The sequence below is a fragment of the Diadema antillarum genome, unplaced genomic scaffold (genome assembly GCF_040938485.1).
Source record: "Diadema antillarum isolate AM-2024a unplaced genomic scaffold, OU_Dant_1.0 seq00001042_RagTag, whole genome shotgun sequence".
In the NCBI taxonomy this organism is placed as follows: Eukaryota; Metazoa; Echinodermata; class Echinoidea; order Diadematoida; family Diadematidae; genus Diadema; species Diadema antillarum.
Genome location: NW_027271873.1, coordinates 1595234 through 1667322, shown reverse-complemented (window position 1 = coordinate 1667322; position 72089 = coordinate 1595234). Strand labels below are relative to the sequence as shown.

Genomic DNA, 72089 nt, shown 5'->3' with positions numbered 1-72089 from the left:
CTGCATAAATGTTCGCTGTTTTTATTTCTTTATTGAGTAATGTATTAATATATCATGCATGCTTATGATTCACAAAAGTTGCACAGCTTGCCGGAGGCTTGCCCTACCCTGGACCTAATATACATGGACTGTTCTCTGCAGTCTTTCTTCGATGTATGATCGTCGCCAACACCTGATTATATGCATCTTAATGAGTACATTCAGGTGTCTGGACAATAACGATATTGTGAGATCATGTATCGTCACTAACAAAAGAATCTTTTCCCTCATTTCAGTCTTGTTTCGGTGATGTCCCTTTTTCAGACGGAAATGTCTTTGAATAAATACAGATGATGAGGAACAGCAAACCTGAGATCATGACAAATTTTGTGTCAAAAGATGGGAGTATGAAATTTTGTGTTTAGAGGTATTTTGGGGGCGCTGATTTAAAAAATTGCCGGATCCAAGAGACATGACCACTTGGTCGGGCCTTAATTCCAATATCATGGTCGCCATAAAGAAACAATTAGGGCTTAAATATTCTTGTCTTGGCTTCGTACACAAGGGCTTTTGGACATGCTAAATTCAAATTCATGTGACGGATGGATTTGAAATGTCTGACAAACGGGTCAACTGGTCTAGGGCAATTATCCCCTGGGCAATTACCCCGGACCCTTCCTCTCGCCTTAATCATAATCTTTATCCTAATCCTGAACCTAACCCTAACCCTAAACCTAACCCTAATCTTTACTCTAACCTTACCACCAATTATATTTAGCCGGGGGGTAATTGCCCTCTGGGGGTAATTGCCCGGATACGCTGACAAACATATCGAATGGCCGCCATTTTGAATTTCAGTATGCCGCCTCGAACAAAAAGTTGAAAATCCCTATCTTAAGTTCTAAATGACGAATGTCGCTGAAATTGGTTGCAAATAAATATCATAACACGCTTGGTTAGGAAATGGAATAAATTAAATGTGATCTTTCTGACGAACGGTTTGCCCGCCATTTTGAATTCCAATATGGCTGCTAAGACCAATATTACGACTAATTACATGAAATATAATGGCTTGGATGGGTGGGGGGGACTGCTGATTCAGTTTGCATCGGTGAAGAAAAGGATTTTGTCATGAGGGCAGGGAGTAGGTCTACACATCTTGCTCCTTTGGTTATGTCTACAGAAGTTGGTCTCAAAGGCAACATGCGCCGATAATTGCTTGAGTAATCATAAAATTCAATATTTCACAGTTTGCAGGATTCATTATGACAGGCCCCATGTAAAGCACAAGCTGTTTTGATTGCGTAACATAGTGTATGAAATCTGCTGAATCTCTGGTTGTTAGCACTGAAGACGACAAGGAATTTGTCTTGAAGGAAGAGACTTGTTTGTTTGTTTTCCTCCTTTGTAATGCTCGCCGTTGCTTGCCTCACATAGCAACAGGCAGTCAGAGTTTGCATGCATTTGCATAAAATTCAGCTTTTGAAAGCATTCACTTAACTAGAAAATGTTATCTGCACTCAGTTTGGTGGCGCAGGCTGGTGGTTACTAGAAAACAAGTGATATCTCTTCGCTCTTTTGCAAATTAATATGCGTAGGCCCTATAGCATGACACTTGAAAAAGTAGTATTTCTTCTGGCTTTCGAGTTCCATGTTCCAAACCGCTATAACGCCTCCTTGTTTTCATCCAGGTAGGCTGTCGGCAGTTATGATAGGATCCAAGTAGGAAAGCATGTTTAAAATGTTATATTTTTAACACTTTTGACAGAAACTGTAATTAACGGGTGATGAATGTCCATGGTCAAAGCACTTCAGTATAAGACTTGCGATAGAGCGTGTAAGCGACACGGAGCAATATGGGGGTATGAAAAAGAAAGGAGAGATTGTTTAAATAATTGTGTGGGTTTTTTTCTGTAACATCTCTCAGACGGACGTCGTAATAGGCATCTTTCAAGAACGGCCGATTTCGATGCCATCAATGAAGACACGGGGAATTGTCCATAGCGCACTCAGAGGAAATCTTGTTCCTTTTGTATTGCTGATAGTGGCTTGCCTCACATAGCATCAGGTGGCGGGAGTTTGCTGCATTTTAATACGATTGAGATTTTGAAAGGAATCACTTGACTACAGAAATGATAACCTCGCCCAGTTTGGATCCTTGGGTGACTTTGAGAAAGTGCTGATTTCAACAGCACTTATGAAGACGCTGTATTTTGTCATTAGGCGGTGTTAGGGCAGCGAGTGATAAGGTTGCCCCTTTTGTAATGTTCGTGGTAGCTTGCCTCACATAGCACCAGGTAGTGGGAGTTTGCATGCATTTGAATAGGATTCAGGTTTTGAAAGGGATCATGATTAGAAATGTTAACCGCACACAGTTTGGATTCTTGGGAGACTTTGAAAAACTGCTGATTTCGATAGCACTAATGAAGACACTGTATTTTTTTGTCAGTAGGCTGCGTTCACATAGAAGTATACTATTCGGGTTTTCGGTGCTCGTTTTCGAGGGCACGCGAATAGCTTGAATCGAACGACAGGATTTCCTAACACCGGTTCACATAGGAGGGCACTATTCGAAAGTACCGAATAGCTGCGAATAGTATAGTGGGAATCGAGCTTGTTCGATTTTCTTGCAGCGTATACCGTCTCTCGTTTGTGAAATAATGACAATTTTGGTCTGGATTTGCCCTTCAGCAAAAAAACAAACAAACATGTAGACTGACATTCTGATGCAGTTTAGAAATTGTTAATAAGATTTGCTGGGATGTAGGAGGAAGAAATCCTCACTGCATGGGATGGTGAGTTGACGGTGCGGGTGATGGTGTACTGGGTGCCCGAGTAGCGAATAGCGAATAGCGAATAGCGAATAGCGAATACCGTATACTTCTATGTGAACGCAGCCTTACCCGCCTATAGGGCAGCGAGTGATAAGGTTGCCCCTTTTGTAATGTTCGTGGTAGCTTGCCTCACATAGCACCAGGTGGAGGGGGTTTGCATGCATTTGAACACGATTCAGGTTTTGAAAGGAGTCAACTAAGAATGTTAACCGTACCCAGTTTGGGTCGTGTGATAGGCTACGCCTACTTTGAGGAACTGCTGATTTTGTTGGCACCAATGAAAACACGGCATTTCTCGATAAGGCATTGATCGAGTGGTCAGGTTGCCTATTTTTTAATGTTCGTAGTAGTTTGCCTCACCCAGCATCAGTTAGCGAGAATTCGCATGCATTCGAATATATTTCAGCTTTTGAAAGGAATCATTTGACTAAGAATGTTAGCCGCACCCAGTTTGGTTCGTGTGATAGGCCTACTCTAAAGCTGGGTTCACATGGGAGTATACTATTCGGGTATACGGTGCACATTTTGGAGGGCACGCGAATAGCTTGAATTGAACGATAGGATTTCCTAATACCGGGTCACATAAGAGGGCAATGAAAATGCCGAATAGCTGCGTATAGTAAAGTATAGTGGGAATCGTGCTTGTTCGATTTTCGTGCAGTGTGTAGCATCTCCCGTTTATGAAATGATGAAAATTTTGGTCTGGATTTGCCCTTTTGCAAAAATACGCATGTAGACTGATATTCTGATGCAGTGTTGTGTATCATGATCAAAATTAATATAATGTTATTAAACAAATTAAAAGATAATCAGTTTTGATTGATTTACCCAAAATGACCCCCAGTGGAGTTGGGTCAGTTTTTTTCTTAAATTCATATATTCAATTAAAAGCTTTCTTGTAAAAAAAATGGTTCGTTCCAATATAATCTCAATTTAGAAACCGCTAATAACATTGCTGGGATGGTTGTGTAGGAGGAAGAAATCCTCCCTGCATGGGATAGGGAGTTGATGGTGCGTGTGACGGTGTACTGGGTCGACTAGACGGCGCCAAAACAACATTAAGGTAGGACACGCGTGCTACCTTATGTGACCCTCCATGCCCGAGTAGCGTATAGCGAATAGCGAATAACGAATAGCGAATACCGTCTACCGTCTACCGTCTACTTCTATGTGAACCCAGCCTAAGAAACAGCTGATTTTGTTCGTAGCACCAATGAAGACACGGTATTTTGTCAATAGGGCAGTCAGTGGACAGTTTGCCCCTTTTGTATTGTTCCTAGTATAGTTTGCCCCACATAACATCAGTTGGCGGGAATTCGCATGCATTTGAATGAAATTAGACTTATGATTGGAATCCCGTGACAAGGAATGTTAACCGCACCCACTTTGGGTCGCGTGACAGAATATATTGAGAAACTGCTGATTTTGTGAGAACCAATGAAAATGAGGGATTTTCTCATATGGGCGTTGAAGAGAGTTTTTACTCCTGTCATTGGCTATAGGGGGTAGATTCAGTGAAAACAGGGAGGTGGGACCACCTCCCTGGTGAAAAGTATTAAAGGGGACAGCGTGGATAGAGACCAGCCTGTATCACCGCTGGAGGAGAGTCTATGCTACATGGAGGAGTCGGAACGAGTCATTTTTCGCTGCAGCAAGGCATCCGACATCATGCCGGCGAGGAGCGGGAAGGACTACACGGCCGTTTCGTACACGTAGACATCATCTCTCCCGGGAGTCGGGCAGCTGTCTACTTTGGCTCCTTTGTACCGGCATTCAAAGCAAATGTAAGTAAAACACATTAAGCCCTCTATTTATTTATCCATCTATTTATTTGCTTCATGAAATATCTGTAGACTATATAGATGTATGGTCTTAGTGAGGAACAAACTACACTCAATGTGTGCATCCAATGCTTTTTTTTTGTTTACATGTTATGTAACATTGTATGTGTAGAACCTGTATTAACTGGTTACTTATTTTTATGCCTGTCGTATCATGAATTGAAAAGGTGAAAGGCCACTTTTATCTCTTTCATCTCTTGTACAGGTTCCGTAACCATTTATAGTATCTAGCAGTTAGCTCAAGTGGACATCATTTTTAGCAAAATACGGTTTTAAGCAGTGATAATTGGCTGTAAGCTCTCATTGCCTTTGGTTTTTGAATTCCATATTTGGAACAGAAAATATAGAAAATTGCTATGCTACTACATACCATGTGCCACCATATCATCTAAATCCTCGGACTTCCGTTTGGTTTACTTTTTATTTGAAAAAGTAAAAAAAAACAACAAAAAACAAGTGAGAAGTAGTACCGATTCTGATTAGTGTAGTGAGATGTAGATTGCGGAAAGGTTTATGAACGATATCATGCTTTATGTCTCTAGTTAATAGACTTCTACAGGTTACTTGTCCAGTCTACGACCCAGAATGCCGAGCATCCCATTACCTTGGTGGGGCATACAACCAAAGAGACTAATCCATGCTCAAACAACCCATTACTAGAGCTGACCATAGAGTCATCTTCGACGGCCGGGGCCTCTCCTCCAGTACTTCACATTGGTCATCACGGTGGGGACGACCTTTACGATCCCCGGTAATGCATCTAAAGTCTTTCTTAAGTGACTTGGCTGTCTTTTTGGGGACTGGTTGATTCTTTGCTTCATCCCAGATAACTTTATTCCTTTATGATAAAATCTGAATGATCTTAGAAGGCAAATGACCGCGAACAAGTTTCGCTTTTAATTGTACATATACTTTCGGGTGGAACTGCTGTTAAAACATGCATTTGTACATCGAGTAAGGTTAGATGATATTTACATCAGATCCACAATCCATTTTTGTATTTCCTGCCAGACGATATAAATCTAATATCTTAAACCATAAAACTGAACGGAGGCTCTCCAATAAATGAATTTAAACCCTTCTCTTGGTTTCAATTCTCTTCCCAAGAAACCAACAAAATAGCTGGCGACGTGCTTTGTGATTTATGTCTTTGTACAACAGTATTCCTTGTTGCCTCGAGACATTTAGCTGAATAACATGACTTACCCTTAACGACAGTTTCGTCTTAAGACTTGAAAATCGCTCAAAGACTTGGTCAAGCATCAAATCTTTAGTACTAGGTGTTTCAAAAAACATTTCCCACTTTTGATCATGAATATTTCAAAAACTATTCATTTGATAAAACTGTCATTGATATGAGTAATAGCTGGATACTGTACAATTTGGTTGGAGGTAATTTGCACGTGAAAGCATAAATCAGTTTCATTAAATCTAAGATTGATTTTGAAGTAAGGTTTCAGATTTCGGTCAAATTTTAACCCTCTGTACAAAAATTGAACTTCGCACAGGAACCAATGATGTGTATGTGAGTGTGTGCTGACAATGGCCCTGAACAATGGACATGCCTGGACCACCTGTTGACTAGGCGTCAGTCTGGCGCTCCCTGGCACATGAATGCTTAATCAATAATTCATGTGGATTGCCCTGGGCACTGCTAGTCTGAATTCATGCACGGTAAAGTGCTTGCAAACACCACAGTACATTCCAGCTGGCAATCATTTTCAAATTTTGCTTCTGACATATCACTAAATTTGGGATATAAATAAGCATAAATGATCTAAAGTTCCTCATTTTAATATAACTGTCTTCTAATTAAATAGTCTGACAAATTTTTCGCTTTTTCGATCAAAAGAGATTATTTTTGGTAAAGAGTTCAGCAGCATTTATCATTGGGGCGATTTGTTTCAGAGTAGATTTATCTAAGGCTCCATATACACAAGTGTATACTCTAATTGATTTTCTTTACTTCCTGTCACGACGTTTACAATAGAACAGAAGATATTCATTGTAATTTTGTTTTTCAGAAGTAGGGAGAGCACTGACGCGACTCAACGACAGTATCGACAGGCGTTTGACTTTACACAGATACTGCCTGAGGCTGAATAAAGACTAGCTGTGATAGTGGAATTTCTCATGAATGAATAATGAAGCATTCAAATCCTGGCCATTGTTCAGGACCATTGTCAGGGTGTTAACCACACACTCCCATACACACCCATTGACCCCCTGTGCAAAGTGAAATTTTGTACAGAGGGTTGAAAATAGAGCAAAGTCTGGAACCTAACTGTGAAATTTATCATGGATTTCATGAAACTTATTTATGCTGTCATATCTAAACCACCTTCAACCAAATTGTACACTATTCAGCTATCAGTCATATTAATGACAGTGTTATCTGATATATAGTTTTTGAATTATTAAGAATCAAAAGTGGGAAATGTTTTTTGAAACACCTAGTATAAATACAGATTGATGGAATTCTTGTAGATATCTTGTACAGTTGATTGTAATGAAGAAGAAATATGTTACGAAATCAAAATAAAAGTTTGTTTTCAGAATCTGTTTTTGTCTTTATTTTCAGAGTGCCCAGATTGAAATGTGACACCCATTTCATTTTGTATGCCGAGTATATAAGATGAAATATGTCAAAAAAGTGCAGAATGTACAGACACCATAGGGTGTGCTGTCACAGTGCCCACCCAGTCAGCACTGACAGCGCACACCCTGGGTCTGTACACTCTGCACTTTTGACATATTGATCTTCTACATTCTGGCATACAAAATGAAATGGAAAAAAAAAATCATTTATTCAGGCTTGTAATTTCGGGTATTTTGTGAAAGTGCAAAGTGTGAAATGTAACATCCACTTCACTTTGTATATAACATCACAGTATACAAAATGATTTCAAAATAAAGTGTGTGTGTGTGAGTGTGTGTGTGTTAGTGTGACTGCGTGGCGTGTCCCATATCATGTACTAAACAAAACTATACTACAAAACAATATACAAAAATATTAATTTCTTAAAAGACACAAACACTCGACCAGACAGGACCCAGTATCAAGAATGTGCCACCTAGTGGATGGGTTCTAAACAAGATACACTCTTGTTTACAACCCATCCACGAGGTGTACTACATTCTTTGATACTGGGTTTTGTCTGGTCGAGTGTTTGTGTCTTTTAAGAAATTGATATTTTTCTATATCGTTTTGCAGTGCAGTACGCAGAGCGAGAGTGTGCCACACCCAGGGGGTGGGGTGCCACCCCCAGATGATAGGCGTTTTCACATCAGCCCGATAAAAACCCAAGCTCGAGATATTTTCCAATTTCCCAAGGCAGAAAATAGCGCGCTATTTCGATACATCGGATGTGAAAACGCTTAGCATCTGAGGACCTCACTAAAAAAGGAGTACTGCCAATATCAAATTGTGTCAAATAAAAATAATCCGCCCCCCCCCCCCCCCCCATCCAAAAAGTGGGGGGGGGGGGGGGCAAAACGCATTTTTGCCCCCCCCCCCCCCCCCCCCCCCCCCCCCGAAAAAAAAAGAAAAAAAATAAATAGATAGATAAAAATAAATTTAAAAAAAAATATATATATATATACATGTTTATATAAATAAAATACAAATAGGAAAATTTATTAGCTAAGACTAGTAATTCTAACTCTCATAAATGTTTAGACATTCATTTTTCGTTGCGCGTGAGCAGATTATCTCAACCGCATTCAACGGTAACCGTTGCAGTTTTTAGAGGCCTTTGGCTATGGAAAATCGTGTAAATATCAAAATGTTAGCTTTAAGCACTGGCGGATTTAGAGGCGGGCACAACTGGCCCATGCCAACCCTCCTTTTGAAGCAACTTTTTTTAAAATTCTTCTTTGTTTCGTAATTTTATACGTGTTCCCCCCCCCCCCCTTGAGAAAAAAAAAATCTTCCATACGTCCCTCTTCCACCGCTAGTTGTTACTAACGTGACACCTGACGCAGGTAGCGCTCCCGGAAAATAGTTTTAACCCCCGCCCGCACCGCCCCCCCCCCCCCTTCTTAATTTCCAAAGCGAAAAAAATATAGCTACAAACGGCAGTTTTGGGACTGTAAAATGTCAAAATTGTCAAGCTCGTTCGCTCCGCTCGCTCGTATTCAATCGCTATACCATTCTCCTGATGTTGCTGCCAGTAATTGCCAGCAGTTGCGCCCGGTGCGTCCCCCCCCCCCTTAATTTCCAAAGCGAAAAAAAGTATAGCTACAAACGGCAGTTATTATACTGTAAAATGTCAAAATTTTCAAGCTCGCTCGCATTTAATCGTTATGTCATTGTAAAAGAGAATGTTACTGCCAGTAATTGCCAGCAGTTGCGCCTGGGCCGCCCCCCCCCCCCTTAATATTTCCAAAGCGAAAAAAAAAATATAGCTACAAACGGCAGTTTGGGGACTGTAAAATGTCAAAATTTTCAAGCTCGCTCGCTTTGCTCGCTCGCATTTAATCGTTATGCCATTCTCCTAACGTTGCTGCCAGTAATTGCCAGCAGTTGAGCCCGGTGCGCCTCCCCCTTAATTTCCAAAGCGAAAAACATAGCTACAATCGGCAGTTTTGGGACTGTAAAATGTCAAAATTTTCAAGCTCGCTCGCTTCGCTCGCTCGCATTGAGTTGTTATGCCATCCTCCTAATGTTGCTGCCAGTTATTGCCAGCAGTTGCGCCCGGTGCGCCCCCCTTAATTTCCAAAGCGAAAGATATAGCTACAAACGGCAGTTTTGGGACTGTAAAATGTCAAAATTTTCAAGCTCGCTCGCTCCGCTCGCTCGCATTTTATTGTTATGCAATTCTCCTGATGTTGCTGACAGTGCTTGTCGTTTCACACCGTCATTCCATAATCCATGTAAGGAAAACTTACAATGTTGCTCAATGACTGCGTTGTTGAATGTATCACATTCCGTAATGTATTGTAGTCCCATTAAGTTTGCAGACTGACAGCGCACGCACACACGCACAAGCATACACACCCTCAAAATTGCTCTTCCACAAGGTGCCCCCCCCCCCCCATGTCTCGACCCACGGTACGCCATTGTACACACACACACACACACATATATATATATATATATATATATATATATATATATATGTGTGTGTGTGTGTGTGTGTGTGTGTGTGTGTGCGTATGTGTGTGTATATGTGTATATTGTGTAACATATGTATGGTCTATCGTGAGCCCCCTCCAATATTTGCCCCCCCCCCCCCCCCCAATCCAAAACTGCTTCCGGCGCTCCAGGTATAGGTGATAACGCAATATCATGGTTCAAATCATATTTGATAGGTCGGAAACAAAGCACAATGATCCAAGGGAAAAAATCTGATACACTGGCACTCAAATCAGGAGTACCGCAGGGTTCTATTTTAGGATCCCTGCTCTTCACGTTTTTTGTTAACGACCTACCCTCTGTTGTCATACACAGCAAAATCGTTCTGTATGCAGATGACACTGCTATTATGTATAGCGCTTCGAGTCCCAAAGAACTAGAGACTGTATTGAATGACGATCTGAGGCGAGTAGAGTCGGGGTTGAACAAAGTTTTTGTTAGTCGGCACCCCACAGAGAGTAAATGGTATCAGGGAAAACATTGATATTCAGATTGAAAGTGTGTCGATAGAACATGTGAAGACGGTCAAATATCTTTGTGTTTGGTTGGATCAACACTTGACCTGGAATGAACATGTTGCCCAGGTATCTGCCAAAATTGCTTCCAGGCTAGCTTTGCTCCGTAGAGTAAGAAAGTATTTGACTGTAAAGAGAGCGCTAAGCTATTAGCAAATGCTCTGATCTTACCTTACTATGATTACTGCTCAAGTGTGTGGACAAACTCAAGTCAAAGAATAAAGGATATTCTTATCAAGCAACACAAACAAACAGCAAGAATAGTTTTGCAGACAAACACTCGAACCTCAACGAATGAAATGTTTACACGTCTAAAATGGATAGATATGGAGAAGAGATGGAAATTTCAGAAAGGAAAACTAATGTTTGACATTCTGAATGATTCTGCCCCTGTATATCAGCAGAGTATGTTTTTAGCTGCCATGAGTGTACATCGATACAGTACGAGAAACGCTCAAAGTAGAGGTTTAGTTGTCCCCAAAGTAAAAACTGAAAGTGGCAGAAAGGCATTTTCTTTTGATGGTGCAATACTTTGGAATAGTTTTCCAGGTGAAGTGAGAAATGCTAAAACAAAGCAAACAGTTTGTACTCAGTTTCTGAAAAGTCGGCAATATTAAGATGCTGTATTGGTGATTATCATATACATGATTACATTTGATAATTTGGTATATGTTTTTTTGTCTTTTTTCGCAAGCAATATTGTTTTGGTAATGACTTGAAGTTATATACACACATGTGTTTTCTATGGTATGTACAAGTTTGTAGGAATGCAGAGCCACCTTTGGTAGTTGTCGGAGAGAATTTTGTTTTGTTTTTCTTTTCTTTTCTTTTCTTTTCTTTTCTTTTCTCTTCTTTTCTCTCTTTTTTTTCCCTTTCTCTGTTTTGAAGGTCATTCAAATTGCCAGTGGATGAGATAGGCTTTCTGGTTAACTGTTGCACAATGTGTTGCCATGGTAACAGTACATTTTGAATGAAAAATCATGTTAAAAAATATGGATTTGGAGTATTTGGTTTGAAATTTGGCATATGTGATCATTATATGATTTAGATGTTTCAATTTTTGTTACGTTATATGTGTAGTTGAAAAGTGCGTTGCCATGTTAACAACATCATTTGAATGAAAATTATAGAATAATACTGCTTTTTTGTTTTTTAGTATTTGATTTGAAATGTGGGATATGATATGATCTATGATATCATAGTTGTGTAGATGTTTTTTTTCATGTTATACATTGTGTTACCATGGCAACAGCGTTTTCACTGACAAACACAGAAATTACCGATATATTTATTTTTCTCAGATTTTGGGCATTAGACAAGAGATATGATATACAGCTGCATATGTGAATGCCAGTGGGCAGTGTATTCGTATTCTTATTCTATGTTGAGTAACATTATGTTCATAAGTTTGTTATTAGTAAGAATATACTGGATGGTTGCTGGTTGGGTTCGTTTCTTCCCGCTTTGGGTGGGGGTATTAATCACTCTCAGTGAAAGTTTTAATTCTTGATGAAATTTATTGTTTGGTTATGATAGTTACGTAGGCCCATCACCATGTTATTATTGCTTGTTTGACTAGTAAGCGTGTAATTGTCAGTGTATAGTTATTGTGTGACTGTATGTAGGGGACTCAGTGGAAGAATTGTACCTGTCCACATACAGTGTGTTGTATTTGATGTATATGTCTCTGTCTTGTCAACTGTAATGTTTGTTTGTGCAGGGCCCCCAGTAAGAACAGTACTTGCCTACTGATGGGGCTACCCTGTTGAATAAAGACTGAATAAATAAATTAATTAGTAATTTGCGTTAGTTTGCATTAATTAGTATTGTACTAGTTTGCATTGAGTTAGCATTGAGTTTGCATTTGTTTGCGTCAGTTTGCATTATCTCAGTAGTTTGCATTAGTTTGCATCAGTTTGCATTAGTTTGCGTCAATTACTAGTAGTAGGACCGCAAGCAAGGGCTAGACTGGCAGCCTGTTCCCCCCTTTTTTTTTACTCACGAGCAGCGACTCGACAGCGCATACTATGTGTACCATCACCGAATGAGAATCCCCTGGCCCCCATACACAAACGGATAACAGTCTTCACGCACATTGCATGTGGTTAGTCCAGTCGTCGAACATATGGGAAATTCGTTGAAGTAACCATGAGTTTACCAGCATTCATCAATATTCCAGAAGCGGAACAGGTAACATTTAACACTTGAAAGGTTTTGACTTGGTGTGGAATGAAAACTGCCTTTCCAAAATAGCCTAATCTTCTCAGTTGCTCAATGGTTTACCATACGAGCCCCATATATTTAGATCTGTGTAAGTGAATCGATTAAATTAAAGATTATGCACTTCAGTTAGCAGAGACTCCAACTCTCCCGTTTTCGACGGGAGATCTCCCGCCGAAAACCCATTTTTGCAAAATCTCCCGTTCTCCCGTTTGAGATTTGATTTCTCCCGCCCTGGCTCTTTGTCTCCCGTTGGAAAGGATTTCTTACATATTTCTATCGTATGTTGAAAAAATAAGCCTTAGATAGCACCAGAGAGCATCTAGAACCCTGGGAATTTCGCGCTTCGCACATATCAACTTTGAGTCTCCCGTTTGCTAGGGGTTTCAGGCGGAGAATCTCCGGATCAGAAGGTACTTTGGGTTGGAGTCTCTGAGTTAGTCTAGTTAACCACGTTATAATTTTGGTGAAGAAATTGCTTTTTTAGGAAGGAAAAATAAGACACCCACAACGGAGTATTTCATTAAAATGTTTATAGAGCAGGATAAGTTGGAAGAAGAAAAGTTAGCAGTTATACGTAATGCGTTGTCAATACATTTACAAAAGTGGGAAAACTGGAAAAAGTATTGAGAATTTGTTATGCGTTTATTTAATAGAGTAGGGTCTGCTGCACATCCACCAGGAAATGCCTTTTCCACGCACGTCAGGACACACAGGTTTCAGTTGCCTTTGAGATTTTGTTGTGATGGGGGTTTTGGAAGGGGGAGGGGGGATGGGGTGGGGTAGTAAGAGGGAGAATGGACGGGGGTATAGAGTGGTCGGGGGGGGGGGGGGTTAACAATAAACTTCAATCAATGGATATTGATATTTTAGGTTGGATTGAATGAAAGCTGAAAAGAAATTATTTTTGGGTAAGTGATTCAGTTGATAGAATTTATAATGTAATGAAAGAATAAAATTGTTAAGAGATTGAGGAATTAGTAATGTAAAACTAGAAAAGAAGAGACGTTTATATATGGATGGTGTACTGTAGTTATGGGTAAACTCGGCCTAGCGGGTAAAGTCGGCCGCCAGCGCGCACAGTACATAAAATTGTACTGTGCGCGCTGGCGGCCGACTTTACCCGCTAGGCCGAGTTTACCCATAACTACGGTATATGCCATATGGATTGTGAAAATAATGTATCAGAGTGTATCAAAACATGTTAAACTGATGTAAAGTTTTGGTATAAATTTTGTATTCATTGATGTAAAGGATTACAAAATTGTTCCAGACACCAATGTATACTATGTTTCCCATTGATGAAGAATAAAATATTCTTTAAAACAAAAAAAAAAAACTTCCAGACATGCACTAGTAGAGGTCTAGAGTAAAATATCCTGTTTGCGGCAGTTTAAGCATTGTTAAGGGTTTTTCCAACTTGTAAACAAATCAGGCAAATTATTTTCAACCATTTCATGTATCATAGACAAGATTATTCATTAACGCAATTGTTTTCATAAAAGAAATTTACCATTGACCAACGGCAACGCAGTTTTCATGATTTACCAGGGCAAAACCCGGCACAATTTTCGCCGATAAGGGCGATATGCGACGTAGTATTTCTGCTTGCGGCACGATGTACAATCCCTATGCAATACGCACATGCTCCGCGATCTTTAGCTGAACGCCTTCACATGTCTCGCGAACATTGCATAAGCGCCAATTCCCATTTCGAAAGCACGTGAAAATAGCGGGCGCACATGCATTGGCCGCAAACAAGATCTTAAAGGGTGTGTACAGTTCTGGTCGAGGTGTAGATTTAGCTTTTAACATTTTGCGAGATATTCAGAAACCACTCTATGAGATGTCAAAGAGCATGCAGTTGTAAGGGGTATCAAAAGTTTATTCGATGAAAATCGGTTTTGAAATGGCTGAGATATCCAAAAACAAGGTGAAACAAAGAGATCCTAATAAAGTTGGGGCATGTCGCCTTTTATTATTAGCACTTTTTTTGATATCTCAGCCATTTGAAAACCAATTTTCATCAAATAAACGTTGAATCATTCTTAAAATTACATGCTCTTTCATATTTCATAAGAGGCTTTTCATTATCTCACTTAGGAATGTTCAAAACATGAATCCCCACCTCAACCAGTACTGTACAGTCCCTTTAATTCTGCCGGTGTTGTTGATGTCTTTCTCGTGTTTTTCTGATTTTTTTTTTATGGTAACATCCACTTTCCGAACACAAATGGCTGCCCACATCGGCTCGCGAAAGTTCTATTTTATGTGAGGATATGTTTTCAAAATCCATGAGCATCGGGAAAACGACAAATAATCAAGTTTCTTGGACCATTATTTCTTAATTGTTATGTTAAGAAGTACGGAAAATTTTATTTTGGATGCGATATGTTGTCATTTAGGTGAGAAAATTTCACTTTCGTCAGAAATCGTGCCCATTTTATCAGTTGGTTTTTGTTGATTGCTAGTGTGTTAGTATATGTGTAGTGTGCATGTAACAGTGCAATGCTGTGTTTAGCGGTATATTACCGTGTATGTTGTACCTGCTGCGAACAGTTGCACGGCCGCTTACTGCCGCAGTTACTCTAGTCTATAGCAATAAATGGTCCATCATCATGATCATGGTGATGAGTATCTCACCTCACTCGTTCGTCTAGTGGTCTGAGCTGAGTTAATGTAAATGCAGTCACATCACTCTACGAGTAGACTTTTGCCTGAACTTACCATCAATCACTGGCCGCGGTTCTGACTGTTTACGTTGAGGAAGCAGGGAAAAGTCGTACGTAAAATTAGCCTGCGCCCGACCATTTTTCGCACAGCGTCAGACAGACGGGGGCCTCGCCATCAAAGTGGGGAACCACAACACAACTACAAAACTTATAACAATTTATACATTACTTAAATTTTATAGACATTTGTACGTTACGTAAAGTGCATGCTTATATTACAGAAGGTACATAAGTCCATAGCATAGAGAGCCCTCGCGATACGTCCACTGAACAAAAAAATGGCACTTTCGAGCGAAATCCCCGACTGTCGAGGTTCATCGTTGCAGAATTCAAAATGGCGCGTTGACCACTCGGCAAATGCAAATTATGCGTGCGCATGCGTGGCTGGAAGTGCAGCGATCTACTGCGTGCGTGCGCTCTTTGTTTGGTAGCAGCGTGCACGGTCTGATTGCGTGAACTCCCGATTACTTTATCAGATGTACTGTTCGCGCATGCTGCATATAATCTTCATTTTCGGTAAGTTGTGAAATGTATGTCAATATCGATAACATAGCTATGTAGTGTCATTAATGAAGATTACATTTAATGAGTTTGAGGTGACAAAAAATGATGTCAAGTATCAAAACTCAAAGCAATCGTAAGGCGATTGCTGAGCTCTCTTTGTGTTGTGGGCCATTCCGGTACAGCCCTGTCGCTATTTATACAGCAACTGGGCTGTGTATAGTTAACGCAAAATTTGATTGGTTAAGCGGTTTACATTCGTGCCTAGATTAGCTATTTTTGCTACTTTTTTCCTTCAATTTTGTGACTTATATTGTAGACACTCTCAAGTCTCTATTTGTGACATTAATACACATTCATTTTGCAGTCAGCAGCAGATGGCAGTCTTGAAATCTAATTTTTATGAAATTTGACTCTTGAGTTCTCTTCTGAAATGAAAACAAACACTACGGTACCACAGCATGGTCATGCCAAGTAAAGCGCGTTGCCCATTTCTCGACCACCCATGCAAAGAACTGACACCTACATTTCGTGCAATAAACTTGTTACTATTAGTACGTTACACCCATAAGAAATGCACGGATGCAGATAAAGTATGTGTGTATACTTACTGATCACCAAGCTAAGGATATACTTGCGAATTTAGATTGAGGTATTTTAAAGAGACTTAATTGTGGAAGCAATTTAGTGAGCATGATTCAAATTTGGAGGGTCGCGACAATGATTTTGGAAGTCCAGTGACATGGCCCACTGTCATGCTCTTTGGAATGCGTAAGGAGGTAGTTGCATAGTTGAATTTCGCACTTTATTTACACCATTTTTTATTCATGAACTCGGAGAGAATGCACTTACCTTTATATTTGTAAGAGTGGTCGATTCAGGGAAACGGTCGAATCATGGGCAACATGCTTTACGCAATTCAAATTCTGTGCACAAACTGTTCAAAACAGGAACTTGTCTCTGTTGTCAGACAAGATTTTGACTAATTTCAGCACAGGGCCAGTCTGCCGCAGCAATATTTAGCCAGCACACCGGGTCAGAGCAGCTGTGGATGCACTTGAATTGACTGCATACATAGTTATGCAAGCAGTGTTGAGCATGCCAAACTTTTCCACTTGCTGAATGAGGAAAATCTTGACAAAGCTTGAGGTCAAAATGCTGTTTAACTGTATTTTGCACAAATAATAGCAGATTTTTAATAAAAAAAAAAGTTTGTAAATAATATGTGTACATAAGGCAGGTAACTACACATTCTTGGACATAATTTATCTTCCTGCAGAACTTCGGTTTTCTGATGATTTTGACTAATTGTACGCCTGTATTAAAATATCATTTTTATGCTTTTATATTTATAGAGTATTAACTATTAACAAAAATAAATGTAATTTTTTAGTAGAGCATAGCGAACACATTAAGATATTATATCTCTGTGGGTTCAATATGAGAGAATTTAGTATTTCCAATAGATCAATTCAATAGGGCAGCTGTCACACTTTACTATTGTATATTGTGAAAACAACAATGTGTACAGCATGTTTCATGATAAATTTGGGGAACTCTGTTAACTTTGTGTCCTTACTAGGCAGGAGAGCTGCGCTCATTTCTCCATGAAAAGGGGGCTGATATTTCAGAAACGATGAGCGAGGGCGGCCTCCAGTGTGACCTGGAAACGATAATCGACAACGTAGGAGTTGTGTGGAAGCTCTCTGATTTCAGCGGTAAGTGTCATCTAGATTTCTTCAAAGCCCTTGGTCTCATTTTTTATTTGAATTGTTTGAATTATTCAAAATCTATATGTAACATTGTACACATGCATTCAAACAGCACGAGGGACAGAGAAGTTTTCTGTGCACTACATGTAAGCTCACACAGCGAATGGCTCTGATGTGTTACCAGGTGAAAGCAAGAAGCAGAGCTTTTCAGAGCAAACAAGCTCTAATTATGAAAATAGATACACAACACACACACATACACATAATCAAAGGGACCAAAAAGATATTTTTAGTTCAGCAGTCTATTCATTACACAAAGTGATTGAAGTTTGCAGCATGCAGTTGGAACAAGTGAGTCACATACAATTGTACTAGTGCACTACAACTTTCTTTGAAAAACAAAACAAACAAAACAAACCATATCTGCACAGTTGTACAATAGTCAAATGGTCCATTGTGAATTGACTGAAAAGCAACCAGATTCTGCATCTTATAGATGTATCTTCTTTGTTGTAAAAGAATCTGTTTTGTGTTGTGTTGTGTTTTGTTGGTGCAACTGAAAAAAGAGAAAAACTGTCATACTTACTGACTGAGCAGACTGCGTACTGAAGTACATGTAGCTGATTGAAATTTGCATCATGTAACAGTAGTAGAACTGCACAAGTGCAAAGTATCGAGTTCAATTCAAATTTCGTGAGGAAAGGTAACCACATTCATGCACATTGTTTAGTTGGGGGCCCATTGCTTTGGACTGGAAAGTGATTCCTTTGTTAGTGTCTTAAACCTCTGTGTGCTGTGAGTGTCGGTCGGCACAGAAACTTTGTAGTAACTGTACGCACTTTTTTGGGTCCCTGGCACAGAAAGGGTAATATATATCTTGTCTTTTGTAAATCTTGTAGAAATTGAGGGAGTCTTCAACAGCATCCTGTCCCTCATCATCTACTTCCCACCGGAGACGATGGAGAAGCTCGTCCCAAAGCTGTGCGATCACCTCACCAAAGCCGGCACCCCGGAGCAGTCCTTTACAAGACTTAAGATGTAGGTGCAGTGTAGTGTCTTCTCTGCTTTAAGTCTTGATTTCTCTATGTGTCTTACTCTCTGCTGTATGGCTTCAGCTTTGAAGCCATGTATCTTTTAATGTTGTCATTGTTGTTGTTCTTGTTTGTCCTGAAACATTTAATGAAATGTAACTTCAAAGTACATTTAACACTATTTTCTACTTACACATGTTAATAGTGACTCTGACTGTGAAACAGGATTTCAATTGTCAAGGATGAAACATGAGTAATATGATATTTTCTCCATCAAAGTCGATTCACTCTGTAACTTTTTAAGGGCAACTGAACATTAAGGGCCAAAGATTTGATGTGTAATTTCTTGCTGTGTGGTGGTCCTTGTCCTCACAAAATTATTTTGCATTGAAATCACTCAAATAACCTTTCCTCTCTCATGCTTGCACACTTTAAGTCTGCTTAATAGCATAAATGTGACCCGCTACAACAAAAGGATCCGAAAGTCGCGGGAGGACAATTTTCTGAAAATGGCATGACATTATTGCCGTACTCTTCTACTTTAATTTTCATATATAGCACAACTGATAAAAAGTACTCTGTTGCGGAGATATCGATGATTTTATTAGCGCATGTCAAGTGGTTAAGGAAATCAGAGTTTCGAGAAAAGCACCTTCAAAGTTTTCCTTCAGACGCTATCATGATCAAGGGGAGGCGAGACAGTTTTCACCGCTTAACAATAAAAGGCATGCTCCTAGCAACATCCGCGATGTTCATTCAAGCTTAGCGCCAGCTGTCTATGCATGACCAATCAGTAATCAGGATGCCACGCACTGACCAATAAGATCACTCCCTTGTTGCTAGGGGTGGAGTCTAGCTGCGGCGCTAAATCCAAATCTTCGGACACGTTTCTGTGACATTGAAAGTCCGAAAATCATGGCCCAGAAAAACGCTGATTTCTTGCCTTTCCTTTTATCATTTAGCTTCGAAATTTCGGCAGATGATAAACAAAACATAAGATTACAAAATTATGTCAAAAATAGAAATCTGATTGTTTCGACCAATTTTGATGATGTGATCTCAAACTCAATTTTCTCGGCTCATCCATCAGCGACTTTAGGATTCTTTTGTTGTAGCGGGTCACAAATATACATTTGCTGTTGCTACACATAATCTGATTTGTTTTCTCTTTTACACAGCTTAAATAGTTTATTCCATGGAGTTGGAGAGTCCAATCCCCTCACATACCATGTCTACTGCGCCAGTTTACGAGTGGCTGCCAAATGTGAGAGCACAGAACAAGTCATCACAGACCTCGATAAGGTAATCTTCATGCCCAGTACAGCATCCCTTAAATGTAGAGATAAATCAATGTGACAGAAAAAGAAAAATACAAGCAAGAATAGGAGGAAGAAGAAAAATCGACCTGGAGGAATAAAAGAAATCAAAATAACAAGGATTGTAAGAGAAGGCACAAGAAAACATTTGGCTAGCGCAAATTCTAAAACCTGCAAAAATATCTTCACAATTTTCTCTGTACATTTTGTATGGGTTGACAATTGTATAGCGCAAATTCAAGAACCTGTGAATATGTTTCTGAGCTGCTCAAGGGCAAACAATTAATTGCACAAATATCAATGTGTTCACTGCAGTATTACAAAATGAAAAAATAGGTAAAATGCTTGCACAGCAAACAGTTAAGCTAGGGTTTGAGCCTTGTGTGAAGCTTCATTGTCCTAAATACTAGAAATTCAGAAACAGTACATTTGTAATTTGGGGCTGGGGTATGATCAGTAATCAACTTCAATAATGTTATTTGTACCGACTTGTTGTGTGGCCCATCCTGTAGGTCAAGAAATGGACTGTCCAGTGGGAGCTGAACAGAGATAGAATCAACAATGTATACAGACTTCTTTATGAGGCCCTCAAGGAGAGCAAACAGAGGTGAGTAGAAATCTGAGAGAGAGAAAGAAATCCAATCTTTTAACCCTTTCTGTGTCAGGGATTTTGTACACTGTGTACAATGCTGTGGGTTTTCTGTGCCATTGGATACTAAAGCACACAAGGGGTAAACCTGATGCCATTTTGAGGGAGGAATGTTCAGTGAGGTAAAGATTTCATATACTACTATTTCACCTTGTGATTGTACCTACGAGTCCTCTTTGGATTCCTTTAGAATTAATTCTTTCAGAGAGAAAAACAAGAATTTATGCAGAAGGTATTTGTATCGGTATTTCAATGTGTGTCTCAATATTTGATGCCCACTGGTCATAGATTGTATTGTCCAGTCAATCTGTAACCAAATATTGTTAGTTGATGTTGAGGTGCACATCAAATTGTTGTAACCTGAGATGAAATTAAATTACCAAAAAGAAAAGAAAAAAAAAAAAGGAAATATCACAACTACATACACAGACAGCAGTATGATTTCTCATTGATATCCCCAAACCTCTTCATATTTATACCACTATCTCTGTTCTTGGGGACTCTGCTGTACATGTGTATCTACTTCAACAATTCCATTCAGTAATGACCGTCATGAACTAAGAAAATGCCTCCAAAATATTAATATGGTGTGGAAATACACAAGGTTTACTTTACAGCAGAGGTTGACAGTATCAGGATTCAGTGATACCCAGCAATATCCACTATGCTAGTGATCATAATGACATGCAAAGCATGAGGAAACTCAGTCATAATTTATGTCTGATGCATAATATGAATCAACAGCAATGATGATAATGATATGCAAGCTGTGAGGGAAAATAAGTTATAATAAATGTCCGATGCACGATGTTAATCGACAGCGACGAGGCAAGCGTCGTCATGGTGGAGCTCCTCGGAACGTACACAGAAGACAACGCGTCCCAGGCCCGGGAAGAGGCCAACAGGTGCATTGTCAACGCCATCGCTGACCCCAACGTCTACCTCTTTGACCACCTGCTCACCGCTCAGACCGGTCAAGTTCTTGGAAGGAGACAGAATTCATGACGTGAGTGAAAGGAAGGCTCTTGCAATATCATGCTGCTAGTGGCTGTAACTTGAATTGTAAACTTCAAGACTGCTGAGTTTGTTTATTCTTGCAACCTCATTATCTGCACCTATCTAACTTCATGGTTTGAATATAAGAATCACATATGAAATGCAAGCAGAGTTAGTCTTCAATTTAGAATGGCAGTAGACACAGAGAGAAAGGAAGTTATTAGGACATCACAGAAGTCAGTATGCCGTGCACTTCCGTTATAACAAACTCAATTAGAAAGAAACTTACAGATCCAATGAAATAATATTTGCAGCCCAAAATTATCATTTAGATATTTTTATACACTTCATTTGTTTAGATATAACAAATTTCATTGTAACGAAGGAAATCTGCCAGTCCTGAGGGCTTCATCTGTTAAATTGGAGTCACCTGTATCAGTAGATATTCAACACAGCGGTGAGATCTTGCCTCATGCACTGAAATTCTGTGAAAGGAAAGTATGCTGCCAAGAATCATATACTGGACACATCTTGAGTGATTGTGTTGTTTGTCTTTTGTGGATATTTGCTTTCAGTTGCTGACCATCTTCGTATCAGGGAGATTAGATGACTACCTGAACTTCTTCAACTCAAACCAGGACTTCATCAAAGTTTGGGGTGAGTCAGGCTTGGTCTATTATTGTTTTGCTTTTGTTTTTTTGAGGGATTTTTTTTTTTTCATATTGTAAAGTATAAGTATCTATTATATGATAGTAATCATGATGATGTAAAAAACTATTTTGATCAGTATGATGATGACAATAATTAAAAGTGATAGAAGAAGAAGAAGAAGAAGAAGAAGAAGAAGAAGAAGAAGAAGAAGGAGAAGAGAACCAGACGAAGAGGAAGAAGGAGGAGGAGGAGGAGATGACGAGGAAGGGAAAAAAATAAGAGAAGATGAAAAAGGGAACAGAAATTGATGACTGAGGAGAATAAGAACAAAAACAATAACAGTAAAAGCTAACACTAAAAGCAGCATTCAAAAGACCAACAGCAGTAACAAACTACCAGCCAGCAGCAGACTGGGTGCCTGCTTTTGGGTGGCAAAGCACTTTCTCCCAGAGGGCCAGATATTTTGAATGAGAATGAGAAGTACACTGAGTGCAGTCAGAATGAAACAATGCTCAAAGATGGCTGCTAGTTACATTTCAGTTGCCATGTCAACTACAATGATTGTGGCTTACAGTTACTGTAAAATGTGCCCAAATTTCATCGTTGCGTCAGTCAACTTTTAGAATGTAATGTTTGCTAAGTTGTGACAAAAGTTGAGTTAGAGATTAGAATCAAATATTGTCTTCATGAGGCACAGGCAACATTTCTTCATGAGGGATGGTATAGAATTGGTTAAGGTGAAAATTCAGCCTTAAACTTTTTTTCGCGAGATATTTGAGAAACCACTTTAGAAAAAGTTATAAAGCATACACTTCTAAGAGGAATTCAAAGTTTATTTGATGAAAATTGGTTTTGGAATGGCTGGGATATTAGAAACAAAGTAAAACAAAGCACCTTTATAAAAAGTGGGTACCACCTTTTATTAGAATCACTTTGTTTGGGGTATCTCAGCCATTGCAAAACTAATTTTCATTAAATAAATTTTGAATTCCTCTCAGAATTAAAAGCTCTTTCATATTCCATAAGAAGCTTCTCATTATCTCAAAAATTCATCTTCAAAAAAACATTGGAAACCTCAATCCCCATCTCAACTGAAACTGTACCATCCCTTTGAGGGATAACTACATCCCCGGTAGTCACCTGAGTGTCCTCTTCCCCCTGCAGACCTGTCACATGACGAGATGATGAAGAAGATGCGAATCCTGACCTTCATGGGGATGGCGGTGGACACCAAGGAGATCAGCTTTGAGCGGCTCCAGGAGGAGCTCAAGATCTCCAGAGAGGATGTGGAGGGTTTCGGTCATCGATAGTAAGCATGCAGGGTCATTTTTTTCCGGAGAGCACTCTTGCTCACTAGCCACAGCAGTGCTGATGTTATTTAAATATCTGTTAACTGTTGACATGTTAACACCCCAACCCCTTCCTCGTCACTGCAGAGACTACACAAGTGTTTACTTGATAGCACTGTCTTGCCTTCAAAACCTCTCTTAAACAGGTAGACTCTAGGCTTTGCAAACCACAGTCAACCTTGCCTAAGTTCAATCTATTTGGACTGAAGAAATAGCTTCGACTAAGAGAAAATTGACTTATGAGGGATTAAAAGCAATAGAATGTAAAGAGAAGAGGACCTTTGACTTGGGCGATCATTCATCTTGTGTGAGGTCGACTTAAGCAAGGTTGACTGTATGTGTTGCTTAAAATGTAGCCCCTAAACCCACTCAGTTTAAGTGAAGAAAGCATTACATTCCAAAATGAATAGGAGTGAAAATTAATTGATTCTATGAAGGTGGTTCATCACGCTTCGGTTGCTCGGTGTCTCGTAGTGATATTGTGTAAGGTTGGGTTATTGTGATAAGAAACAATATGCACCAATATACAGCATGCTGATTGGATGCTGTCATTTCCTTTACAGTTTCATAAGAATGGGATCTACTCTTCTTTATATGGGATGGAGTATGAAAGTCAAAAAAAATTTCAATTACATGCTGGTTAGAGTAATGGATGCATGTACATGTAATGCATACTCTAAAGACAAAATCACAATGAAAGCATCATGAGAAAATACTTTTACCAAAAATATAATGCTGCTATCTTTATGTCAGTTTCTTGAATGCAAGTGTCAGAGTGACACAACATTTGCTTCTGCGGACACTTGCTGCAGTTTTATTTTCTCCAAGGACGTAGGGTTAGTGTTATGGTTGTGATAGGTTTTAGGTTTAGTTTAATGCGAGGATTAGGATTAGGGTTATGTTTGGTAGGGAGGTTTTATGTTTGGCTTAGCGTGCAGATATTTCCATGGGAGTAAATGTCATGGAGCCATTGTCAGACCATGATGGCCTGGGGTTTGCATGAAAAATGTGGCAAAAAAGAAAGAAAGAAAAAAAGGCTATTCTTTCCACCAGCCCTAATTAGACACTTTAATAGCTGGATGGCTTAGTACCCCTGTTTACCAGTGGTGAAATGCTTCACTATTAGAAAAAAAGAATTTGAATGCCTTTTTATGGACTTTTGCCATCAGGTTCAGTGATATGACAACTACTGTAAACCAAGATATTTTTGTGAAAATTTCATAAAATTTTTTTGTGAATTGGGCAGCTATGGCATTTCTCATGCATAAAATTTTCACGAATTGCCACTGGTACTCAATGGCTAGTGTATTAGCCAAGAACTTCCCTTGTGCATTTTTAATTTTGCAAATCGTGGCTCTCGCGAAATTTGCGAAATTGAAATGCATGTGAACATTTCTGGTTTTACAGTAACCCATCACCACTCATGCTTGTCAATTTCAGTTGTCAAATCCAAGATGGTGAAGGCCAAGATAGACGAACTCCAGGACAAGGTCAACATCAGGTAAATATTGTTTCATCTACATGAAAGGGATCGTGTAGATTTGGTTGAGACCTGATTTCAGGTTTCTAACATATTTTTTGGTGAGATAATGAGAAACCCTCTTATGAAATATGAAAGAGCATGTAATTCCCATTGAGGAATTCAATGTTTATTTGATGAAAATTGGTTTTGATATGGCTGAGGATATCCAAAACAGACGATGCTAATAAAGTGTAGGACCCACACTTTTTTACGATCACTTTGTTTTACTTTGTTTTTGGATGTTTCAGTCATGCCAAACCCGATTTTCATCAAATAAACTTTGAATTCCTCTAGAATGGTATGCTCTGTACTATTTCATAAGTGCTTTCTAGGTATCTCGTAAAAAGTTAATAGCCCAATTCTCATCTCCACCAATACTGTACCATCCCTTGAAGCTTGTAGAAACTTGTGGTGTGCAGCATGGAGAGACAGATAGTTGGATGGATAGATGGAGAGAAGGTTGGATGGATGGATAGATGGAGAGAAGGTTGGATGGATGGATGGATGAATGGAGGGAGGGAGAAAGAGAGAGACAGAGACAGAGACAAGGAAAGATTACACTCTCTGCTTGAACCTCTAGGCAAGTTGCAGGTTTGCTTGTTGCTTGACTTTGATTGGTCGGTACCACCCAGATTTTGTATGCTGCTTTTGGTAGGAGAATTGTGGTTGGTAACACATGGCTAAGGGTAGATGTAACCTGCCTAGACTGGCATGAAGGAATGTACTTGTAGCCGTAGTTACCACTTTGGTGTACAGACCACCTGTAACTCATGGTCTACAGAGTGCCTGTATTTTGCAATCAAATTCTCAATGGATCAGTGAACATGTAGAGTAGACTACAAGTTCTACCTTTGCATAAAGGTGTCTTGTCCACATTGGTTAATATGTATCTTCTTCCCTGTCCAGTGGATAATCTCTCTCTCTCTCTTCAGCCCACTGCAAACTACAGGACTTTCTTTTGCAACGACTGACCGACTTTGGATCTGAAATAAATCACAATAGACTCAGAATGAACACGCTTGTTTATTTCAGATTCAAAGTCGGTCAGTCATGTGACCGAAAGTTGTATAGTGTGCGGTGGCCTTAAAAATACAGGAAAAGTTGTAGTATTCCACCTGCTAGAGCTAACTGTTTCTCTGTCCCCTACTTTGTTCCCCACTCGCAGCTACGTGACCCACCGGACCTTCGGTCGACAGCAGTGGCAGCAGCTGAGGGAACACCTAGTCAACTGGCAGGGCAACCTCTCCCACGTCCGGGGGCGTCTGGAAGCCCTCTCCCAACAAATCATGGCCTGAACTGAAAATTTCAAAAACTTCTGCCCGTCTAGATTCTCTCACCTTCCGCCTCCTCCATCTCATTCTCTTTTTCCTCTTCTTAAAGTATTTATGTCTGGATTGTGTAGAACTCTTCATTTCTCCCTTCCTCACTTGTTTTCTTTTTAGTTGGAGGATGAAAATGTTAGCAGTAACTGTGCATCTAATTTCAGGGGTATCAGACCAATAAAATAGATATGTTTATGATGAGCCTCTCTCTCTCTCTCTCTCTTGGGCAAAATTGATGCCACTTTGTACAGCTGTGTACCAATATTCCACCAGAGATTGTAACATAAAAACAGACTGCTCTAAGTGCCATTTCTGTTCCATTCACTTTCATCTTCTCTCCATATTGCTGATTGACTGTATATGGTATATATGTAGCGAGTTTTATTGTTGCAAATAGGGACTTCATGACATTTTTGCCAGTGGTAAAATTCGTGATGTGGAGTACAGCAGTGGATGGAGAAAGCAGTGTCATTCACTCATTTTCATGAAGAAGTTTGCGTGTATCCAATTCACACAGTAGGCACGCCAATACTTTGGGTTACTAACTAAAGTGTATCATAACACACCTTGCTCATATAACTGTATACTGTGTGTATCAGTACATGCACACATGGACATTGAATTCATGTCCGGATCAGAGTCCATTTTTTTTTGTGTGTGTGTGTCGTTAAATTCACGAGTAGCAACAAACTCCCAAAATTTGCGAAAATAAACCCCCACAAAATATATAGTATATACTGTAAATGAGCAAGAATATGTGTAAACAGATCAGTGAAAGATCACCATGATCAAAGAAAGTGAGAGAGGGTATACAAAGCTAATTTTTCTCTTGTTTTGTAAGCTGGGATTGTGTTAAACCCTCTTACCCCACCAGCCTAAAACCCTATTGACCTTGTACATTGACATGTTACCCATTGGGCTGAAAGTGTTAATTTAGAGTGTGACAATATGAGAACAAGTCTGCACACAGTTCATGCCAGTGTAGCAAGGGCTATAACACCACAAGGTCTCTCTTTAAACTTTAAAACCATTCCCCCACTGTAGCTATGCCATCATTTTGAAGTGTGATAAATACCAATTTAGCAATATTAATTAGAAAAATGCATGCAGATGTGCACACCTTATATTTTCTTTAATAATGTTGACACCTTATATTTTGTTTTAGTTCCTTTTGTTAAACACAAGTGTTGGTGCTCTTGACTGAGAAGCAAATTGCGCTAAAGCTGAATAAAAAAAAAATCTGATTGAAGATACAACAGATATAAGAGTCTCCTCACTTGAGGAGATTCAGTCATTTAACATGTCACCAAAATGGATGGAAAAAGAAGTACACTGTATATCTATACATGTATATAGATGCCCATCTACCCAGGACATACCATGATTTATCATTTACCATATTCCAAGATGGCCTTCTCCATCAATGCACTGATGAAGGCATTGGGTTACTTGTTAAAAGATAGATTATCTATGCTGTTGTTCACCATTTCCAAACTGTGTGTTCCTGTTGTCTTACGAGTACAGAGTAAATTCAGCAGGAGTCACAGTTACACACTCTTAATTTCTGCCCAGAAAGTTGAAGTATATCTACATTCTCTTATTTATGTACTTATTTTCCCTTAGTCTCAAGATGCAATGTGAAAGTCAAATTTAGAAGCAGAGCGCACAAAGACCACAATTGCAGTAGTATTTACACTGAAATGATCAATGTCACCGATAGTGTGTTGTCCCATGCACCCAAATCTGTGTTTTGCTGTTTGTCGGGCATCTATAATCCATGGTAAATTTTTGCAGTTTTGTTTACACATGAGCAGTGCATCAAGCTTTATGTTGCTTATGATCTGTGGGAAGTTAAAAAAGTCACAAAATACCTTTGGACATTTCCAGTCATCTATAAATTCATCACAAGGAATGCTGTACACAATGTTAGTGTGTGTAGACTGTCACATTTTTTTTTCTGATGTTTTGTCTTTTTTAAAACTTTATTGGCACTAGGCTAGTAATACATTGTAGGTAATGCTTATTGCCGAGATTGCACTGTACAGTGTACATTATATAATGTGTGTCTGATTTGTTTTCCCTTTTGCCCTTCAAACTGTAAGAATCTTGCAACAAAATTATGAGACATTTATACAATGTACATGTGAGATACCTGAATTTCCAAAATGCCAAAAGGCAAATAAAACAGAAAATAACATTGTCTTATGCATTTCATTGTAATGTTTATTATGTAATTTGTTTGCTTTACTGTACAATAATAACAGATGATTACACACATTTCATGCCTTTCTTTTCAAACAAATATATAGTGTACAAAAATAAGAGCAGCTAGCACTGTATCAAAAACCAGTACAAGTCATGGCATAGTGAGATCAGAAAGACATGTGGTGTGATTTCAGGCAGGATTGCTGTCTCAAAATCTATGCATTCACGTTTTGATACAGTACAATTCTGGCATAAACATTGAGGGAAAAGGCTTAATTGGTACTCTCATGGTTTGTGATACATTTATGGCTTTTATCATCTGCCATAACACAAGCAGTATGCATTTAATGCCATTTACACCTATTCATGGCTCTTGTCACCAGACACTGCGCAAGAAATATGCATTTACTGCTGTTTTTGCTTTTCCGGGTAAACCTGATTCACATTTACTTCTTTTCTTTTTCCAGTGACCTGCACCAGACATGTCCGAAAAGAAAATAATACTTCATACTTTTAATTCAGATACTTATTGAATCTAGAATCGGTACATGTATTTCAGTGAAAGAACAAGGAAGCTAGAAGGAAAGAGATTATGCAGTAAAGATTATGCAGTAAAAGAAAGATTTCACCACACATTGTACACTTATACAGGGGAACCCTGTTCAAACAAGTTCACTGGGACTGCCAATTTTACCTTGTTAAAAATAACAAGTACCTTACTCAAATGAACTGATAGGGAAACCACCTGAACACAGTGATGAAAAATTGTGACTGCAAAATTTACCTTGTTAAAAGCTATCTATATCTCCTCGTGAGCAAGCTAGACATATACATACATGTAGGTATGCTTGATAATACTTCAAAGAAAAGTGTGAGGAAATCCATTTAACTTCCTCTTGCATTTGTAAACTTTCGAAACCTTTAGGACCAAGCACAGAGATATACCGCGTATATATGATTTCTTGCTCGAGGACATACACATTCTATACATACAGGTCCAGTTTCGTTTGAAGAGAATTATAATATCTTATTGTCTGCTGTCGATATCCATGTAAGCAAGAAATCCACATGGGTTTATGAGTATGATCAGTACATTGTAGTATTAAATAGAGTCAAATGTAATGCTCTGTACTGTGTATGAAAGTGAATGATCCTTGCAAGGTTGTGTGACTCCACTGAGAAATCAAATACCTTTTTTTCAACAAATAATCAACCATTTCTTGCTGAAGAGAGCAGAAATTAGTTTGCCATGCAACAAGACATTCATTTTTTTTTAATCATTCAACCTTGTTTTGTAGATCTTTCCACCAAAACCTCAAGAGATTCACCCATGGGATGGATGATCATTCAGTATTTGTGCACCATCCTGCATCTTTCCCTAATTATATATCTTCATAACCAATGAAAGATGAGAGGAAGAGGTTGAGTCCAAGGCTGCTCACAATTGGCAATGTGCTGACACCTGAGATACATCATAACTTTCGTACAAACATTGACATTTCCTGTGATCAGCAAGTAAATGAACATGTGCCTGACATGTATAGGCTCCAAAATTCCATCTGCAACAAAGTCACTTCTTGCCTACTGGTAGCAAGGCCAGAATCTGTCACATATCTGGTCAGAGAAAATGGAAAAAAAAAACTAAAAAAAAAAACTAAAGCAAATGTCACTGATAACATCCCCTTTCACATACGAAAGTCCAGGAGGTCTAATAGTACAGGCTGAGGTACGCTTCCCTGATGGCAAATTTCCTCTTCTCCTTGTACGTCATGAGTCGGCTCTTTTGCGTCGTTCCCTTGCAGTCATCCGGCATGAGGACGCCATCTGTGGGCGGGATCTTCAGCAGCTGTGGTCCACCGAAGGTGCCATGGAATGCCACTTTTCTATTTCTTGGTACATTGTGTTCATAGGTGCCAGCCCTGTCGAAAATCGAACAGAAAAATGTGAAAATACAATACTTCAGAAATAAAATATACAGTGTATCAGGTCACGTGGAAAAGTGGAATTGTGCTTCAGGTAGTTGTATGACTTGCCAGAAACAGGAAATTAACATCAGTCAATACTAACAATCTAAAGGGCCAGTGAGGTGCATACATGTAGAAGTACATCAAATAGAGTAAAAACAAATAATGAAAATGAACATAATTTATAAATTATATTAATGTATGGTACATTTATTGGTTCTTATAGTAAACATATACCATGTAGAGCTATACATGCAAAGGTATCATTTTCCCCCGTCTAATCAATGAAACTAACATTATCAGATGCATCCAGCAAATCAAATGAAAATTCTATTGCATGGAAGGTTGAATGAAGAGCTTCTACTGAACATTGCAGTATTCTTGCCAGCACTCATTTGTGCATGAGTCAAAAGAGGAAAAATTGACACAGTGCTTACCCTGGTGTCATTTCAGGATCCTCCTTATTTCTGTAAAATCGGTTTGCTCCAACTTCAAATGGCTTGTTGGCAGTCGTAAATGTCTGCGGAGCTGACCACTTGGTTTGATAGGTTGTCGGGCAAGGCGTCTTTGTCTGTGGGAGGGCACACATAAATCATTTGATGATTAAATGCACTCAAATTCATCTTGTGATATTGAAAAGTAGAAATCTGCAAATTTGACAATTCGCCTAGTTTGACTGATCACCACCTCGAAGAACTCTAAATCTAAGGTGGCTATTGGTCACAAAAATGATATGTAAAATATTTATTAACCACTGAGTTATGATGGCTACAATGTTAAAAGTTTTCAGTGCAGTACTTACTGTACAAAAGATGTACATAAACAGGAAGGTGAGACAAAATTAGGATATCACATTCACTTCACAATAAGAAAAAAAAGCTTGGAAACAACGGAAAAATCTTCATGTAAGACAATGGAGTAATGCAGTAATTATTCACTATTCAATTAATTAATCACTATTAGAGCCAACACTTACTGCAAATTCCTTTCGTATCCTTGGAGCAGAGCGTGCCCCCATTGTGTAACCCTTCTTGCTCGTGATCTGGTGGTCTATATCATAGAGGAAGGTTGTTTTCTGTAATGAGAGACATGGAACAAAAGAAAGAAATATTGAAAACATGAATTAAAATTTAATTTAATCCAACAGATAAAAACACAAAAATTATAGTGTTGCATAGTGTACACCAAGAATTACTGAACTACAATGCTTACATGACACATATACTTTTCCATGAGCAGAGGCAAAACACAGGTCCCGTCTTACAAATCACATACTTGCCAACTCTACCGCTTTGGGCGGTAGACTACCGCTTTTTAGAGGTTTTGACCGGCTACCGATTTTCTCTTCTGATCTACCGATTTTGTAGCAAACCTACCATAAAATGAAATAGAAGTCATATTTTCCCTTCATTGTGCGTTGATTCCCTAAAATAAGCTAGTAATTAGAATACTAATAATAATTTCAAGGAACTCGTTCCTCAAAAACGCCGTATTCAGCCTTCCAATATGCACACAATCATGTATGCACACTGCAGTGGCGCACTACTAGAATCTAGTACTCTATCATAATCAACGTGCGTGCAAGACTTACTGCACACGTGTACGTGCAGCTAGAACCACGCATAATATGTTTTGGTAGCTCACGTGTGCGTGGTGCGGCCGATGCGGCATACGGTGTGGCATGCATGATCCCAGCCGGCCGTGTACGTATACGTGATTGTACCAAACGTAAATGTATTTTCTTATCTAACTTGTGATAACAATATGTTTGATTACTTTTTCACATATGCTTAGCTTACAAAAATTATTAACGATATGTCTGATTTTATCTTTATATGCATAGTCTACAAAATAGTTCATAGATTTACATGGATTATAAGTTTTTTATCAATACCAAGAACCCTTTTAAAAGGTTAAAAAGCATGCACCAAATCTCATATTTTTATATTGAAAAACAAAAAAAGTCCACACCGCGGGAGGGGGACACACCCTCCCCCCCCCCCCTCGCGCGCAAGCGCGCTCGGGCTTGGTCGCTTCGCTCCCTCGCAAAATCTACCTCTTCAGGATTTCAAAATGTTGGCAAGTATGAAATCGGGACTGCTAGAATAATTCTGTGAGTGCTCAAATTTGTAGAGAACCAAAGCAATGGAATGAAAAATGCAATGAAAGTAGCTATACATAGTAGTGTCCCTTTATGAAAGAAAGCTCAATGATTTCCCAACTTGAAAATATGTATATATTGTATTTGTGTTACACAAAACCATATTTTTGTGAGGTGTTACACCTAAAGTTGCAAATAATTACATCAGTAACATGTGGCATAGCATGCACTACTAAAAATCTCATCAAAGATCTGAAGAGATATTAAGCAATCTTATTCTCGTCCCAAGAAACCGAAGTACGAGAATATGGCACACACAACAAATCTTCACATCAAGCAGGCTCTGCAAAATTCAATCATTTCAGTTCACAGATTGATGTCATACAACTACGAAGTACAAAACCTATCAAGTATCTTGTTCCCTTTTCAGCAGTAAATTAATCTGTATTTCCACCCACCTCAGCGTTGTCGTAAGATCCTGGTCCACGGTGCGGGGATGTGTCCAGGGCCATTCCATTCCCAATACGGTTAACAGGTAGACTTGCGGGAAAGAGTGGCCTGTTTGCCGTGGTCCCAAAGGAAACATTGCTCTTTTTCTCCTTGCCGAGAAGAGCTGCACAGAGAAGGGACATTGTAAATCAAATCATTCATCAACATTCCAAATCATAGACATATTTGTGCAACTAGTGAAGAATTTGAAAAAGTATGATACTGTGGGCTTGTAAAGTAATTACTATCGAGTTGAGTGAAAAACATTGATACTGAAGCCCTAGCCTAGTTACTAAGTTGTGTTGTCCAAAAATAGAACGTATCTTGACTATCTTATCAATGTGAAGTGTGCATATGAATGGACACACACTGGACAAAAAAAAAAATGTATATCCTATGACTTTTAATAACATATCATATAAATTATATATATACATGTATAATTTATCTTTGCGAAACTTGCCGGGAAGTAAATTCTGTTATCAATATACGATATGACTTTAAATAAGAGTAAGAATACAAGATCAGGTACACCAATTTGAATAATTCATCACGAATTAACCTGTTAACAACGCACATAACAAACCGAATCCCCAACAAAACCATACACAATCCGTCCTTAAAATACCAAGGCCAATCAAACGGTCACCATCACGGCGACATATTGTAAACACAGTTCTACTGTGATTGGTGGTAGACCGGCCCTATCTTGATTGCACTAATTCATTTTGAACTTTATGAACGCGTACCTTCTAACGAGGGTAATGTTGTTGTCATCGTACTCCTTTCCAATTGCTCGTTTTCTTATGGAAAAATGGAATAATTCCAGATGTATCCTGTCTGGAAGAAGTCACTGTTGTGATCCAAACACCGAGTGAAGTTCCGCGTGTGACGATACCACTGCACTGCACGGCGGCCTGTGTGTACGGACGTGGTGTATGAGTAGGTACATGGCTACGGATCGGAGCGTGTGCTCAAACAGTAAACAGGTGTCTCCATAGCAACGTACAGCAACAGGTGTATTTTGCTTCACTTTAGACGGTGTAAAATTACTGTTTCGGGATGACAATGTAGTGAGGGCTTCAAGTGTGTACTCAAATGAAATTATATTGTTGATATGATGGAAATATGATATTTTCCCTTGAAAGTGAATTGTAGTGCAAATGTATTTCAGTATTTTGGTCCGAAAGAAAAAAAAAAAAGGGGGGGGGGGGAATCCGTAACTAATTCTTTTATGACGATAGAGGGCGTTTCCACATTTGTTTTGTGACGTCAAATAGAATATGGCGACTTGCATTGATCATCAAATGCGTTGAGCAAAACTGCATTGGATCTCAGATGAGCGAGCACCACTCTTGATTTGGATCTGATTCTGGATTAATGCGTTTGCATCTACTCCAAAAATCCAAGATCAGGTCAGTAATCTTAGTTTAGGCCGATAATGTAATCCTTTTCGGTATCATGGGAAACAACGGAGGTCCGACCAAGTAGGGGTAGATTATCTAGATAGGTCGAAGTTAGTTAGTTGCCTGCGCCCTAGCCCCGGAGACCGCGTAGACTCCGTGTGGCGGCTGTCGCAGTTACCTGCGCCCCAGCCAAGCCCCCACCGCTTGCTCGGCGTGATTGCACCCTGCGCGCTGGCTGGCCTCGCCGCACGGTCGGGGTCGCGTCGGTTGTCAGCTAACTGCGACAGCCGCTGCGTGTGGCGGCTGCGCCGTGCTCCCATAAAAGATCTTCATGTTGAACAAACGGGTGCCTTTGCGGCGCTATATTTCCTTAATTTTTCGACAGAAACTACTAGGAATACTTACATGGGTCGATGAAACCTAAATCACTATCATCGGCGACTGTTTGATGCATTTCATTGCTTGTGATGCACAAAATGATGTCTTATAAGCAGCTCACCGATGTTCAGCTGCGCTGTACCGGCATGCGGCACCGCACGCACCTCGCTGTCTGTATGTACAAAATTGTACCTGAACTAACTTTTTAATCCCAAAGAAAGTCCTGAAAATTACGAATTTTGCAAAATGATTCACTCCAGAGTCCAGCTGCGATTAAATTTAGTTTAGATTTAGGCCCTAAATTTACTTCTTTTTTTATTAGAAAATAGACCATCCACGGCATCAGCATACCGATGGCGATGCGATACCGATAGAATGAATACTGACTCAGTGACTGTCTTGCTCTTGCTAGCAAGTAGCATCAACAATGCACATCGTAATCTCAGTCCGGGAAACCCGCTCATGAGGACTGCTCCCGCGTACGAGGACTGCCCCGCCTCATGAGGACCGCCCCCACGCCTCATGAGGCCCGGGGGGAACGCCTCGTGAGGCCCCCTATTCACTTCTTATTCATCTCACATCTGACGTATAAATTGTCGCAACTTCGCACGGTGATTTTTTGTTACACACACATGTCCACTATCCATGATGAAAAGAAGAAAAAATCCTGTCTGTTTTTTTTTCTTTCAAAAATCGAGTTTTAATCATCCGATGCAGAGCGCCCATCAAAACACGGGCGCCAGCGTGTTCGCACAATGCAAGACTGCCGCACCTAGCGGCCTAATCCGACTAGTCGGATCAGGCTCAAGTTTCCTATAGAGACCTACGCTATCGACTCCTCTTTGTTGCTTACGCTTTGGCCCACTTTCCTGAGTCCGAAGAAGTCCGATTCGCTGCAGTCAGTGTGGTCCGATCACAGTTCGGCTCATGATTCGGCTATTGAGGGGGATGACAGCTTCAGCAAACTTCTTTTGTGATGTCATCTGCATGCACCCTGGCATTACTACAGACTGCGCGATGCGCAGAGAAGACAACGAAGGCAACGTTACTTAGCAACACCTACGCACTTTACTGTTGATGACAGCTCAACTTCGGTAATCTTCGTATCAATGCTAACGGTGATTGGCAGTATCATCAACAGCGCCCTCTACACTACCGGGACTATGCCCCTTTAACTACAACCAGCAGCCCCTTACGCATAGCGTAATGGGGCTGCGCACTGTAGCATTCAGGATCATGACAGATGAGTGTAGTGGACAAATATCAACTTAAAATCTAAAAATTTCTTCAATTTGAAGACTTACCAGTGAAGTTGAAGTAAATTTATTGGCAACAGGGTTCGTTCAACGTTTAGTTCTGCCAATTTATAGTCCCGTTGTGTTCAAATTGATGACTTAATGTGACTCGATCCAGAGGAACCTGGGAGAACTACACTGAATTGACGGCCAGCGCGTGCGCACACAGACATCCTATCCAGTCGATGGATTTGGGTTTGTGTGCTTGTGATGTATGCGCATGCGCTGGCAGTCAATTCAGTGTAGCTCTCCCAGGTTCCTCTGGACCGAGTCATATTTAAGTCATCAATTCGAACAGAAAGGGACAATTGGCAGAACTAAACGTTGCATGAACCCTGTTGTCAATACTTCAACTTCACTGGTAAGTCTTCAAATTGAAGAAATTTTTCGATTTTAAGTTGATATTTGTCCGCTACACTAATCTGTCATGATCCTAAATGTTACAGTGCACAGCCCCATTACGCTATGCGTATGGGGCTGCTGGTCGTAGTTAGTAGACAGTCTACAGTCGTACTGTAACTGGCTTAGTTAGACACGGTTGGGATTTATTACAAAATTGTGTCGAATTCAATTTGATTAAAATAGATCTACAAAAGTGTAGATACCGCCTACACATTCACATTGATAGATCTGCCTCTAAACTAGATAGCTACGTATGTAGACCTAGTTCCTAGTAAACTTACTGTATACACTATATGCTGTTATTTTCACGTAAATTTACAGATATTTTCGTGATTGATGAGGTCGCAGACATTTTTGCAAGATGTTTTCGCGAATCGACACCGATGCTAATGCTTTTACAAAGCGCATGGAGACAATTTCGCGTGTGGTTAAATTCGCGATCCAACTGTGATTCGCGAAATTCCCGAAAATTAAACCCTCGCAAAAATACAGCTTATACAGTATCTTTACTGAGCATTTCAAGCCTTTTTTTTTTAATTAAAAAGTGCAAAGAATTTATTGTCCTCATCTTGTTGTTTGCATTGTATTGCTCATGCTCAGAAGATGGCGACCTCATCGGAGGAAGTACTCCTGGTGGTGAACCAGGTGCGATGTCGGAAGAGCAACGGCAGTCTGTACCTCATGGGGAAGCGGCTTGCATGGCAGGAGGATAACAAGGACGTATTCACCGTCAGCCACTACTATGCCGACGTTAGACGTGAGTAGCTATAGAATAATCCCAAAATATAATGACTTTCATGTAGGGGCCTGGTAGTTATTATCTCTCAATATTGAAATACTACACTTGTCTTATCAGAGCAAGTTTCACAGTGAGTGAAAAGTACATTGCAAATACATGTACACTCTGTTTAAAACTTTAGTCAGCCCAATAACAATTTCACACATCAGAGGACTGGATTACATGAGTAATCATTATAGACGTTAGTTATAATAGTCATGTTGCTGGCAGATTTATGTACACGTAATGGGCATGCAATGCACCAGCTACTATTACATGAAGACATACAGTGTAATTACATTAATCAGCTCTGACAATGAAGAGAGCACAGATGTCACAGGATATTTAACTTTCCATTAATCTAATAGTTAGTTTATTTGTTATTTTTTATTGCAACTGATCGACAAATTGCCCTTCATGGACATGAATAAGTACCAATTATTCAGTGTTTGAGTGGTTAGCCATGATAAAAATCATGGGCATACACATACTGTACTCTGGCAGGATTCAAATCTACAACATCCTGATTACTAGACAAGGTGTCATGTCATGGACTTACGTTCATGGTCATAATCACTGGACTACCAAGGTTGGATATGGGCAATTCCACGCCAAAGTGGACATGACATCTAAAATTTCAAATTCATATTTCCCACGCAATTTTGGTATCAAATGAAAGCTTAAAGTTTGAATTTTATGGATTTGAGTAAAAATATTTAGTTTTATAACATATTCGGGGTCAATTTTTCAATTGTTTAACTAACCTTATTAATTTTCAAAAATGCATAGATTATAATACAAATGTAGCATGGCCTGTATTCAATATTTGAGGAATAAATGTTATGAATTGTTATATTTAGAACTTAGTAAATATGAAAAAAACAGTTTATTTAATATTTTTACAGTTTCCATGATTCGTTACGCTTCAGTGACTTCCTAAAGGTGTCCTTGTATTTTGTCCTTCCGTTACCACAAAAAGAGGTCTTTTTAATATTTTATCAAAAATAGTAATATAAAAACTATAAAATTTTCAGTGCAAAGCAAGTTTAGGTAGGCCTATAACTTGGCACCCATCCATCCATGACATCCCTCCTCTTTGAATTATTATAAATAAATTAAAAATGTCCTTCCGTTACCGAAGCTGGTAGTGGAAGGACAAAGTTGTGGTAATGGAACGATTTAGAGTCTGTTTTTAGCTATTTAATGTCCCTAAGATGAGAACACAATGATGTGTCAGAACCTACTCTAAGTACCCTTGACTAAATTCAAATAACAAATGAAGCCACACCTCTTTCCTGAATGCAGGTCAACCCAAGATTGGCTCAATGTTGTAATTTTGTGTACAAACCCTATGGGAAATAGTGCTCTTTCATAAAACTCATAAACATCTGATAATTTTTTTCTTTTGATCACTTTGATTATTTGACTTTTGCCTAACTATGGTTAAAAAGTGGTCTGTGACAATTTTCTTTGAAAAAAAAAAACAACAAAAGGAAAAAAAGAAATACAAAAGAAATTCAAGAAACAATAAAATGTTAAAGAATTGAGATTGATTTTGCAATTTTTATCACTACATTTGTTAAATACCTCAAAATGAAGATCCACACCAAAAAATGTCTGTAAATTGCTTTACATTAGTATTCTATGGGCTAAAATATATTTTATTGACTAAATTTGCATAATCAATTCATATAATTAGGAATTAGCAGTATTTTGAACAATCTAACTATGGTCTCGTGTAGATTACTCTCCAGGGTGATGTGTGCAGATTTTAATCAGTTCAGTTCAGTTCAGTTTATTTTATTTTCGCACTGAACCGGCTTCAGTCAATGGCTGTTCTTCAGCTGGTCCGTCATGAAAATGCAAACAGTGTAAGAAATTGGAGGGGGGGGGGGGGGCTGGGGATAAGCCCCCAAGACCCCCACCCCCCTGCCGTGAAATGGATCCATAAGATTTGGCTATTTGGGGGATTAAGCAAAAGAAAGAAAAAATATCACATTGGACTACAAGGATTAACGTTAAATTTGGAAATACAGTGTAACATCCTTCATTGTATGCACACAAAGCTCTTTGTCCTTCCATTGCCATACATTAGTGAAAACAATGTGTTGTAATTAAAAAACCAGTTGACATGTTTCAAAGTTGAATACATAAAAGTAAAACTAAAACTATTTGGATCAAACTGTATACCTGCCACATATGAAAAAATTATCAACCTTAGAGAGGTTTAATAAAAACTAACCATAACCCATCTTCCCCATACACTTTGCACAGACAATCTGCATGTCCTTCCGTTACCGTCCTTCCGTTACCAAACACACATGGACATTATGTGGTCTAATTAAAAAATAAGTAAACATATTTGAAAGTCAAATATATTCCATTATAGCTAAAACTATGGCAGTTAAACTGTATACCAATAAATTAAGATAGTTCCATAAACTTCACAGAGTTTTGATAAAGACTAATTTGCCTGAAAACCCATGTCCATTTTGATGTCCTTCCGTTACCGACCTCATTAATATGCATATTTCATTACTCTTTAGCAGGTATGACAAAAATTTTGGTGGAAATTATAGTCTTTGGCTCTGGTAATACATCTCTAAAGTTTAAAATGCTGTATCCATCAAACTTTTCTTAGAGTACTTTTTTAAACTGTGAAAATTCTGTCTGAATGTCCTTCCGTTACCATGGAATTGCCCACATGGTGCCTGTCTAGCAATCAGGAAGTGGTGGATACAAGTCCCACCCAAGTATGTATGCCCATGATTTTATCATGGCTGTACTCTAAACACTGAATGAGTGGTGCTTATTAACATTGATGAAGGGCAATTTGTTAATCGGTTGCAATGATCAGTTATCAATTGTAATGATCTGGTACCGGTAATTTTTATGTTAATTCTATGTGTAAAGAGATATGTAAAGTAATATGCGAGGTGAAATTCTACATATGTCACCCAGAGCAAAGGATCAGCCAGGACACCAGCTCCAAAGTCCAGCTCCAGGTCCTCCTCCACAACGGGTCCAGCTCCAAGTTCCACTTTGCCAACCGCGAGGGCGCCGCCGCCCAGCGCCGCGACCGCACCGACGTCAAGGAACTCCTTCAGCAGCTCCTGCCCAAGTTCCGCAGCCAGGCGAGCAGGGAGCTGGAACAGAAGAACAAGTGAGTTTCAGGTCTCAATTCTTCTAGGTCCTATTTTCATCAAATTGGTAAGATAGCAACTCTTGCTGGAATAGCAACTTCTTGTAGCAACAGCCAATCAGGAAGCAAGATGCTTGTCATTACTATGACACTTTCCAATGCAGCAAGAGTTGCTATCAAAGCAACTGTTTTACAAAATGGGGCCCTAGTAGACTAATCTCCCTTTGCATAAAGGGGTGTCTTGACCACGTTTATGCTTCTTCTTATATGACGCTACTTGCATGGCTGATGCTTTTTTCACCTGGGGTGAACCACAAGGGCTCAGCGTCTCTCACTAGGTTTTGTTCTTCTTGTGTGGATTGGTAGGGCAAACTTTTTTACCAGGCAAGCTTTCTTACACTTTGCTCTCTGCAAGAAGTGATGTTAGATCTTCAACTTGTGTAGGTTATGACTCTCCCATGCATGGGGCCTCTATAGAATTATGCCCTGTCTGTTAGACAGAATACTTTGTCTCTTCCCATGAGGCATGATGACACACATCATTGCTCAGCAAGACTCAGTGAGCGTCAAACCCAAGCCACTTGATTTCAGGGCAGAGATGCTACAAACTGAGCCACCTTGCCACGTGTGTCATGCTAAGATTTTATCACTTCAGAGCCAAAACAAATTCACATCCCTTAATACACTCTTCATTGTAAATCCACACTGTAAAAAGAAAAATAAATAAAAAGTGTCCGCTAGACAGAAATGTGAATGGATGAGGGCATACAGAGAAAGACCTTGAAAAATCTGCTTAGGGGCTCTTTGATCATTTTGAGTTATGCCTTTTACTGAAAGTGGCTCTAAACCTTCCTTGTGGTAGCTTGAAATCTTTCCAGTGTGTTTATAAACGTAAGTACATTAGAGCCCCTGAATGACAATATAAGAACGTAGTTATGCAGAAGGTATGAAGTGTGCATATATTACGCCATCTCTTTTTGGTCATGACAGGATGTTAAAAGATGACCCCGAACTGTTCCAGCTTTACCGCGATCTGGTGATGAGCGGAGTGATGACGGCCGATGAGTTCTGGGCGAGTCGCATCAACGTAAGTCTCCTTGGCAGTTGGTTCAGTGCTAACCATTTCTGTGCCAGGGACTGGACAGTGTGTAACAGCACTATGGGGGTCTTGTGCCAATGGGCACTCAAAGCACACAAAGGGTCAATGCACTTTGCTGTCATGACATGATTTTAAAGGACAAGTCCACCTTCATAATACATGTGGATTGAGTGAATGTTGCAATATTAGTAAAACACATCATTGAGAGTTTGAGGAAAATCAGACAATCCGTTCAAAAGTTATGAATTTGTGAAGTTTCTGCTCAGGCACTGTTGGATGAGAAGACTACTACAGCTTGCGATGTCACATGCGTAGAACGATCTAAAGAAAATGTAAAGAAAATTCATCATATTTTCAATTTTCTCACGTAATAAAAGAGCACTTGACTTGCCTCTTTCAGAAGGCAGGGGGAATAATATTACCTGATTTTTCCCAAACTTTCACTGATGTGTTCTACTAATATTGCTGCATTCACTCAATCCACATTTATATGAAGGTGGACTCGTCCTGTAAAAATATAGCCTGTGGGGAACGTGTACGTAGTATTCATCACGTAATGTGACCGTGCAATGATTTGACACAGTAAGCACTCGTTGCATTAAACTCACAGCACATGCAAAAGTTTTGGTGTCGGCACGGTAGACATCACATGTACTGTATACGCCAAATATGTTGCAAGGTTTTTATTTTCATAAATTTTGAGAGTTTGGTGCTATTTGTGATTTTAAAAACACACAAATACATTAACTCTGATCCCGACATGAATGTGATGTGCAATGACATACATTCTATGTTCAGTGCACTGTACTCCACAATGGCAAATTTAACCACTTGCAAAATCATAGGGAAGTCCCAATTTGCAAAAAATTAGACTCGCTAAATATATGGTGTATACAGATCTGTTAGAGCTGATCACTCCATAGCATGCCATTTCCCAGTCCAGTTGATATCATGATTGCTTGCACGGTGTCAGGTGATTAGGCCACTCATAGTCTCTTGATGTGCTTTAAAAACAAGGAAACAAACTTGTATCCTTACTATCAAATTATTGCACTTCGACTTTCTGGTGGGATGAGGTTGTAGTTGCAAAACTAACAACCGAAAGCACTATTTTTGTATAATACTGTGGCATACAAGTTTAAATTCTGTGCAATTCAACGGCGCATCACACAATACGGACAATCAATACAGGCGCTGCACAGTCCTGTTGTATAATAGAATTACATTGTACAATAAAAGATGGGGCAAAAAGTTAAACAACAAGAGAAATGAATTTAATAGGCAGGTCATGTAAACAGGGGAGAAGAAAATGATTAAACATAAAGAGAAACTCGGTGATAACAAATCCAGAAAATGACAAAGAAACAAGACTAGGAACAATGACCACTTTGATCACTCACTTATGGTCTGACCGTGTCCCTCGTTAGATGGCCCAGCACGAAAGCGATATGTCATCACTTGCGGCGGGCAGCAGCAGTGGTGGTCATGGTGTTGGCGTCTCAGCTGCTTTCCTCTCTGACATCAAACCGCAGACGGATGGCTGCAATGGTGTCAAGTACAACCTGACCGCTGACATCATCGACTCCATTTTCCGCATCTACCCAGCCGGTAAGTGTCAGCTCTTTATTTTGCTCCTTGTTTAAAGCCATATAGGCAATGAATAGTATGTGTGATTGTTGAATGGAAACCAAATCCCAAATATAAATGTGGATTTAGTGAAACAGCATTTGTATTAGTAGAACATATCGGTGAAAGGTTGAGGAAAATTGGACAGTCGATTCAAAAGTTATGAATTTCTATAGTTTTGGTGCTGTCATTGCTGGATAAGAAGACTACTACAGTTCATGACATCATTTTGAACAATATTGAGAAGGTTTTAGGAGAATTCCACAGAGCTTGATTTTAAATGAAGAGTACACATTATGTTCATGCATTGATGATGTATGTAAAAAGAAGGGCAATATTATTTCCCCTGTATTCTGAAAGAGGTAAGTCGAATGCTCTTTCATTGTGCTAGAAGAGTGAGAATATGGTGAATTTTCTTTATATTTTCTTCATGTGATTATTGTCCATAGTGATGTTACATATTTATGTTTTTCCCCCTCCGGTCTTCTTTGCAGTGAAAAAGAAACATCTTGATAGCGTCCCACACACCATGTCTGAGAAAGAGTTCTGGACCCAGTTCTTCCAGTCCCAGTATTTTCATCGGGACCGCATCAACGCCGGCAGCAAGGACCTCTTTGCAGAGTGTGCCAGGAGGGATGAGAAAGGTGGGTCCCATACTTCTAACCCCAGAAGTGAAAGTCAGACTCTGCCCCATTTTTGCATTTGTATGATTAAAATGGAGGTATTTCAGCTGTATAAGTTTCATGAAAATTGAACAGAAACACTCTTGTCCCTCATGTAGGACGGTGTATGAGAAAGTAGCATCCACAGATGTATTATAGGATCCTGCTTCATTCATTCATAGCAAAGAGCAGGGTGCAAATGCAGCAAAGTGGTCAGCCCCAAATGTGTGCAGGCAAATGCACCCAACCAGTCGATCGGTGCGAGTGTGAAAAAAACACTAGATGGTGGACTGAGGCAATCTCCCCTAAGTTTCCTTACTTGACATGACTTCAAGAAGACGAAATGATATCCCTGCTATCAAAGGCTTGTAGAGACGCAATAAGTAAACAGTGACAACTTTGTAAAGTGGAGGGTATTACGAAATTCAGCTAAAATATTGATGAGAGAGTGATTTCATTTTCTTGTATACAAAATCTACTTTCACATCCCTCCTTGGTATCTGCCCACCAGGTGATACTTATCTTGCTGTGAAAGCTTCTTGTTACACAAGTGATGTGGAAGAATAATTAAGATGCCACATTTTATATGTTAACATCTCCAAGATGCAGTGGTCTTGATTTTGCTCCCTGGCAGAGATTTATGTAGCCATGGCCAGAGTGTTTGTGCACTTTCCATGAGTGACTATTGCATCCTTTTAGACTTTGCAAGTACTTGATGTGAGTAGGGACAATGTGCATCCATGGATGTGAATATGGGTTTCACACATAAAACAAACCCTTACACAGAACTTATACTAGTATCTGTAGGGGCTTGTATTAGCCAATAGGGAAAATGCAAGTAAATCGCCAACAGGAATAGTGGAGCGTATGTCAGCAGACAACATTCAACATAGGGCCCAACAACAGCTTATGGAAGTATGTCATAATTTTGAGGTCCATATGCTGACACCGACTGATTTCAAATGTTGGATTATTGCTGGTTAATTAATTGATTGATGTGAAAGTACCTGCACTGTGGTGCACTAAGAGTCGCCATTCCTTCTGTATCTGATTTGTCTAAAGAAGATTGAAAGCCAAGTCAATTGTTATGGTATGCCATGAAGTGGCCTCCAATAAACTAGTCTGACCCGGGGGTACTGTGTCCTTCGATAAAACTAATTTAAAACCATTGCTACCAGCAGTTTTTTGAATTCTTATTCATAATGTTGAACCACTGATTACAGAGATGACGGAGGAAGCCATTCAGACGGTGAAAGACCCGCTTCTGGACATTCAGGGTCTGTCAGACAACACACTGGACGATGTAAGTGAGATCAGGCACTGTTTGTGTTAGATTTGTTGTTGTCGTGTGTTAGTTTTGTTTGTTGGATCACAACCATACAGACCTGAGACAGATTATAGTACAGATATTTACCTGATACAGACTACAGAAATTGAAACATGGAAATACACAGGTATAAATCTTCCTGAGATTCTGTACTGGAGGAGGGGAAGGGGGGGAGCTGACCCCATATTGTTTACCTAGAAGATTATCTGTATGCATTTGTGTGGTAGTAGTTATGGCTTCTCCAGAGGATAAAATTGTATGGCCTGACCTATGCTTTGCTTTGGTTTTACTGGATCAAAAGTACGATATGTGTGGAAGTCATTTGTGAGTTAATGTAATTTATCCAAAATGTGCAACCTTTTTATAATGCATACACATGCGAATAGTTATACTTTCACTTAGAAGCATGGATGTTATTATGCGAGGTTTAGCATACGTTTTAACAGTAGCTTGTTTTTATATAGCGCACTTCGTACTTCTTAAGTATCTCAATGTGCTTTATAGACTATTATTACCCCAGTCACTGGATACATTATTTCCAACCAGCACTGACAATGCTCACTCTCCACTCCCTGGGGAGCATTCCAGACAGTCACAGCCATTTTACAGGTGCGCACATGCTGATCAACCAACATAAACTTTCTCATCCTATCGGGTACCCATTTATACTCCTGGGTGGAGAGCAGCAATGTGGACAAAGTGCCTTGCTGAAGGACAAAGTGCCTTGCTGAAGGACAAACGAGTCGGGCTTGGCATGGGCTTGAACCCATACCACGCTCATGTCATTCAAAGACGAGTGCTCTCATCCACTCAGCCACGACACCTCCACTACTTTAAATCCAATATCATTCACATGTATTTGACAGTTGCTTATCTGATTCCATACTTTTTGTGCTTTCTTTACTGTAGAAACCTAATGGTATTCAGTTATTGATATCACATTCCCTTTTTCAGGGCTTTGGGTACACCATGGACAGCATGAAGACCTCGACCAATGCAGTAAACAAATCCATCATCAAACGATTCAACCACCACAACACACGGGTACTGGCTGCCTCGGAGTCAAAGTAAGTTTAACCCTTTGTGAACCAGGGACTTTTGATAATGTGTAGAATGTAGAATGCTATGGGGTTTTCCGTGCCAATCTGTACTCCAAGCACACAAAGAATTAAGTGTCATGGGTACTCTCAGCCCTTGGGGCTTTGGATTGTCGTTGATTGTTTGTCTTTTATGTTTCTTCTTTATTGGATCGGTACAGCCTGAGAAGTCTAGACCACTCCTACCTGATTCAGGGCCGGGGGGGTGGGGGGGGGGGGGGGAGAGAATTAGCTCTCCTTTACATTTCAAGCAATAACGCTAGAAGGCCTCGTCACGAGGCTTCTTGACTTTTTGTGCTTTTGTGCCTTTTTAGCTCACCTGAGCCAAAGGCTCAAGTGAGCTATTGCGATCGCCCTTCGTCCGGCGTCCGTCGTGCGTCGTGCGTCGTGCGTCGTCCGTCGTCCGTCGTCCGTCGTGCGTCGTGCGTCGTGCGTAAACTTTTTACATTTTCATCTTCTACTTGAAAACCCCAAGACTGATTTTCATCAAACTTGGCAGGTAGCACCCCTAGGGGGTTAGGAACTCAATTTGTTAAAATGGGCACCATGCCCCACCCAGGGGGCCCCCAGGGGGGCCCAAACCCCCCAAAATTAAGGAATCTGTCAAAATCTTCTTCTCTAGAACCAGAAGTGATAGAGCTAAAATAGTACTATGGGTTAGTACATTGATGATTGTAGTTTCAAGTTTGTTCATGGCAGAATCAGGGGTGCCCCCCTTGGGACCCAGGGGAGGGGGTGAGGTGGGGTCCTAATAGGGCCTAAATTGTACATTTTTATCTTCTTCTTGAGAACCCCATGACCCATTTTCACCAAACTTGGCAGGTAGCATCCCTAGGGGGTTAGGATCTCAATTTGTTCAAATGGGCACCATGCCCCACCCAGGGGGCCCCAAGGGGGGCCCAAACCTTCAAAATGAAGGAATCTTTAAAAATCTTCTGTAGAATCAGAAGTTATAGAGCTAAGATAATACTATGAGTGAGTACATTAATGACTGTAGTTTCAAGTTTGTTCATAGGAGATCCAGGGGTGCCCCTCTTGGGGGCAGGGGGGGGGGGGGTTCGTTAGGAAGGTCAAAATGGGGGCCTGAATTGTACATTTTCATCTTCTTCCTGAAAACCTCATGATGTATTTTCGTCAAGACTTGGCAGGTAGCATCCCTAGGGGCTCAGGATCTCAATTTATGAAAATGGGCACGATGCCCCACTCAGAGGGCCCCAGGGGGCCCCAATCTCCCCAAATTAAGGAATCTTAAAAAACTTGGGCCCTTATTGTACATTTTCATCTTCTACTTGAGAATGCCTGGTCAAATTTTGGTAGAGCTGTGAATGATTTAGATTAGTGACTGCGTGAAAGGTGAACTTGCGATACTCAGGTGAGCGCTAGACCCGCGGGTCTCTTGTTTTTTAATACTGTAGAAACCTAATAATATTGAGTTATTGTATTTAGCATAGCCAGAAAAGCCTGGCTTGATTAGGATTTGACAGTGATCACAGCACCCCTAACCATTTTCAATACCCCCCCCCCCCCCCCAAAGAAAAAGGAAAAAAAAAGAAAAAAAAATGTTACTTGCTACAAATAGAGGTTGTTGTTGTTTTTTTGTTTCTGTTTTAATGAAACATTCTTTGAACACTTGTTATGGATTTGCAAGAATTGTGAATTGAAATGAAAAAAAAAAGGAAACCATTTGTTGAAAAGCACTGAGAGCCAAGACTGCCAGATTGGTTCTGTAGAGTATGTGCAGTGCACCGGAGAAAAAGTGTACAATTTTCTAACTTTCTGCTTCAATATTGGATTTCTAAAATCCCAGTTATTTGTTGTGGGGGAGGGAGATATAAAGTCAGACACCAATTAAGGTTAGTTGATAAAGTCAACCTACAGCTGTATTACGTACATTATTGTTATTTTTTATGTTATATTATTGAAACTAGTATTGTTATTGTTGTTGTTATTATATTTATTATTATTATTATTATCATTATTGCTATTATGCTACTACTACTACTACTACTACTGCTGCTACTACTACTACTACTACTACTACTACAATTACTTGTATTACCGTTTATAGCAATATCATTATTATTACTATTATCGTTATCATCATCATTATCATCATCATCACTATCATTATCATTATCATTATCATCATCATCATCATCATCGTCATCATTACTATTGTCTATCATCAATTTTTCATCACCCACAGCAAGAGGCCTTTCAGGGACACTACCGATGGACCGTCCAGCAGCCAGACCAGCTCGCAGTCTTCGTCATCGTCGTCGGCTGCAGCAGGCGGCAACTTGAACGCCAACCACCACCACCATGCGGATGGTGGGGGAGGTGATGATGAGTCGTCCGCCAAGAAGGCCCGCCTCCAAGAGGCCATCGCCATAGAGGACCTGGCCTCGGGGGCCGGGGCCAAAGACGTCTCTCTCAGGCTAGAGCGGACGGACAGGTGAGGAAAGCATCCAGAGAGAACGGCCGTAGTATGGAAAAAAAGGGTGCAGCTGAGCCCCGCCCTTGGAGAAATTAACCTGAGAAATTGTATTTAAAGTTTGGTTATTTGCATGTGCTCTAGAAGCCGCAGAATTAGACCTGTGATGGAATATATCTTATGATTTTCCCTTATACTTCAAATATTATTTGTGAACATTCCTTGTTTTTTTTTTTTTTTTTCAAACTATTCATCACCAGGATTATAGTTAGTTTTATGTAGGTACGTCCTTCTGCCAACAAAATAAAACAAGTGTTGCATTAGTCTCTGTATGGTGGAAAGGTGTGTCTCGCAGATGCACCGTACAAATTAAGTTCTATCACTTGCCAGCTCTCTAAGAGGCAATAAAGTGTATCTCTTAGATACACCCCATTACCATCAAATTTATCCCAAAAATGTTGAAATAACTGAAGATTGCTCCTATTATCAAGGGAAAAAAACCCCTCTCGCATATAAGAGTTGGCTAAGTTTAAATAATATGTTACCTCAAAGAGTGGAGAACCTGTTGTGACTGGAATATTATATGCAAAACATGATTGCACAATAAATGTAGCTGGCATGGCCTCTGGCTACTACTAAAACACTGATCAATTCAGTTCGTATTTATGTCGATGTAGGGCAATTTGTCAATCAGTTGTAATGAAAACATCTCGACAGAAGAATTTCATGAATTTGAAAAATGTGGCTGGCAGTTACAGATGCTTCAAGAGACTGTCCTGACCCCCTCCCTCCTTCCCTCATCTCCCTCTATTTCCTCCCATGGGGATGGGGTGTGCAGGTACTACCACGGCCCCACCATCATGCAGTCCAGGGACTACTTCTCCTCCGAGGAAGTCGTCGGCGCCATGAGAGCCCTGCAGGAGGAGATGAGCTCCAGTGTTCCAAGGCTCAACAAGGTACAGTAGGACCTCAAATATCTGGCCATCGACTATCCAGATTCTCTGTTATCCAGACGTCGACTGGCTGACATCTTTGTTCATGTTTTCATGTATTTTCATTGCCAAATCTCACTCAAAACAAACACACGTTCAACCATTATTGTGCAAATATACGAAGGAACATATTCCAATTGTCGCAGCGGACTGTAACTTTTAAATCAGTTCGTGAGACGATGTTAATGACTGGTGTCGCGCTTGTCACTGGCACTGAGTGCACAGCAGTGGTTACAATACAATCCAGTGGCAGTGCTCGACGAGTTGCAATATCAATCTCATTGTCAGTCAATATCATTCAAAGAAACAATACATGAAGGGATATTTTTCTTATATTTTGTTCTATTTGGGTATCAATTTATAAAGTAGGAAACATGGCTATGCCATGCAGATAATCATAATATTAGTGAATTGGAAATAACATGTGTATACCCCTAGCATGATATGCTAGAAATTGCTGTATTCCAGCATATCTCTCTTATCCGGATACCCGCTGGTCCCCGACGTGGCCGGATAATTGAGGTCCGACTGTACCTGGAAACCTCATTATAATGAGCTGCTTGGTATCACTGAAATTGCCTTGTTATATTGGATATCTCGTTGTGACAGGGATAAAACAAGAATATAAAATGCAAAGTTTTCTCTTTGTATCAGGTATCTTGTTATTCTAACAAGGTTTTTCTGTAGAAAGGATTGTGTCTTCTAGATGATCATAGGTTTAAAAAAAAGAAGGGGAGTGATCGTGACCATTGATAAATGAAACTGTTTATGTCTTTAACTTTGTGAGTTGAATAGGCAATATATCCTGAAAGGAATGTTTATATTCTTTTGAAATTTGTATCCCCCCCCCCCCCAAAAAAAAAAGAGGAAAAAAACAGTTAATAAAGATTGCGTACAGGCTAGTAAAGGCTTGATAGGCCGCTACTTGTATATCATCACCTGGCAACATTTGCTTAGTGATTGATTACTGTTTTGCAAAGCCATGGCGGACCTCAATGTTGGTGCATTCATATTTTCTTGTCTGATTTTACTGAAAATTGGGCCTGTATTGTCACTTTGACTTTACCAAGCTCACTAAAGTTACTTTGAACGTGGACGAGAGTTTTCCTTTTACTTTCCCAAGATCTACTATCTCTGAGTACTGTTATTGTGATGTCTGAAGGTCTTGCCTAGTGCTCTGATAATATAGTCAAAGTTGGAAACTTACTGTTAAAGTCTTCCAAGCTCACATTAAGAAATGATTCTTGTCAGTAGAAGTACAGGTAATAGTAGAATATACTAGAAGTAGTAGTAGAAGAAGAAGAAGAAGAAGAAGTAGTAGTAGTAGTAGTAGTAGTAGTAGTAGTGGTAGTAGTAGTAGGAGGAGTAACAGTAGTAAAAGCTGTATGGTGCAAATTTGGTCACTATCTTTTCTGAAACAGCAAAAGTAAGCAACACTTGGTTCCACAAAGAAGTAGTAAAAGTGAAATGAATATAAATGTGATAGCCATTATCAGCTCCTTTCCACTTTTTTTTTAATGTCTCCTTCAGGTCATTTCTAGTAATACAGCGAGAGCTGTCATGAGTGAACTCACACCAGGGGGCGCCCTAATGGGCAGTGCTTCACACCAACCAGTACACAGTAAGTAGCATTGCCGCCTGTAACGGTGCGGAATGTTTGACGCCGTACCTGTAACAGGTTCCTGGCATGATATTAGTGGTGAATGTACGTCAATTTCCAACCAGAATACTTATCTTGGGGAATTGAGAACAAGTTTTGCATTCCTTTTTGGTCCACCTAGCATGTGAAGATGACTTATAGCTGTGGCACAGCTCAGTTTGGTTCACCCTTATTTATACCTACTGTGTTTAAAATACAAAAATAAAAAAATCTTGTATAATGTAGGCAATCAAAATTTAATATAATTGCATTGAACTCAGTTTTGGTGAGATTCAATTCTACGCAGTTCAGTTTAATTCATTCTGTTCATTTCTTCTAACCTCATAACCTCTAACCGCTGTACAAACTGTATCCACAGTGCGCACTGCATTTTACGTCCAGAGTGCTCTAAACATTGCTGACTGTTTATACAGAGTATAGAGTGCTTCAGGAGCGCTCCTGAGCTTAGCTTGGAGAGGGGCATCACTTCAGAGCACTCCAAGGCCCAATTGTCTGTTCATACAGAGTTTCTGATGGGTTCAAGAGCGCTCCTGGAGTGATCTAAATCATATCCCTGTGTGAATGGGGTGTTAGGGAGAATGGACCTTATGTGTAAGTTGTAGTAAATTCTGAATGGAAGTGATATCGTCAGTGTGCAGAAGTGATATCTTCAATACCTCCCCTGTTTTGCAGCCCTCTACAGTGCAGAGATCCAGAAGGAACTGAAGCGGGTCTACGCGGCGCTGTCGGAGCTCCTGCGCCACTTCTGGTCCTGCTTCCCGGTGACGAGCAAGTCGCTGGAGGAGAAGCTCTTCCGCATGAAGGGCACGCTGGAGCAGTTCCAGGCCAAGAAGATGAAACCTTTCAGGGAGACGCTGGCCAAACAACACATTGGTCTCAACGTGAGTCCCTCCATAGGTTTCCTTTTTAACTCTTAGTAGGGAGCTTTAGTTTTTGCGACAGGGGCGTTCAGAGGGGAAAAAAAACCTGGTCTGAGCATGCGCAGAATCGCGTATCAGACGCGATTTATTTATAGCTTGCGCGCCTGAGTTTTCACTACGCGTTCTGGGCTATTTTTACGTCCACTCAGTTCACTGTGTAGAGAGGTACTTCATGCACTGATCATATGGGGGCGCCATTTTGTTTTTTATACGTTGCGTCTCAGCGTAATCTAAAGCTACTTTTCAGCACGACGCAGGGAAGAGGAGAACATCCAGCTCAAGTGTCATCTGAAACGTCTGCGCAGCAAATCTAAAGCTCCCCTAATGTACCGTAGTGCAACCTCCCTGTGTGCCACATTATTCTGAGACATCACTGTAGTCTTATGCTTTGAGAAAACATTCTGTTTTCAAATCTATATAACTTTCATGGATATCTGTTACTATGGACATGTAATGAACCAAGTTGTAGAGAAACTGCCAAGCTTTTCTTGGATGTAAATTACGTGACAAACCTACAATTTTTTTTTCTTCAAATGAATAGTAGCTACATTTTTGTAGAGTCATAACTTTTGCACACAAAACAGTTACAAAAACTTAGAATTTACTAGCAAATCATGAGGGAATACTGCTTGATAGTCAATCACCACGTAAAACGCAAGCTACATGTGACAGAATTGGAATCGCAAGAAATGCTTTCAATGTAATGTGGCATTTGGCGATATATCGGTCAATTTGGGCGGGTTTGTGCATTTGAGCGGAATATGCAAACTTGGCACGCCGGCGACTGAGTCGGGCGTGCAAACATGGCACATACAGAGTTAAAGGACAAGTTCACCCAAATATAAGTGTGGATTGAGTGAATGCAGCAATAGCATTAGAACACATCGGTGAAAGTTTGAGGAAAACCAGACAATGCATTCAAGAGTTCTGAATTGTTTAAAGTTTAGAGTGTAAGACAACTTGACAAGTTTGTGTGGTCTAGCTGGGGAGCAGATCTTCATTCATGTTTTATACAGAATTTCACAAATTTCATTATTTTGAAATTGTTGGGCACAGCCAGAACTTATCCAGTGAGGAGGATATGCAAATACATATCACACCTACTGTTTACCATGATCTGGTTTGAAGGATTTTTTTTTTTTTTTTTTTTTTTTGGGGGGGGGGGGGGGGAAGAAACAAGTTCATACAACCATGCCAAGTATATTGTGAGCTGTTGAAGAATAGTTATGGTAATGTCAGAAATGAATCTCGGAAGCTTATTGTTTGTGTGTATTTTGTTGTACAAGTATATATGGTGTGTTTGCAATGAACTTGATTTTCCATATGCTTATTCATTTGTTTATGTACCTAGATACTGTATTTATCTGTGCTGTATTAATTGTTTCATGTATTCGTATTCATGCATTCTTTTATTTCTGGGTGCATGTGTCTGTCATGTTCCTTGTTTCTGACTTTATTTGTTCATTTTCTCATTTATCATTTCCTGTGTCAATTGATGGATTTCTTCATCTTTTCATCCAATCATTTGTTGCCATGGCAGCTTCTCAACCACATGGAGGATCTCCTCCAGACGGCCTACAGGAAGTACGCCGTGTGGCAGAACAAGAGGATGGGTGTCGGGAAGACGTGACAGCTAGAGGGCGCCCTTCCCTGGCTTAATAGTCCCCTACACTTCACCACCAGGGTGGCCGGCACCAAGCGCTATCGTAATGGCTGTGGTAGTGATGACGTCATAAAAGAAATCGTGGCGTTACACAGGAACAATTTCATGGAGAGAGTCTCTCTCTCTCTTGTGTGTTTCTTCTTCTTTTTTGTTACCCAGCGAACTGGAATGCAGCTGTTACCGTTACCGTTTTTGGGACATTGGCCACTCTCTGGACATCGAAACCACCTTGATTACTACCACAATACTTCAAGCATAATAACGTCAGTGCTTTGAACTGGTTTGACAGTGTGTTGATTGGTGTATGTTACTGATGGGACAGTGACCACATCATTTTTTTGTGTGTGACGTCATAAACTGTGGTAGTCTTCTCATCCAGCAGTGATAGTGCAGAAACTTTAAAAGCTTATAACGTCTTAAAGGATCGTCCAGCTTTCACGGATGTATTCTACAAATGTTACTGCATTCACTCAATGCACATGTATATGAAGGTAAACTTGTCCCTGATTTACAAGTTTTGAGGTATGTGAAGGCAACCGTAGTGACTAGTCCCCAATCAGTAGTCACTGTCTTTCAAATGAGACTCGGGCTGATAGTGCCATGTTCTGTTAAACGGTATGGCTAATTGCCCATTCTCAAATCACAAAACATGCTGTAATTTTGGACGAGTTAGATCAAACACCGCTGGGAAGACATCAGTCTGGAAACATCTTCAGTGCATTTCTCTTCCAGAAGGAATTGTGAGTGAATTTGTGAGCTCATGTGAGTATTATTTTCTTTCAGCGAGTGATGGAAATTTATCATGCAGCACACAAGTGCAGGTTCAATGTGTGTCAAGTTGACTTTGATAGATAGAAAAATATCAAACAAATGGAACAACAAACTTTTCATCAGAATCAGACATTTAATTAGAAGGTCATGATGTGATTTCATTATGTCCTTTTCAGTTCTTCATGTGTTTTGCTATTAAACTTATATTAGTCACAAACCACATATGCAAATGAGATGAGGTAAAAAGGTCGTGACCTCACTGGTCTCTTATTGACTTTCACACAGATCTTTAATAAATGTCAAATCAAAATTTGTTTGGGGAGATTAAAAATGACTCCTTTGCTTCAGGTTATTGCTGCTTTGTAATGTGTTGTCAGTGGTGGCCTATAGGGAAAAGTGATAATAGTTGTTAGTCTTTTTTTTTAAAATCATTATTATTTTTTATATATCCATGTGATATATTTGTGAAAAGAAGAGTCGACTGAAAGTCGTTCTCTTATTAGTTAGAGATATGTGAGGGTGTAAATGCGCAAGACAGTAGTAAGATGTCTAAACCCTATGGTGCCTAAATGATCCTTGCAATGCTGTTGATGTCTAATAGTAATTACTGTAAGCAGCAGATAGATATGATACGATGTGGTTGGAGATTGAATTTACAAAATGAAATGAAGCATAATATGACCTAGGTAGGGAAACATGCCCCATCTTCACAACACACACATACACACACACACACGCACGCACGCACGCACGCACGCACACACACACACAAAGGACAGGAAGGACATGGACTGTTCGTGGATTTGCAGGAGATGTGGTTTTGGATAGTTCAGTCCCTGTACTGCCCCTATCTTCTTTTTTTTTGCCAACTTTTGAATGAAACCAGCTCAGTACTTGGGTCTGATACACCAATATTCACTTTGCGGTATTTAGGACGACAACCAGATTAGTTCTGCAAAACAAAGGAGGTGCGAATAAGGAATTTCTCCTAAGTGTTTTCATTATGCCTCATACATGTATGCAAATTTTCTAATATTGCCAGGAGGAACTTTTTGTAAGTGTCCCCAGTGATGACAGTATTTTGTGTCTTGCAGGTTGTACACTTGTTCCAGTTAGAAGAATGGTTTGTAGAACATTTTCTTTATATTTGCCAAGCTAGAGATTACATTTACATAATAAAGATTGCATTGACATACTTATTGAGGCACTTGGTGCCAATTGCCCCATTCTAGAGTGGGTATATGTCTTGGAGCTTGCTAATCAAGGGCAATGCAATAGCAGAAGAGTTGACCAATGACCAATCAAATGTATGGACTAATATCTCTTAAGTATGCAGAAAATGTCAGTGACCAATCAAACATATACGGCACAGTATCAAGAATTTCACCCGTATTGTACAATGTCGCATATATGACCCTGTTGCGAGAGGTAAATGCTGTTGAGAGAAACTAGACCCAGAGAAGTTGTAGGAGATTGGACTGTTGGTTGTACAAGTGTACCGTATGTGTACAAACAGATGGCAGATCTTTGTGCGGGAATATTTTGTCATACGAGAGAACATCCCATCGAAACATCCATTCTCTTGCAGCTAGTGGAAGGTAATGAAGAGTATGTTTACTGTATAAGCTTTTGTTTTCGCAAGGATTTGATTTTCATGAATCACAGTGGAACCACAAATTTAGCAACACGCAAAAATGTCGCTGTGCGCTAGGGTAATAGCGTATTTACAATAGCCTCGGTGTCAATTCGCGAAAACAACATCTTGCAAAAATAACAGCTTACACAATATGTTATCAGAAACATTGGGTACAATTACCATTGAGAGCGTTTGACATATCCAATACTGGTATTTGAAATGATCTGATACACTTAGACGTCTGCTAGATGGAAACACATCTGTGAGAATAGATTTCTGTTTATTTTGATGTCTAGTTGTGCCAATTTTGTATCAAAAAACAAGTTTTTGTATGTCTGTTGATGATTTTCTACAATGTTCCAAGCTTTCTTTGTGAAGGAAATGTTGATATACCTGAAACGTCATCGGGACGGTCCTGATGTTACCACAAAGTGAATGTTGTAGAGTTTCTACTTCATCAGCTGCCGTTCTAACCGATGATGAGCCAGCTTCTGCTGCTACCCAGGCCTACCCCCTCCCCCACCCAACCATTTCACCTTCTAGTGCAAATGTATGTATCTATGTAATGTTAGATTGTCACCTGTGACTTCTTAGAAGCTGACGTTTTGGAAGATGATATCATGTCATGCCCATAATCAAAAGTTAAGCTGTTTTTATCCAGGCGAGGTCTCCACTGCAAGATTCATAATCCAATCTTAAAGGGGAAGTTTCCACAAATATATCCGTGGAATGAGTGAATGCAGCAATATCAATAGAGCACATCAGTGAAAGTTTCAGGAAAATCGGACAAGCCCTTCAAAAGTTATGAATTTCTAAAGTTTCAGTGCCGCCATTGCTGGATGAGAAGAATAAAACAGTTGGTGACGTCACTGCAGAACAGTACTGTGATATGAAGGAAATATAAAGTGAATTCCACAAAATGTAATTTGTCTACCATAATGAAAGAGCAATTGACTTTGCCTCTTTTAGAAAGCAGGGGAAATATTACCCTTGATATATGTCAACAGCAAGTCCAAGGAATGAGTACTTTTCATGAAAAAAAAAAAAAAACAACCTCAAATTTTGTGAAATTCTGTTAATATCTTCTTTATATTGTTCTGCAGTGATGTCACAAGCTGTTGCTACCTTCTCATCCAGCGGTAGCAGCACTAAAACTTAAAAATGCATAACTTTTGAACGGATTATCCAAATTTCCTCAAACTTTCACAGATATGTTCTGCTAATATTGTTGTATTCACTCAATTTGCATGTATATTGGGGAAACTGCTAATTTAAATCATGTAGCAAAAACCTGTGATACACTCTGTAGATGAGAACCAAGAATCTACCGTAGAGATTTCAAGTCGGTGTGTTCATTTACCAACTCACTTTGAAATAAAAAAGTCAATTTTGTATGATGTAGTTCTATTGCTTGTGCTCTCCAAAAATCAGTATTTTGTTTTACAAATGTGCTGATTACATATTGTAGTCAGATTGATGGTTGTGTGTGTGTGTGCATTATGTTTGTAATCGAAAGGCGATTGTTATATGTGTGAGCATGCAAGTGTGTACTAAAAGACCTTTTCAAAGTTAGCGCACATTCTCATAAATCTACAAAAATACGAAAATATACAAATAACATTCATGACATCTGTGTTATATACATATGTAATGGCAAAGGAACAAAACTATGTCCACTTGAAGAAAGTAATAACCCCACGACTCAAAAATAATGCATTTTTTTTCAAATCCTTCAAAGATCATGAGTAAACTGGAGTACACTTCAGAAGACAGTCAACAACTTTTCATTACTTCAAAACACTCGTTTAATTTCAAATAACTGGGGTTACTTTGTAAAAGGTTATTCCTTTTATATAACATTATACTATATTGTAGGTCAGTACTTTTTGATCTTATTTAGCAATACATGTAGTCTGAATACATTGCAAATAAAATTTCCGATTGAAGACATAGAAAAAAGTATATATGTATCACGATATACACCATGCATGGGATGATAAGGATGATTATATGAAGCGCCTGAATTTCATGCATTTTTTTCTCAACAGATTTGCTCGATTATCACATAATTTTGAAAGCCACGGCCCGATATGGAAACAGTCGGTGCCTTCCGCAGTAGATAACAGAATTTGGTATGGTGAACAAAAGTGATTGACTTAGCACGTCCCCAGTGGCGTTCATCCAATTACTGAAAACACATGCCGCATTTCATGCGCATATTTCCCACAAAAAGCTGATTTATGCTTGGCCAAATGCCTGCCGTTAACGCGATATACATGACATAATATAATATTATTCTACACCTATCGACTTTCCCCTTTTTGACGTTTTACCTCTTCCATTTGTGTGATTGTTGTTGTTCTTTTTCTTCTGTTTCCTCTCTTTTCTTTGCCTTCTTTTTTGGCAATGGCATTTTGAACAAACAAAGCATGCAGGCGATCCTGCATATTTCATAAAGCAATGTTATGGTGGGACCGGGGCCATGCATTTTTCAGGCGCCAAAGTGTGCAGTATTTTGCCGGGAAAGATGATACCCGCATTGCCGCTAGCTTTCAGTTAGGCACGCACCAGAATGCGAAAAATCAGCTCCCCCTCACCACTACCCCCCCCCCCCCCGCCATGGTGGTTTTATGATATAGGGGCGGTTTCAGTGCATGTGAACACAAATTGCCCTAATTGCAGACCGCAGATTTGATTTGTCTCATTAAAAAGAGGACGGCTCTTCGGTGACGCCATGCATTGGTAAAAAGAAAAGATTGAAAAAATGAGAAACAAAACCTCTGAAAATATGTCACGTGTTAAATCGAAAAAGAAAATGTTCGTTTGTGCTGATTCTGAGAAAGAATTTGAAGAGCATGAAGAAAGAAAAAAAAAAGTGTTTGAGACCAGTAAGATTCATATTGATTTGGAAACATGTACGACCTGTAATGCAATGTAATGTAATGTATTTTTGTTAGGCAGCTCACCACAAGCTATGCTTTTTGAGGTTCTGCTTTCCTTATACAATCTTATGTGATGTACAACATGAAAAAGACGGAAAATAAATGTTTTACAAACTTGAACTTGAACTTGAATTGTACACTGATACAAATTTTGAATGTATAATACGAACTTGGACCATTGCACATTAATGTATAAGAAATGAAGACGTTTTAGGTCAGTTTGGCATATAACGGATGAGGGCGCCACATACATTACCTGGATGTAAGAAGCCATTTAATTGCTAGCTGGACTCAGTTCAAAATCTAATAATAAGGTCTTATTTACTCAGGGTAGCCTCTTCAGCTTGTGTTGCCACTGCTCTACCAGAGGGCCCTGCCATTACTATTACCCTAGCATTGCCAGGTACCCATTTATACACGTTGGTCGAGAGGGACACAGTGGGTAAAAAAATCTTGTCCAAGGATATAAGCACTGGGCGGGATTCGAACTCGGGTCCTTCGATCGAGAGTCGGGAGTCTTATCCGCTATGGCACAGCGCCCCCACTGTTTACTTCTTTTTTGTTTTTATATGAGATTTTTAACACTGCTGAAGTTTTCGTTTCATATCGGTTGAGACATTTTGAACATTTCAACCAATAACAATAAAGAATGAAGGGTAATTTGATGCACATAGGCCTACTAATTCATTTGAAATTACTGGTTGGATCAAGTAAAACATGGCAAGATAGGTATGTAGATAAAACATGACTTCACTTCTGTATACTACACGCGTCGACGTAAATAATCACCAAATATCCAATGTTTTACAAGTAGTCATGATAAAAACAGTAAAAAATCTGTAAAAAAAAAATAGAATAAAAATGAGCATATACGCAGGTTGGACTCGAACCAACTACCTTCTTCCTGATTGCTAGGCGTAACAGCTGGTTCGAGTTCAACCAGAGTATGTATGCCCATTTTTTTTTTTTTTTAATAATGGCTACTACACTAAACACTAACTAGTCGGTGCTTATCTACGTTGATGTAGGGCAAGGTGTTTATCAGTTGAAATAAAAAACAACTTAACTCAAGAATTAATTAATTGAATGATATTCTTATTACTTGTAATTCTGCATTCCTCTTCTTTTAATCTAATATCGAGACTACTTTCAATTAATATTTTAATGCCAATTCCCTGGTCTTCATTTATTTCATCTTTTATCATCATGCACTGATTATTGCACCTGCTTTGGTCACCATATACTTAAAGAGTAACTTGGCCTCAGTACCATTGCTAAGAGCGAGACATAACCATCAACTCCTTTTCCCCCATCTCTTGATATTACATTATAGAGCCTCGGATATCAGTGTTCATGAGTGAATTCGTTTTTGAAAAATTTGCTCCTTAAGCGGTGAGTTAGTTCAGTTGGTAGCGCGTGTGTCTCACGATCCAAAGGACCCGGGTTCGATACCCCAGTCCCACTGAGCAATGTTGTGTGTAATCATACCGTCCCCAACACTCTGTCCCTCGGATAGGACATAAAATGGAGGTCCAGTGTGTGAGAGAGTCATAACTCACGCAGGTAAAATATCCTCCTGTCATCGTAAAGAGAAGGTTGTTTAACCCGGTGAAGTGGTCCCGCCTAACACCCAACTGGACCCCATGGGAGACCAGCTATAGTGCAGCTGAAATTGGGCTATCCAGCCATCTTCTCGGATGGAAATGAAACAAACAAACAAACAAACAAACAAACAAACAAACAAACAAACAAACAAACAAACAAACAAATCAGACAGAAAGACGTGGACAGGGATAATGACGGAGATAATGAAAGTTATGATATAATGTTTTCACAACATTATGATTGTCATAATCCTAAAAAAAATAATATTATTGTTATCATAAGTATAATTATCATTATCATTATCATTATCAATAGTTTTATCATTATCAGCACAATCATTCATATAATGAAAAAAAACTATTATCATTATAGTTACCATAAATTTATTGTATTGTTATTTTTATAATATTTTTTCATCATCATCATTACAAATCACAATGATTATAGTTTTTATAGCAAGAAAAAGACATATTCAGATTTATATTGGTACTCATCTTTGTTTAAAGAAAGTGCCCGTTTTAACAAATTCTAGAATGATTATTGTTATGATTGAAGAAAAAAATAACTGTTAAGCATCCTTATTATTAAAGTTCTAACTGTTGCAGTTACCTCCCTGATATAGCGTGTGTAACTTAATTCTTAATGGATACATTGGACGTAGACGACAGACCATCTAGAGTAATAAAAGCCCGCCATTAAGAGTGAAAAACATCCGAACAGGAAACATAGAGAACGAACAAACTAAATCCGTGGTAGAATCAACACCCGGATATCATCACCGGCACTTATCATCACCACAGTCTACATGTACTTCCACAAAAGCAGAGAAAGAGTCATCCCGCCCAGACCGAGAATGGTAGATAGATTCACATTTTCCGCTGCGTTTTTCGATAAACGGTTCCCGAAATAAGTGTTATAGCTACGTCTTTACGCGACCTGTTTTGATTGATGTGACAGATTGTCCCAGGCTTGTTGTTCACAACAGGAAAGACAATTTTGCTTCTGAAAATCTTCGCAGAAGCGCATGAGCTTTCCTCCATTAGTTTGCTGTATTGCTAGTATTGCAGCTATACGTGTCATATTTTTATTAACGACGCGTAAACAGGAATATCAGCGGCAGTGACGTACGTTTCTCGCAAATAAAATGCAGAAAACAACACACAGAAAGATTCGCCCTTTCAATAAAAGTCTCTCTGTGAATAATGTTTCAATGTGATCATATCAAATGCTACAATTTTTTTTTTGCATTTAATTTCTTGGTGTGTCTCAAATGATTTTAATTGTGTTACTTCGTATTTTCGAAACAAAGTAAAACAATGTCAAGGGTATTTTTTAGGTATTGCAGTGCAGTGAACGCTAACTGATAAATAGAAATTATATCACAATAGTATAGTTAGTGATACGGTGATGCGACATTTGCTCCTGTGAAAATTGCTCCGGCCTTATTTTCTCCACGGACTTAGAGTTAGGGTTGTGATAGGGTTTTAGATATATTTGATGTTGTGATTAGGATTAGGGTTATGTTTGTTGATAGGTTTTATGTTTGGCTTAGCGTGCAGATATTGCATTAGAGCAGTTGTTGCAAGAGTAGATGTCATAGAACCAGTGGAACATGCATGTATCAAAATGCTTTCCAAGAACATTTTGACTCGACTTGTCTATCTCGGAAACATTCTTATCGTTGGGAACAGTCGAAATAGAGAGAAAAAGTGAGAGAGAGAGAGAGAGGGAGAGAGAGAGAGAGATAGGGAGAGAGAGAGGGAGAGATGAAGAAGAAGAATAAAGGACGAGAGGGAGGGGAGAGGGGGAGAGAAAGCTCTGTGAATGAGAACAGAAGGAAATTAAAGATAAAGAAGAAGCAGAAGTCTCGGAATTGAAGTCGTGTTAGATATTACGCGAAGAGGGTAATGATTTAACATGTTTTCCTCTTTTTTTGGCATAGCGAAAGAGGATTTTAGTTGCTTCCTTAGGAACGCAGGGTAAGTGTGTCAGTTATAATAATTTGAGAAATGTATACTTTTCATTGAAAAATATTAAACAAAAAACCTTTTGAACATATTATGTCCGATTTGCTCTAACTTTACAAGCAGTGTATGGCCTACATATTTGAGGTGAACAATGGCGTATGGGGACACCACCCACCCCCTTTTAGGGAATTCCTGGATCCGCCCCTGGTAAACATTCTTGGTTTCGAAAAGGGAGCGTTATATCTCGTGCAAGAAAGAAATGATGTTATTCTTCTCCAAGTCTGGCAAAGAATTTATCAATATGTATATATATATATATATATATATATACATATATATAAATATTATACTCACGTCAAGTTGCTAAGACTCAATTTTCCTCAAAAATATCATGGGAGTTAAACCCATTACATAAGCTTTTTTCCGCGTCTCTGGAATGTTACCTGTTCACTCCCTTTCGTGATTTTTTTTTTGAAAGGCTGATTAATGGCTGCTATCAATATTTGTGAACATAGCATTCAGATGTCGCAGTATGTAAACAACTTCAGTTCGACTTCATTCAAATGTGAAATAATGATAATGTAGGTCAAAGCCTGCCGCAGTGGTCAACTCGAACGCTTTTTATCGCGAATTTATTACTGAGGGAGTCGATTTGACGCGATGGTGGAGGCCGGATCTTCCCGCTGCGACGGCCCGCCGCGGCGCGGGCATAAAAGGATGTCAAAAGCGGATGTTTTGATCGGCCGCATTTAGCACCAGAGATTTGATAACAGTCGCCTCTCAATGAAAAGAAATGAAGAGAGAAAAGAGAGAGAAAAAAAAATTAAACGTGCTAGATACATTACATAGAGGAATAAATCACACTCAAGTGCACGTGAGTTTTCTGCCCACATTATCAAATCACACCGGATCAAACTGTCTTATTTGTTTTATGCATTTTTTTTCTGTTGTTGTAAGGTCAAGTGCGTGCTCACGGTTATCACATTGCGGTCACAAAGTAAATGATATACTGTCAGGCAAAGGATGTTTGTCCCCGTCATTTCAATCAAAATTGGTTTTTTCCTTGTATCTTTCGGTCATGCTTGTTATAAATTTAGACCGTCTAAAAACAAATCCTTACCCTATATTCGTTTTCTCCCGCTTTATTCATAATCAGCATCGTCAAGCAAACACAAGAGGAAGAGAAAGAAAAGAGCGACGGAAGAAGGAGTTATGAGAAGACATGAAAAGAGTTATCTCCATTTTTGTTAATTTGAGATATTTGAGTTCAAATATGCTTTAAAAACAGAAAATGATAAAAAAATGAACATATTTTTACCTTGAAACGGACCTATTTCAACTGGTTAAAAATGTATACATACATAATCATAAATTATATATATATATATATATATATATATATATATATATATATATGCATCATTATAGCTAGACATACAAGAATATCTATATTTATATAGTAAAAGAGAAAAAGAGAGAAAGAGATATATAGAGATGGAGAAAAAAGAGATGAAAATCAAGATGAATGGAGACATCATCTGTTCCATTCAAGTGTATGATATTCATCATCTGTGTTATGCTTGGTAACGCAATTAGATTAGAAAAAGACACAGCTGAAGTCAATTCAAGTCCAATTTGATTTCCAGTATAGCATTTGTTGTCGATATAAGTTCAAGGAAAAATAAACGAACAATGTATTGCAATAACTTGTAATACATGTTGTTTTAATACACTGCTTCAAATACAAATAGTTTCATAATATGAAATATATTATATTCATTTCATATACGTATGAAATTATTTGTTTCATTGCTTATTATGTATGAAACTATTTGTTTAAAATAACAGTATTACTGGAAAAGAGAGGCCCAAGTAAAAGAAAAGCTTATAGAGATGTGCGCCACTTAATAAATTGAACTTACAATAAATTAGAAAAATACTAAAGGAACGGAAGCACACATACATGCATTGGTCTTATATTTTTCTCGATTGTTTGTTTGTTTGCTTGCTTGTTTTTTTTATTCGACTCAAATCCAGAATCAGAAGAGACAGGTGAAAGAAGAAACACGTGGGGCACTGAAAACGTGCAGAGCAACAAGCGACGCATGTTGATATAAAATGAGGGATATAGAAGAAGAGAGAATGAAAGACAGCGACTATTCTTTTGTTTTCCTGATGCCTCGCGTCTATTCAAAGTTCGTCGTCTTTCTGAAACTCTTCCAGTTAAAGCCGCCATTCCCCAGCGAGATCCTGACCCAGGGGAGAACTTGCCTGGTACGTACGGTAAACCTTCTCTTGCTTTATACCCACCGATCGGGTCGCCATCGGGCAGACGTTACACGCGCTGGTTCTCCAGAACGTTGCTGAATGTTTAATGGCAACTGACACATGGTAGACAACAGGGCCCGGACAACAGCTCGGAGACTTCAGAACAAAAGGCAACAAGCATATATATTCGCCATTGTGATTCATTCAGGGTCGTCGCAGTGAAGTGCAATATCACATCGTATTCAAGCTGACTTCAATAATTCGTAACCATCAATAATGTTCAGCAAGACGAACAAGAATGGTAGGAGTTTAATAATATATGGACATAAAACAAGAAGAGAGATGGTATTGTTGGAAGCATCAGTGTTTCCACCGAATCGTGACATTGGTTTCTTCCCAAACAGTTGTAGTAACTGTCACGAACTCACCGTTCCGTCATCAGGGGGCATTTCATGAAGCGTATTTCTCTGACAAACTGTTACAAGCTACTGAAATCTTTGCATTTGATTGGCTGAGAGCAAATTTGTCTGACAACTTTGTCAGACAAAATGCTTCATGAAATGCCCAACTGGCCATTGGTTCGTGCACAACAGCATTATGATGAAAATCATGATTTAGGTCTATGATTCTGCAACTATAGAATCCGTTTCCCCCAAACATTTGGTCACGGCATTCATTAAGTTATCGCAACATATTCGATAGCTGATGCAAAGGATTCAAGTGTTTTGATTTGATTTCAAGTAACTGATTATTGTTACAAATTGCGAGTATCACATGATTGTCTTTATGTAACAGTGATTAAAGTTGCAAATCCATATGCAACTAAAATGAGGTGATGTTATTATCACTTCACAAATCTTCCAAGTGACCGCCATATAAAATCTTGACTGATTTCACATTTGAATTTGGAATTGAAAACCCGCATCTTTTACATAAAATCATTTCAGTTTTGTAGTGACCTAACTATCATTACTTTTTGGCCAGAGCAAAATGGAGGAAGTGTAATCAAATGCGGACTTGAACAGCGAGGAATTCAAGTTTCACATGATATTTCATCGAAACGGTGATAGTTATATCATCCATTTAATACGCATATTTAAATGGGACACATAAAAAGCATCCACTTAACTTGTCTTTATACCATTGAATTTCCTTTGCTTCGTGAAATCGAAATGAGCTAGGGGATGGTTTCATCGTCTTCATTTCTTAGCGTATTATGGGGTTCCGACATTATTATATTTGCTACGTGAAAACATATGACACTTTAAAATGCCATATTTGTCCCAGTTCATTATATCCGGATTTAATAAAACTCTTGATAAATCTGTTAATCTGAAACTACTCTGCTCTTTCATGTTAGCTTGGACATCATGTGAAATGACACTTCAAACGGGTGCGCGTCACGCACTCGACACCCACGAGCCATACCACACTTACATACAGACCACGAGTCATTATCATATACGACCCACGAATTACACAGTCTTCGAGTCAAACAGCCCATGAATCATACAGTCCACGAGCTAGACAAAGTGAACATAAGGCCCATGAGGTCGACATCAAGTAAAATAGAGCTCGTGGGCCTTTTTTGTCTCGTGTCGAAGTTGTGGGCCTTATTTGCCTAGTGTTGCTGTATGACTCGTGGGCTATATTACTCATGGACCTTTTTTTTCAATGTCAAGCCCATGGGTTGTACATGGATTTTTCTTCGATGTCGAGCTCGTGGGTTGTATCACTCGTGGGTGTCGAGCTCGTCGGTTTTCTGACTCGTGGGTGTCGATCTCGTGGGATGACTCCCTTTAAACCACCGAAACTTTACTATCGCTCAAATCTCCTCTTATTAACTAATTTCCAGAAATGAATTCAAGTGACCAGTCACGTAATGCTTTATTTTATGTTTTTATGCTTTTATGAAGACATGCAGGATGAAACTCATGCGAGACATGAAACGTGAGTATAAAGGGAAGTGAATTCATCGCAGAATCTTTTTCCTCCCTACGCATTAGGAGCCGCCACCTATAACATTACAGTCGTGCTCGCCAAACATCACACTGTAAGACAAATAGCGTCAGCATGCTGGATTTCTTTCGTAAATGCATAAAAATGATGTCTCCGTCCATTGTTTTTGTCGTTTATAGTTCTGTGTTTTATTCTTTATTCCCCCAAGTCCGAAGGGTGGCGATTTGTGATTTTATTCTCTCCTAAACAAGTTGAAAGAGGAAAGCTTATGCAAGGAATAAATCTTGCTTTTTTTATATATTTTACATATTCCATTTAATATCCATTTCTGTATAGCTAATGGTGTGACCTTACCTATAGCTAAATAAGAGAATCTTTCTTTCAATAAGTTGCCAAACGATGTCAGATATAGGAGTGAACTCCCATATTTCATTTTGAAACACAATTTTTCTTTGATCAACAATGATTTAATCTTGTGTTTTATTTTCATTGATACACCATGTTGTTGTTTTTTTGTGTATGTGTTTAGATTGTACTCCTTTGTGTCCGGATGTACGTATTCCCCTAATAGGAAAGTGTATGAAGTACTGCCCCGGTCCATTGTCAATGTCCCGTTTTTCGACAAAAGAAAATGTGGGATTGAGTCCACGTGAGGGCGTGTGTTTGTGTGTCTGTGCGTGTGTATGTGTGTGTGCGTTTACGTGTGTGTGCGTGTGTGTGTGTGTGCGTGTGTTTGGGGATGGGAGGCGGTGCGAGAAATCCCTGTTTGTAAACCCAAACCAAAGCGACTCTGGAGAAATTGTATACCAAGGAATGCCTGGTTCAATAGTCCTGATATTTCCCTGTAAGATGATTTCTTCAAGGCAGAAAAAAGAAGAGAATGTATATAAACACTCTCACTTTACTACTCCTTTGTTGGAAGGTTGCCGGCGGCGTACCTTACACGCTGAGTGACAATCTTTAAAGGGTATAGAAGGCAAGGAGAGAATAGAGCCTTCTTCGGAGACAAAAGGAATTCCGGTTTTCTTTTGTTAATGGGCGAGGAAGAGAAAATATCACTTCTAAATGTAAGTGAATCTCCTTCAGCATAGCTCCTAATTCTCCTGGGAACAGTAGGGAGAGAAAAAGAAGAAGAAGAAGAAGCAGAAATAACATAGAGGAGAAAAAACAACAACTGCATCAACAACAAAAGACCAGTATGAAAACATTCAATGGAAGATGTCGACTGGGGATTGTAGCGACCTCCTTCAAAGCATACTATCCATACCCCCAGACTGTTCTTGGGGGTTATTTTATCTACATTTTAGCTAAATTGTGTTGAATTTTATTGGATAGACAAGAAATGAAGTTTATCCCAGATTTCTTGCAATATATGAAATATCTCAAATGAATTTTCTTTTTAGTTTAAGAATCAAGGTGTCTGCTGCAGGTTGTGTAGTGAAGGGTATTACATTTTGCCAAACAGGTTCTCTGTTTATGTTCAATCAGATATGATAAGCGTCGTTATAGTATATGTTGCTTTTTATCATGCAAAAGAAGATTACTAGTTCAAGACTTTGAATTCTGCATAACAACGTACAAATTGAATGAAAAAATGTATTCAGAGGGGTAAAGGTTCAGGTGTGATTTTCTTCAATTTGTCCCCCTGTAAAGGGAGACAAATTGACGAAAATCACACCTGAACATACAAATTCTTCGCAAACGTGAAGGTAAGTTATATGTCTGGTGTTGAAGTTTATAACGTCTTCACACGTCAATTTTGCTGCTCCTGTAGGTAGGAAATACAAGGGATTCAAACTGAAAACTCAAATCTAAGTGTATATATGTATATATATATATATATATATATATATATATATATATATATACTTTTTAGCATGTGGAATAAAATTGAATTGAATATATATACTAGTATACTATGAACTTGAATATAAGAACGATCCAAGTCCAAATTTGGTTATTGTCTTTGGAGACCATTTAAGATATCATGTAAACAAATATGATCAGTCAAAATGACTGTTTTATATCTGAATCTGTATGAATAACTTTCCACTAACTGAAAAAGTAAAAACATTGGGAAATGATGAATTGATTTCCTTTTTTTTTTCTAAATTCTCTGCAATGGACTTGGGTCGTTTTTACATTCGGCTATTCATAAAGTATATATATATATATATATATATATATATATATATATATATATGTATATGATGTAAGATTCTTGGAGTTCCTTCTTGTGCGACCTGATTTCCGCTACTCAAATTACACACGTCTTGCACGTTCACGCCACAAGACCGACACCCACGAGTCATACAGCCTACGAGTTATACAGCCCAAGAGTCATACAGCTCATGAGGTCGACACTAAGCAAACAAGGTCCACGAGACCGACACATTAAACCCCGTGTTGTATCTGTCGAACTCGTGGGCTGTTTTTACCTATATAGTGTCGGTCCTATGGGCTTTATTTGCCTAGTGTCGAACTCGTGGGCTGTAGGATTCATGGGTGTTGGTCTTGCGGGATGACCCCCACAAGATTACCTACTTTGCTTGAGCGGATTTTCGTATAATGCAGAGATCTGCGAGTGAACTGGTCAATAATAATCATCGTCAAATATGTGCTAAGAAAAAGCAGGAAAGATTTATTTTCGTCACCAAATATCTTTGTGTGAAGAGAATGACGTCAAACCCATACTTGAAATAGTCTTAAAGGAAGGATATGGAGAAAAAACTGCTGACACAAACTTCCGTTGAAAAAGCATGGATACTCTTGATCTATCAATATTGCAAATAACGGAAGATGCAGTTGTACGACGAAGCAAAGGGGACATTCGATATTCTAAAGAGATATAATGTATTGACCTTTGTCAAATCCCCGGACCCTCTGACGAGAGGTACCGTTTCGCCGCCCTGAAAATAATGGACCTATTAGGAAACATTTGCTTTCGCCCTCAAGCCTTCCATTAAACGCTCTCTTGCACTTCATGTTCATCGAAGGGCCAATTACCCACCAAATTTCGTGCAATGAATACGGAGGGCAAGGCATTGGTCAATGCTTTTAATAATTCTCAACGTGACACCGTGCTCAAAGGCTTGTATAAAAGGGTACAGACAGTCGAAATGGAGGTGTATGGACACATTTCGGGCACTTCGTTAAAGGCATTATTTACCATTTGCGGATGAAACAAAAATCTAGTTTTAGTGCTTCAAAATTGTTCTGAAATGTGAGTTAGGGATAGAAACAACAATGTAAAAAATTGAATCAGTATGATTAATGTTAAGTACTGTTACATATACAAAATGTGAACAATTGTTATGATCAAAATGTTTCTAGACTAAACCGTCTACAGTTATGGTTTAGTGAAAAATCTCCTTGTATTTTAGGCTTTATTGCAAAACGTTTAGATAGTAGGGTGTTTTGTGATACAACTGACCTACACATATGCATCAAATGTTATATCTTGAATATTTTTTTGAATCATTGCTCCCAATGGTAAACAGTACCTTTAATGCCCCGTCAAACTAGAAAGAATGCCCAACGAATACCCGAATGAATTCGAAAGTTTGAAGACACGTTCGCAGTCGCTGGTAATAATAGAATAGTTCTTAACGCATGACATGTCTGTCATTCTGAGGGATTCGTACAGATACGCTGGAGCCGATTTTTTACTTTGAACATTTCCAAAATCTCCAGCGTATCTCTACGAATCCCTACAAATAGCTGATGCGAAAAAATCCTTTTGACACCACAAAAAATAAGTTGGAAATTACCCGTAAAGGCTTTCGCATCAATACTACGAACCAATAATGAATCTTCATTTTGGACTTACGAATGGTTAATGAATACAAATACAAACATATTAAGATCTATTCTAGTATCAGTAACGGATGAGAACGTATCTTCAAACTTTCGAAATCGTTGGGCATTCGTGACCATTTGCTCTAGAGGGACGGGGCCTTTAGCGATGACTTATACTGCATTATCACGCATTCAATACATTTCATCAACACCGTTGTATAAGAATTGGAAATATGGAAGCCTTGACGTGATAATAAACAGCTTTATATCTTCCACAAGTCTAGGGATTGATAGGTGTACTTATCATGGCCCTCGGTGTTTTCGGGATGACTGAGACGTGAGACTGTTAATGTCTTAAAGCTAAATGCATATTATTGTACCCAATGATCATAATAATCATCCCCCGATAATAATGATAATGAAGCCGAATCGCAACTAGTAGAACGAAAGTCAGCTCGAAGATGTCTCCAAATAAGTCGAATGTTTGTGAATGCAGAGCAAAGCATGGAAAAATAAGCTGCATTGATTTTGCTTGAACATACAAAAGTCAAATTCTACTCCAATTTGTTTTGTATAATTATGCAAATGTCCTATTATTGTACTCAATACTTTTGTTTGGAATAAAATAGAATGAAATGAAATGAAAGGAAATAAAAGGAAAGGAAAGGAATCATCCCACATTTCATTTCATTTCCTACAACAGTATATATACCAGCCGTTAACTTTGTCTTATAATTTTATATACAAAATCAACTAGATTTTTCCCTGCAGATCCCAAGCGACCACTGATTGCTTATAAGATGTAAGTTACACATGTTGCATGATTGTAAAAAAAAAAAAAAAAAAAAAAAAAAATATATATATATATATATTGTCGATGGACTGCGTCAGGTATTTTGAGCTCATATCGGCACACTAAATTGTGTATAGAAATAAATGCGGTTTCCTCTCTCCTGCTATTATCTTTTTCTTTTCTTTTCTTTTTTTTTGCAAAGTGATTGGCGTGTAGTTCAAAAGTAGGGGAATTATGGCATAGTGGATAAGAAAAATCATAAGTAAACGTTAGCGACCTGAAAACGAATGATATACCATGTCTTTAGAGGGGATTAAACCTTGCAAGGCAGACCCAGACTTTAAACCGTCAGAGCGTCACTTATTTATAGCTGATAACAAAATCTATAGCTCTACAAGAAGTC

The 72089-nt window shown here is 39.1% G+C and overlaps 3 protein-coding genes across 3 annotated transcripts; 2 read left to right on the top strand and 1 right to left on the bottom strand.

The window, feature by feature from the left end:
- The first annotated feature begins 12379 nt into the window (after positions 1-12379).
- Positions 12380-27870, top strand: LOC139743051 (eukaryotic translation initiation factor 3 subunit M-like). The gene is given in 11 exon segments (XM_071653561.1): positions 12380-12496; positions 17342-17477; positions 18371-18509; positions 19681-19804; positions 20331-20425; positions 21289-21430; positions 21432-21473; positions 22039-22120; positions 23279-23413; positions 24871-24964; positions 26151-27870. Coding segments are annotated over 11 exon segments (1161 nt in total). The 5' UTR covers positions 12380-12454; the 3' UTR covers positions 26281-27870.
- A 2125-nt stretch (positions 27871-29995) lies between these two features.
- LOC139743050 (ciliary microtubule-associated protein 3-like) lies at positions 29996-33927 on the bottom strand. The gene is made up of 5 exons (XM_071653559.1): positions 33816-33927; positions 33036-33190; positions 31453-31551; positions 30914-31047; positions 29996-30431 (listed from the first exon to the last, which is right to left on the bottom strand). Exons 1-5 carry the CDS (start codon positions 33841-33843, stop codon positions 30221-30223), a joined length of 627 nt encoding a protein of 208 aa, XP_071509660.1. The 5' UTR covers positions 33844-33927; the 3' UTR covers positions 29996-30220.
- A 517-nt stretch (positions 33928-34444) lies between these two features.
- On the top strand, positions 34445-53914 carry LOC139743049 (general transcription factor IIH subunit 1-like). The gene is made up of 13 exons (XM_071653558.1): positions 34445-34481; positions 37151-37304; positions 40287-40488; positions 41458-41554; positions 42994-43174; positions 43687-43836; positions 45078-45157; positions 46136-46248; positions 48485-48733; positions 49551-49668; positions 51235-51325; positions 52037-52245; positions 53825-53914. The coding sequence occupies exons 2-13, from the start codon at positions 37151-37153 to the stop codon at positions 53912-53914; spliced, it is 1734 nt and encodes a 577-aa protein (XP_071509659.1). The 5' UTR covers positions 34445-34481.
- The last annotated feature ends 18175 nt before the right edge of the window (positions 53915-72089 follow it).

Bases quoted from the DNA above. Each gene is read 5' to 3' on its own strand.
- LOC139743050 (XM_071653559.1), bottom strand. From the start codon at position 33,843: ATGACAACAACATTACCCTCGTTAGAAG. The intron at 33,191-33,815 runs GTACGCGTTCAT...TTCTCTGTGCAG, and splicing joins AACATTACCCTCGTTAGAAG to CTCTTCTCGGCAAGGAGAAA. The intron at 31,552-33,035 runs GTGGGTGGAAAT...CTCTCATTACAG, and splicing joins GATCTTACGACAACGCTGAG to AAAACAACCTTCCTCTATGA.
- LOC139743049 (XM_071653558.1), top strand. From the start codon at position 37,151: ATGGCGACCTCATCGGAGGAAGTACTCCTGGTGGTGAACCAGGTGCGA. The intron at 48,734-49,550 runs GTGAGGAAAGCA...TGGGGTGTGCAG, and splicing joins AGGCTAGAGCGGACGGACAG to GTACTACCACGGCCCCACCA. The intron at 52,246-53,824 runs GTGAGTCCCTCC...TTGCCATGGCAG, and splicing joins AACAACACATTGGTCTCAAC to CTTCTCAACCACATGGAGGA.